The sequence below is a fragment of the Papaver somniferum genome, chromosome 8, assembly GCF_003573695.1.
Source record: "Papaver somniferum cultivar HN1 chromosome 8, ASM357369v1, whole genome shotgun sequence".
NCBI classification, from domain to species: Eukaryota; Viridiplantae; Streptophyta; class Magnoliopsida; order Ranunculales; family Papaveraceae; genus Papaver; species Papaver somniferum.
The window spans coordinates 84,946,659-85,018,747 of NC_039365.1; the positions used below are offsets into that span (position 1 = coordinate 84,946,659).

Here is a 72,089-nt window from a genome sequence, read left to right on the forward strand (position 1 = left end):
TAGCTAAGGGAATCAAGTGCGTAGTATCCTGATGGGATCAGAGACGTAGGAGCATAACTGTACCTTGGATCAGTGTGAGATTGATTTGGGTTCAACTACAGTTCAGACAGAAGTTAGTTTGCATTAGGCTAGTGTCTGTAGCGGCTTAATACAATGTGTGTTCAATCTGGACTAGATCCCGGGGTTTTTATGCATTTGCGGCTTCCTCGTTAACAAAATTTTTGGTGTCTGTGTTATTTCTTTTCCGCATTATATTGTTTATCTTTATAATTTAAATATCACAGGTTGTGCGTTTGAATCAATCAATTGGGAAATCCGACCTTTGGTTGTTGATTGAAATTGATTGATCCTTGAACATTGGTTTTTGGTACCGTTCAAGTGATTTCTCTTGTATTCAATTAGACTCGCAGATTTCTATTTGCTTGAGTAAGAATTGAATCGAGAAAGAGTGATATACTTTATTAAGATTGAGTCTAGTTGATTCTCTTGAATGTATATTGGAGTTAGTCCACACAGATTGCTAATCGAAATATTGGGCGTGGTTGTTATATCCCCGCTTTTTCAATTGGTATCAGAGCAGGCAAACACTTTGAACCTGATAAGTTCGTGTTTGTTCGATCCTTAAAAATTTCCCTATCGGAAATTTCTTTGGAAAACTTTCTCTTGGCATCTGTAACGTACGCCAGAAATCCTTAAAGATTGCTCAAAGATTATTATGGATAAAACCTCCGGTTTCTCATGATAATCTCATCTCATCTAAAAAGGAAAATTTAGATGATGATAAACAATCTAAAGGAAAAAATAAAAAGAAGAGAAGATTGAGAAAACGTTCGTTACGCTCAAAGATATGGACCCTCACTAGATTAATTCTTAGTCTTTTTGAGAAATACTATCGTAATGGATCAATTGACAAAGATCTATTCAGAGCCTTCGAAACCGTTTTCAGATTCTTAGAAAAACTTAATTCAGTTAAGTTTAAGAATCGACCCAATAAAAGTTCTGTACATGGAAAACTATGGAATAATGATGTACGAACCGAATACTCTGTCAACACAAGCAGATCTAATGCGGGTTCTCATGTTTTTGACACAAGGTCTAGGAATCGGAAGAATCTTCTCTCTAGTCACATCAAAAGAAAGATAGAAAGCTCTGACTACCCTGATTATCATCATTACTTTGATTATATCATTGGAACTGCTCACAAATATCAACCAAAAATGTTGCATGAGAATTCCTCTGGACATCATGCCTCTTGCTAACAAGCGTGGCAACACCCCATTTGTGTATATATTGAGATGGGGCAAGAAATGGTTTGATTTGTGTACAATTGGGTTAAAATGTTGTTCTATCCTTCTTGGAGTTTCAAATAAAGCTTTCTACTGCATCCGTCTTCTCTCGGAAATTGTGTTGTCACGGGATGCACAACCTTGATGTGCGAATATCAAAGAAAACCCCACATTCCTTTTGTGGGTCGTGGTTCATAAACTGGTCCAAGCCCATTAGTGGGGGACATAAAGAAGAAGTACGCGCACCTTCTTCCTCATCCCATCAGTCCGCGTACGTGAACTTTCTAGGGTTCATGATATTTCTCCATTAAATCTTCCTTGGAGGAAAATAAGACAAAAGGGGTGGTCAAAGTTCATTCCAAGTAAGTAATTTCCTATTGTTTCCTTCCAATTTCTAGATCTCATGATGAATTTCAAGGTTTCAAAAAGAAGTTCAAAAAGTTTGGGTTCCTCTAGCATGAATCTTCCATTAGACCAAAATTCTATTAGAATTAGATTTGTCAAGGATTCTTGTGTTAATATTTTTGAAAGTATTTCATCTATGGGTTTTATTTTAGAAAACAAATTGGATTCTTCTGGTGGACATAAATAGGATTTAGTTTGCTTTGAAAAATTCAATCTCGGAAACATCTTTGATGGTCTTGGTCAAGGATTTGATACTCTCACAAGAATTTTCTATGCCAACATTCATGATGTTGATCTCGAAAAAATGGAATTCAAAACCATGATAAATAGAGAAAGAGTTCTTGTTAATAGAGAGTTGATTTCGAAGATTACCAAAATTCCATTGGGTAATGTTCGTCTACCTAGGTCATGTGATGAACGACCATCGTGTGATGACATCTCTCTTGGGCTTTGCGGTACGAAGGTTGCTTGGAATCAAGGGAAGTTTCCTACTAATGTTCTTAGTGTTTCCTTGATGGCTTTCAGAAAACTTGGTATCTCTAATTTTTGTCCCTCCATAATTGAGAATTCTCGGTGGTGTCGCGAGTTTGCGGAATTGGTCTATTTCCTTGAATTGGGTGTTTCGAGTCTCGATATTTGTGGTTTCATTATTTTTCAAATGACTTTGATGATTCCATCCATCAAGAAGTTAGGTTACCCTTACTTTATTAGTCAAATTTGCCGTGATCGTGGTTTTAATTCAATTTGCAATTCTCTTGGGGTTCCCAAACCTGTTCGTCTCTGTACTTTCAGACGTATAAGGGAGAATGTGTGCAAAAGACAAAGAGATAATTCCCTTAACGATTGTTACCCTACCACCTTGAGTATTCTTCAAAAAAATTCACAACGGTGTGTGTAAGGTCAATTCAAGGGTGAAGTGTGTGCAGAAAAATTGTCATTAGTTGCAACGAAGTTTCCCGAGCTCAAGGAAGAATTAAACATGATTCAAGCATCTAGGAGTATTTCCGATGATGAAGATGATACCTAAATTGTGTTTTTATATTTGCCTAGTACATCTTAGGATGAGAATTTTATTTTCTTGTTTGGTTCAGAAGAATAACTAGAGTTTGTAATATCCATCATTGTGATTACACATAGCTATGTCTAACGCTTTCATCTTCATGTTCTTAGATTTATTTGTTTAAATTCTAAAATTGTTTGGAAGATGATTTTTGCAATATTAATCTTTATGGTTTTATATATTGCAAACTTGTTATGGGATATGTGTGTTTGCGTCCGTGAATTATGATTGTCCCATACTTTGTCAAAAGTTAAGTCTTTCATATATCGATATGCATGTATTGATAAAAGAATGAATGAGATTTTGACATTACAAAAGTTTTAAGCCTATTATGTCATTATGCAAATATTGATGGAAGATAGGATGAACTTTTGTTTACGTGGATTATGTCTATTGTATGTCATTGTACAAATAGTGATGGAAAATAGAATGAATCCTCGTCTATTCCGCAGTATTGATCTTCCCTGATCCATATTTTATGTATATACCGTGAGGCTCCGTAAGTTCTCTTATGTCGAGCATTTCCGATTAGATTAATCATGGGTTTTCTTGTGGTTAATTTAGTTGAGTATTATTTGGATTCAAATTCATATTCGTATGTGATTTGTTATGTCCAAAGAAATCCTTCTTTTCTCGTGAAAGTAAGGTCACTCTTGTTGTTCTTTCGGGAATGACATTTTATGGGGGAGAGTTCTTAATTGAACTTGTGCTTAATTTCCAAATCTTTGTGGGGAGTGCGGCTGTGGAATATTGTAGGAGTTATCTTGTATCTTTATCAACTCCTTGATGAGAGCATTTAGCTTCGACTATATGATTGCATCTAAAAAGTTGATATGTGCTTACTTTTGGTCATGAAATGTCTCTTTGGAAATTTCATTAGTATCCCATTTTCGTACCTTTGCCAATTTTATTGAAAAAAAGGGGGAGAATTAATGTGTACTTCACACTACAAATACATATGGTTGTCGGATCATTATGTAAGGGGGAGTGGTTTCCACGTGAGATGAAGTATTGACTAAGGGGGAGTGATACGTATTCACCATAGTATTGTTGTCGAAGTTGTGATACAATTGAACTTTGATGATGTATAATAATACTATGACACTGTGTAACAATGATTTAGAATTCTTGTTTTCTCATTGTTATAGCTACGGAATTTCAACAACGATGATGCTAAACTTACAAACTTCGGAATCATTGGAGTACTTGGAAGTGACGAAGATTTCGAGTAATGTTGAGATTAGGCATGTGGAAGAAGAGCTACAAAAGTTTATTTATCTATTTTTGTATTCCGTATGTATTGATAGTTTTGTCACTAAAATTGACGAAGGGGGAGATTGTTAGAGCACTGCTCGGTCGAACTCGCATGATTTTCTATATCAAGCATATTTGTCAATGTTAGTCATCAAAACTATAAGTCTTTATTTATAGTCTACTATAGCTAAGTCACAGACTAGGATAGAAAGTGTAGTTGAGCTCAAGAACTCCATGGAAATTATCATATAAGACGAAGAACTACCCAAGGAAATGGTGGAACTTCATCGAGTATGTGGAGAGGTGAAATTATCTATCACTCAAAAGTCTATCTACTCTATCCCTATCTTGACATAAAAGTTGTTTTGCTAGATAGACTTTGATTATACACATTTGCTATTTCGAGCCGAGTTTATCTCGCTTATCTATTTCTCGAAATATGTATTGGTAAGATTTCGCTTTGGCCAAGTTCATCTTTACCTAGTGACGAAAGTCATATTATGTTTCAATTACTTGAAAGTGGCTTTGATGAAAAATAGTTTGTGAATAACAACTATATAACGTCCTCTAAGAATGTTTCAATGATTGAAATGAGAGTTTAGATTATATAACCATTGTGTGGTAACACATACATGTATAAATCCTTATTCCTTGAACCAAAGTATGTGTACTTTGCTGCTCAGGAAACCGGAACAGAGTCCGGGAACCCAGTCCGCGTACTGTCGGAGGTTCTCTTCCCGAGAAAATCTGCTGGAGATTGTAAACCATTTACAAACTTATTCCGGATACTTAAGTCCACGTACCTAGTCCGCGTACTTAGGTTGTTTATTTTCTAAAAACGATTATTCGTGAACTTAAACTTATATAAACTAAGGAATGCAAGTTTGCAAACCGTGGCTATAAAGTTCATGAATCGATTCGAGTGGATCAAATCGTTTTTGCTTCGATTGTGTCTTGTATACTTCTATAAGATCTAATCAATTGAACAACTCTCTAACTAGTTCATTTGAGTCATTTGAACTAGTTATGGTTAAGAAGAATATGGTTAATATGAAAGTAACCATATGGCTAACCATTTGGTTAACTACTATTGAACCAACGAATATACATGTTTGGGTATGGTTACACAAACCTAAAACGTGCATTTCATTTGTGTGTAACAAGCTAAGTTTTAGATCTAACGGTTGAAAGATATTAGCTTCAATCTAATCAGGTTTTCATCTAATGGTAAATATTGCACTAGTGGAAAATGGCAGTTTCACGACCGCCAAAGCAATTCATAGATACGGGTTAAATGACTAGCTTTGGCGGTCTGGGAAAGGGTCGCTGTTTGAGCGTCTTTTTCATCTAAGACGTGTCCCTGCGGGTCGTTGAAAATATTATATCAACGACCGGTGTTAACGGTCAATATCTTATGACTGACTTCCATCAGTCATAGATATAAATCTGAATATAAAAAAATAGATTCAGATTGGCTGTCTGGCCTGACTGTATCTGACTAAATCTGAAATCAAACACAAATGAAACTCAAATTAGAATGGGATATTTTATAAAGTACCCATGTTTTGAAATGTACGCTTCAAAAGTACCCCGTTTTATTCAAAAGAAAAATTTCATCCAGTTAAGTGCTAGGTGGCAGTTATCTTTTCTATTAAAAGTCCTATTTACCCCTGAACTACATCTCCTTGGTAGAGAGGATAATGATTCGACGATCCTGAAAGAGGGTGTAACGATCGTGAACTAGGCTCGACGAACCTGAAAGTGGTGTAACGACCCTGAACCGGGCTCGACTAACCGGAAAAATACTGTAGAAGATTGATTCTCCACCAACCAAAAACCCCAAGACACTTGGGAATGATGAACCCTTTCAGGGACTGATGAAACGAACCTGAAAATGATGACACGATCCTGAACCGAGCTCGACAAATTGAAAAAATGATGTAGAAGGTAAACGTACTAACAAGTAAAGGGTAAAGAAGTAAACTTTAAAGAAAGTAAACAAGTGTTGACTAACTAGGATGGGAAACTAAACAGTTGGGGCACTTTAGAAAAATTTCTAAAAAACAGGGGTAACAAAAAAACGAGGTCAATAAAACGGGGGTACTTTATAAATTCTCCCAATTAGAATTCAAATGAGAATCAAATGAGACTCAAATGAAAACCAAACTCAAATCAAATTTGCACTCATAAATTCAAATAATTTTCCATTTATTGTTCATTGATTAATTAGGTTCAAATTACACAAAAAATGATATAAATCATGAGTTCATACCAATATAACTCGAAGTCCTAACTAACAATAAGTTGCAAGACAAGTGCATTTAACCAGCAAAATGATTTACTCCCTTCCCCTGTGCTGGAAACCATATCAATTGCATAAACTTCATTCTCCTAAAATTCTACATCATCAACTCTGGTTTCAGGAATACCGAGTACAACCTTGTTTCCATCTATCACAAACTGCTTGATTTGATGGCTGAACACACCTTCAACAATTTTGCAGTCATAAGCAACAACAATTTTGACATACTATGTAGTAGAAAATATTCATCTTAAGAAATTACAGATGTATCTGTCTGTAATAGATGCACTCGAATATAGCTTATGGTAAAAATAGTACCAAAATGAGGAATTGTTGGTACCCACTGCCTCAAATGGAGAGCTTTATTTCACTCTTTGGGATGCATTAGTGTGTGCCCGCAGTAGGTTGTTCATCATTCATTGAGAGGCTATTGCATAACAAATACACAGAATTAGGCATTACATATCATGGATAAACAAGATTATACATGAACAATTCATCTTGTATTTAGAGAAAAGAAATCCATATGTAGTTCATTGATAACCAACGGACTAGGTTTAAACCTTAAATTTTGGTTGACACTCTGCTGGAGCACCACCCTCATCTCCTCCAAACTCTCTTGGTGCTCGACCTATTGGACCACCAAATCTTGCTGATCTGTCACCACCTTCATAATTACGCCTGAATACACAACAACTAGATCAACGTCGAACTCCAAAAACACACAACATCATAAATCAAATTTATAAAACCATTAAAAATTATCTGTCAGGACCCGGGACAACATGAATTCTAAATAATAGAGATTAATTTTAAATAGTAGTGTCATTCAATCAACGGTAACAAAAAGACATTGTGGACCATCGAAAGAGCAACTAAATCTACATCAACATCTTTCCTGAAATTTTCACAAAGTTGTACTACCATGCTAATATGATAGTGTCTATCAAGTTACCTACAAGCAAAAGTAACAACTTTTTACTAGTAATGCAAGCATCCAAGCACAAATCTAAAGGTAACTTATTAAAATTAGAGAAACACTACTATCATGGAGTAGTCAATAGTTATGTTGCAGTTAGACAAAGAGAAGAAGCAAATTTATACATCGTAATTCAAATTCTATTTATTTTCGTTTGGTCCAAATGCCTAACCTTTCTGCAATATAATCCAAATGCCTAACCTTTCTGTAAGCATTTAGCAAACCTAACCACAACACATTCAATACAATAAATCTCCATCAAGTTTCAGTCAACTTCAAGCAAAGGCCAATGATCTTCATACACAAGTGATAAATATTTACCAAACATACCCACGAAAGTATTTTTCAAGGCATGAATACATTACTTAAGTATTCTAGAAAGCATGACTGCTTTCAAGTCGAAAGTCTTCAACATAGTGCAATAAGGATTAATTAATAGCTAAAGGAGTTTTAAAGCTAAACACTCACTTTCCTTGCTGCAAACCCCGACTATGTCAAGTATAACATAGCCCTGAGCACAGTGCAAGATTCCAACTGGACATATCTGCAAGATTTGAGATGAAACTAATCACAATTCTGAACTGAGAACAGAGAAATGTTTGCAGAGTTGACGTAAGGACAAATTTGAGATGTTAAGGTAATAGTATTACCTACCTGCTTGTCTTGAAAGTATTAATCAATTCCATCAGCTACAAGACCTTTGAGGCACAAGAAAATAACTTAAGTAAAAGGATAACAAGTATAAACTAGTTCTTGCACCAAATTGGGAATACGAACAATATTATACTAAGTACTTACATGGCACCAACCATCAGCTGGACCAAATACTTTGAACAGAGACATTACAGTTGATGAAATCCCCTTTACAGCTCCTGTTTGGCGCTGAGACTGTTATCAAAATATCGAAATTATAAAACCATCTAATTTAATAGTTAAAAGACGAGATAACACGAAATTATGGAAAAACTTACATAGTGCCCATGTTTGACATTATTTTCGGTAAACTTCGGCGGCATAAGCCTGCATAGCATTAAATTACGCATTCAAAAAAACTATAATAGACAACACAAATACAATAAAAAGAAGAAATGAAAACACAAACACATACCTGAACTTGATCAAACATACCACTGATGGCTCCGTGAAGAAATCTCATAGAAACTGCCATCCATAAATTTGTACTGAGACCAAATATGTGGCGAATACAATCCTGATACATAAAGTTCCCACACCAATACTAACGTTGTTGTACAACAGAAGATTATAATTGGTTTTCGACTGTATCAGTAAGATAAAGCTCCCCACAACAATCAGTTAAGCTTCTTCCAAGCATATAAACAGATCCTTAAAAAAAATCAAAGCAATAAGTAAAATTAGTTGTATGCATTCATATTATCCAATATCTTCATCCCTTTTGGATGACACTGAAGTCTTTTACCTACAAATGAAAACATTAACAATTCAAATAGAACTCAGTAAAATTTTAAGAATGAGTTGTATGACTTACCAGAAATTATATACATAGATGATATAAGATGTTCTGATCTTCCATCTCCAATTCTGAAAATCGAAAAAGAAAACAACATTAGAAGAAGAAAGAAAGGGATTTCCAAAGAAAATAGATAAGATAATTTTGAGTTAAAAGTAAATAAGTGATGGGTATAATAACTTCCTTCAAAGACTCAAACTAGATGCCTACAACAGATTATATGAGTCATTCATTCATATGGCCGTCTAATAGACCCATCATCAAGACAAGAACAACATTCAAATAACATCTTGTTCAAAACATATTTCTCAAGAACTCTATAAATCAAACCCTTATGAAATTAATGGGTTTTGCGAAATCATCCATGCTAGTAAGAACTAACCATCAAAAGTAAATTTCCTAAAACTTATTTGAAATCCCAAAAGGTTGGCTAACTGATAATCTACAAACATCAAAACTGAGGAAAATTAGCAAATTAGTGTTTCTCTGATGTAAGTACATACAGAGAGAAAAACTAAATCAGAAATTAAATACAAAGAAATTAGCAGAATTCCAATATTTTCAAAAATAAGCTCAACGAGGCTCAAGACTGATTTAGAAAAATACTAAATATGAAAATGAAATACGAAGAACCCAACCCAAAGATATCCAATATGAAAAAAAAATCAATTAATAATTCTACAAACACAATTTAAATCCCTAAAAAAAACAAATCAGAAAATGAAATACGAAGAACCCAACCCAAAGATTTCCAATACGAAAATAAAAATCAATTAAAAATTCTACAAACAAAATTTAAATCCTTAAAAAAAACAAATCAAAACCCTAATTTTATTTCGAATCTGAACAATGGTTGTATAAAAATAAACTCTCTCAACAAAATAAAAGAAGATCGGTTGGTAATAACCTTAACCGCAAAGATTACAAGAAGGAAATGGTTCAAGAAGAATGGATTTCTTACTCTTTGCTTAAGTTTGTGGTTACAAGTTTAGAATAGGGTTTATTGGAGAACTCAGTGATTTTGTGGAGAGATGAAGACGATGGAAAAAGGGGTTCGGATTAAGAGCAATGATTTAAGAGATTTCTTCTGCGTTTTTTTTTTCTTTTCAGTTTCGGTGCGGTGGAGAGAAGAAGATGGAGAAGATAGGCGTAGTAAGAGGAGGAAGATGAATGGTAAGCTGAGTAGTTGGGTTAGTTCAATGATAAGGATAACGGTACACCTCATAGAAAGTGGGTCCCACTGAAAAAACTAAGCTCACCCGTCATTGAATCGGTTGAGAATGAAGGGTAAAATGGTAATTATAATATGACATGTTTTAACCGCATAACCTATTTTTCCATATCCTAGACGGTCTTGACCAGTCCAAGGTCGATTGACCGTTTACCAGGGTCGCGGATGTGGGTTGAAAAAACCCCATTTTCCACTAGTGTTGAATGCTTTGTTACTAAGCTAACATTGATTGCAAACCCTGATTTGAAAGACTATGTAAAGGAGAACTCTAGCAACTGGGAAACCTAATACCCCCACTCCTGTGTGATACTAGTTGTATTATCTAGAGTCGATTCACCCGTAACCTTAGGTTTCTACCGAGACCCCGTAGGTTAACGACTTGAAGATTTCATTGGGATTGTGAAGCCAGACCGATACTACTTTCTTGTAGTTGTGTGATCTGATCTTGTTGTTTCTATCGTATTGAGTGCAATCGTAACGATTGGCTTGTGATTGATATCTCCGATAGGCAAGATATAAAAGTAATCACAAACATCTTCGTCTCATCGTTTGTGATTCCACAAAATATTCTTTCGCCGCGTCGATTAAGATTATTGTGAGGTGATTGATAATATTGAGCTGTTCTTCGGGAATATAAGTGTGGTTTATCAATTGGTTCCTGTTCACCTTGATCTATCAAAAGACGGAACAAAACTCGTAGGTATTTCTGTGGGAGACAGATTTATCTATTACCTTAAGCTTTTCTGTGTGATACAAATTTTTTTATTAAAGTCTTCGACTTTGGGTCGTAGCAACTCTTAGTTGTGGGTGAGATCATCTAAGGGAATCAAGTGCGTAGTATCCTGCTGGGATCAGAGACGTAGGAGCATAATTGTACCTTGGATTAGTGTGAGATTGATTGGGGATCAACTACAGTCCAGACCGAAGTTAGTTTGTAGTAGGATAGTGTCTGTAGCGGCTTAATACAGTGTGTGTTCAATCTGTACTAGGTCCAGGGTTTTTTTTGCATTTGCAGTTTCCTCGTTAACAAAATTTTTGGTGTCTGTGTTATTTCTTTTCCGCATTATATTGTTTATCTTTATAATTGAAATATCACGGGTTAAGCGTTTTAATCAATCAATTGGGAAATCCGACCTTTGGTTATTGATTGAAATTGATTGATCCTTGAACATTGGTCTTTGGTACCGTTCAAGTGATTTCTCTTGTATTCAATTAGACTCGCAGATTTCTATTTGCTTGAGTAAGTATTGAATCGAGAAAAAGTGATATAACTCTTTGATATACTTTATTAAGATTGAGTCAAGTTGATTCTCTTGAAAGTATATTGGAGTTACTCCATACAGATTGCTAATCGAAATACTGGGTGTGGTTGTTGTACCCCCTCTTTTTCATTTGGTTTTTCACCCAATTCTTCTTGTTCAGATTTTACCTTACATGTTTTATCTGACAGGAATTTCAAAAGGTTTTCAAGTACCAGGCTTAACATTTTATTTTCCTTAATTCCCAACTCAAGTTTTTCTAGGAGTTGATTAGACTCACAGGATTCATCATTGTTAGAGTTGGCAAGAAGTGCATTACAACTAGATATTTCTTCATTGGATTCTTCCTCCGGAATATCATCAAGAGTGGAGACATACGCCTTGTTGCACTTCTGAGTTCTTCTGCTGGGACAATATTTTGCCATATGTCTGAATTTACGGCACTTGAAGCATTATACTTCTTCATTAACCTCTTTATGACAAAACGATAATGGACTAGGATCCGGTTTATCATTAGATAAGATGTCCTTAATTCGTTGCGCTATAAGCACAATAGTTGAGTCAAGCTCTTTTTCAACAAGTACCTTGTCTTCTTGGCAACGTTTCTCAGTTTGATTCTTCAGCAGAATTTCTCTATCAAAGATCTTTAACTTTCCTACAAGAGAGCTTCGAGAAAGTGTAGAAAGATCATTTGCTTCTATTATGGCATGTTTCTTAGACTCGTATCTGGATGGTAACGATCTGAGAATTTTGCATACTATTTCGTTTTCAGGTATAAACTTTCCTAGTAAGAAAGAAGCATTGAAAATCTCAGAAAGTTTAATGTTAAACTCCTCAAAGGTATCGTTATCATCCATTTTTAGGTATTCCCATTCAGATGAAAGGAACAGAAGTCACACTTTTTTTCGGTATTATTACCTTCGAATAAGGTCTAAAGAGTATCCCATGTCTCCTTAGAAGTTTCACATGACAGGACATGATGACGAATATCATCACTTACTGCGTGTATGATAGCATTTAGACCATCATAGTTCTGCTTTTCAAGAGCTCTTTCTTCAAAAGTGTAGAATATTAAGCATTTAAACTCTGCTTCTAGATATTCTACTCTTGGTCTTTCATATCCGTCTTCGATTAATAGCCAAGTATTAAAATCTCGGGATTGAAGAAAGGTTCTCATAGCAGCTTTTCAAAATAGTTAATTCATCCAATTAAATCTTGGTGGTACGTTAGCTGAATCATTCACAAGATTCATTTTCTTATAGGTTGGATCGCACCAAACACAGATTGTTAGATCTTTTCGTGTTTGCATGTTTTGATACCAATTGAAAAAACGAGGGTACCCAAATATACCTCAATCTAAAACTTTTCCACGTATAAGTCCTTTCTCCGAAAGTGATTGTCTATGGACCGATTCGTGACAATACAACTAATCGGTTCACACTTCGTGTGATCTTCTATGGATACGTGATCGAGACAATACAACAACGAAGTATGTTTACTTGATAAAAGGTTCGGACTTAACCAAACACAATAGGATTTCTATCAGGTAAATAGGAATTGACTTTTGTGTAATTTATTTTAAATCATAATAACAACAAATATAATCGCGGAAAATAAAAGTAAATGACACAGCAAGATTTTGTTAACGAGGAAACCACAAATGCAGAAAAACACCGGGACCTTGTCCATAATTAAATACTCTCAGGATTAAGCCGCTATACAAAATCAAACCAACTTCGTATTGTTGAGACCAAGCAATTAAACCTATAGTTCACCTAGTTCCGTCTGTATACCTGCGCCTCCAACTTGCAATAAGTCATGCACTTGGAACAATTTCGTTTGTTCGTATTCCAAACAGTAAAGGAACAACAAATCTGTTCCGTAAAAAATCTTTTCAACCAAGTGATATGAGTTTGACAAAAAGCTCTTCCATTTATCCCAATAAACTCCTTCGTCAGGTCCTTAGATCTATCCAATAAAAATTACCAAAGTAAATGTCAAGATTTTGCAATCAATACTTTGAATCACAAAGAATTGTATTGATGCCGATCTACTCAACTAATCAATCAAATATATCACAAAGATAAACCGATTATAGTTGGATCCTATTTACCCAAAACAAGTATTGTGCACACCAAAGATTATGAACCCAAATCAGAAATCTTCTTCGTCTTCAAATATTCTTAGATCATCAATAAACACCTGCACACAATTAACTTGAATCTCTCGTGATCAATCACACACAGAACGGAGTCTGTTAACAAAGGATTATCACAAGACGTCTTTAGAACTACAAACAGTTTAAAGATCCCCGTCGAAACTTCGATCTAGTTCGAGTGAATCTTATATCAGAAGAGAAGATTCTCAAGCATAAACAAACTATAGGTGCAATCAAAGTTCAACAGCCGTCAGTCAATCAGATCAATCGAAAATAAAAGATAAACTGCAATTATCTAGTTTCCCACCACTGGTACTAATAGAAATTCTCAATCCCAAAGAAGTCTTTAAATCGAGCGGCCTTAAGAGATTTCGCCTAATTAGGTTACTTTCCTCTCCGAATAGGCGGCTCCACCAGTAACAACACAACTAGGTAGTTTTGCTGGCTCTGAGGATTAGTTTGCTCGAAATGCAAACTTCAATATTTGTAGACCAAGGAAGTTTGGATACCAAGGAATTTCCAAAACCGAAAATATTTTCAAGATATGCAATATATTACCAAATTCGGTTTCCATAATTCCTGGAAATGCACTGTCCAAATATTAACCGAAATCTCTTAGAAAATCTCCAACTAGTAAATGCACATTACTAATTTTTATTTTCCAAATATAAAATTAAAAACCTTAATTAAAAGATTCTCAATTTATTTTCAATCCGGGATTCTCATTTAGCTATTAAGGAATATCTTTGAATAGTAAAAGATAAGCGTTACTGCATGTGTTCAAAGTATGTCGACATCCAGTGCCATCTCTAGCATTTTAGAGGCCCGGGGCAAACTTGTAGAAAATGGCTTTTTTAAACTATGGAACTTGAAATTAGTACTAGTTTAGTAGGAATCCATGAACAAACTTAGTAAAAAAACTTAACCTAGGTTAGAAAATATAGATATAGAGCTAAAATTTTTATCTCTCGAGCACCCATAAATACATAACATACAATATCAGAACAATCATATCCAATTCTTCTAGTCATGAGTCTATGTTATGCAACTATCACCCGGTCTAGCAAACACTTGAAGCTAAAGTACGCATTGAATTCCACGGGATTGCCTACTTCTACCTAAGTGATGTAGTCATTTATTCACAGTGAAGACCACAAACCAAGATATTGAAATTAATAAAAAATAATAATAAAAAAGAAATCTCACAAAATAAATAAAATCATTACAATTCTTAAGAACAAAAACTTCAAAACCAAAAAAGTTGATCAAACAAATGAATAGAATCAAAGTTATGATTCAGAATTCTAATGGACCAATATCAATATACGAAAGACATAACCAGTAGACTGTTGACAATCTGATCTAAGAGAATGTATGCAGAGTATATGGCCTTTACTCTTTTGTTAGTTTTTCTTATCATTTTTTAATCTATTGTTAACAAAGAGGGAAGAGTTAGTGATTGAGTTAAAAAGGAAACAAATTGGCCTCAAGTTTGTGTTTATACAATGGAAGAGACGGGTTGCTCACTTGTCTTTCACGTCTGTTTACTATGAGGCTAAGCTTAAAACACCAGTTGTAGATATGTCATCTATACGTGTTGAATATTTTTTTTTTGGTCCCCTCTAAATTTTAGGCCTACGGCGATCAACCCTTCGGTCTTATGCCAAAGACGGCCCTGTCGACATCTTTACTTTGTAAATTCTTTTTCATACTTACAATCTTGGAAACAATTTGCCACACTTCCAAAAAAATTTAGAATTGGTTCATCTGACTTCCAATAACTACGTGATTGATTATCCTATCAAATCTCCAAACATGGGTTTCACGGTTCTACCTCCATGTGGGTACTAGAATTAGTCACGCTAGTTACCAAAACTTGGTTGACTAGTTACTAGGATTGGTTCCCACATATATATGGTATCTAACTTGTATTTGTTGCACATGTCCATAGGATCGGTTCCCAATGTCTAAAAACGTGTTGCACATGTTCATAGGATCGGTTCCCAATAACTAGAAACTTTTTGCACCTCTTACAAGGATCGATTCCCCTTTTGTGATCAGTTGCACCTCTTACTAGGATCGGTTCCCATTTTCCTAGAGTTGGTCATACCAATTACAACAAATCGATCATACCATCTCAGGTGATTACTTAAGATCGGTTTCACTAATAAAAGTCATACCAATACAAAAGTCCGGAATTGTGAATAGTTTTACCAAGATACATACAAAAGTTACGAGCGGTTATACTAAACACACATATTGGTAATCCAAATATTTGTAATGAATAACAATACCAATAAGCCTAGTGATTTCCCTTTCGATTCACAAAACAAGTTTATGAATTGTACTTCCTTTAAACAAATGTAAAACATTGTTTCCTAGGACGAAATCTTCACCCATACCCATACATAATCACAATAGCATTCATACGATTATGTCGATGTCTTATATACAAAGTTCAAAAGATAGACATTATACTTCGTATTGTAATTCGTTAATACTATGTCTAACTAGAGTATAATCATTCACATCTTCGCAGTTATGTTTTCAATATGCACGACTTGAAAGATACTTTAGGGAATGAAACCGTTCAAGTCAAATATTACTAACCTCAAGTGGAAGGATGATGTCGTCGTTGTAGCTCTTTACTTCTTCGCATTCTTCAAGTCTTCTCGTAATACTTGTAATGTCTCATATCTTAATACTTTCGAGCTAATATATACGAAGTTGACTCTAGTATATAATCAAGCGACTCTTTAAATGAGTTTTGATTCACTAAAATATGACAACTAAACTTGACATACCAATGCTTGGTAAGTTCAACCGAGCTATGCTCTAACAGTTTTATAAACTAGAGTCGATTCTCCTTTAACCTTAGGTTTCTATCGAGACCCTGTAGGTTAACGACTTAAAGACTTCATTGGGATTGTGAAGCCAGACCCAACTATTTTCTCTGTAGTTGCTTAATCTGATCTTGTTGTTTCTATCGTATTGAGTACAATTGTAAAATTGGCTCGAGATTAATTTTTCCGATAGGCAAGATAGAAAAGTAGTCGCAAACATCTTCGTGTCATCATTTGTGATTCCGCAATATCTTGTTTTGCTAGTCGATTAAGATTATTGTGAGGTGATTGATAATTCTAGGCTATTCTTTCGGAATATAAGCGATGGACACATTTTTGTGTCCGATTTGTCTTGATTCTATATATTGTTAGCACCCATTTTTGTACTTATTTTGGTATTTTATGTCTTTGTAGGTATTTTTGGGAAATAAACGTTTTTGGAGAAATCGACTCGAAAAGTTTGTAAAAGCACCCCAAAGGACACCTACTGTGCGGACTCTCAGTTTGGATAAGGGTCACTCAGTTGATAAGGGGCACCTCACCGCTACTTGCACCTAATACCTGCTATTTACACCCCATGGCTAATGGAATCCTATTCTGGTTAGGGGGCTTCCCATCTTCATCACAGTTTTGGCGGGAAAACACGTCTTCCACCTGCGAACTTCTGCATAACTTCCTGGGTCGATTGTGACGAAATTTTATCAGGTTTTATTTGTTGATATGGGTTGGTTGGGCCTGGTATGGTCAAACAGGGATGGTATAGGATTTAGATACGCAGAAAAACAAGTTTCCATGGATATCTAGGCGAATCAGGCTATCAGGGAAAGTGAAAGTATATCGGGTTTATTTTGTTGTCTTGGTAAATTACGTGACACTTGGGAGAGTGTATTAACGGTGGGATTATATTCTGCTATTTGGGAAGAGTTTGGATGAGAAAGGAAGTTGCGTGAAAGAAAACAGGGGAGGAGAGAAAGCTACGGGTTTTGTGGACCAGAATTTCAATTGAATTTCAGGGAGATATTGATGGGATTAAGACACGAATATGTTGTGTGCTTTAAAATAGGAAACTTAGCTGATTTGTTTTGCGGAGAAGTAATCGGGAGTATCTTATATCGGGTTTGGTTTTGATATTTTATGGAAAGATATGTGAAGAAGAGGAAAGAATCTCTTATGTGAGATTTGATTCAATCACAGAGAGAGTTTGGAAAGGCTGGATTGACTGAGGAGACGCGTAAAGAAGCTAAAAGTGAGTTATTCTCGTGACCTGTGTAGGAAGAAAAATCCAAGATTTGCATGTGAAGAAAAGAAAGATTTATCGAGTTATAATCGGCCGTGGTGGATATATAAGGAGGTGAGAGTCCAAACAAGGATCGAGAGTTGGGGGAGCCAACAAGAGGCTCAAGAACGAAGAAAAATAATTGCAGAGAAGTTCTCTGCTGCTGCCAAAGAAGAAGGGCACGAAGAACATTGAACTAGCGAAGACGGTCACGAAAACTACGACTGAGAAGACAGACTTATTTACCGCAGTCTTATTATTGTTGTTCCCCTTGTAACAGTCGTTCTGCAACGCATATATACGTTGCGATTGAACTGTTTTATTCCTTTTGAGTCTCTTCACCTTTGTAAACACCTTATGAGCAATGGAAAAATCTTTTGAACATGTTTTCGACATGAGGAGCTAAACCCCAATCCCGGGACGACGGAGGAAGCCATGTTTCACAATTGTTTGGTAATTACAATTGATTCTTCATGACTTTTGCACTTGTTTTAATTTATTTATGATTTTTACTAATTAGTTGTGATTTCTTTTGATGGTGCATGCTTAGACGTAAGATCTTTTGATACCATGCTTGTGATTTACAACTAATGTTTTGAGAATATCCCTTGGCAAAAATAAGAGTCCAGGTTTTTATTGATCTATAATTGTTAAAAGAATTAATATTTGAACCTTATGTTATGAGTTTGGTGGAATCCTGAATCTCAGTACCTCCCGACACCTTGACAAACTTTTGTATATATATTTTCTGTTATTAAGTCTGAAATCAATCTCAACAAGTCCGAGTGAACGACAACCTATTTACCACTATCTAAAATCACATCAATAAGTCCGGATTATCTATTGGTTCCTGTTCACCTTGATATATCAAAAGACGGAAGAAAAATCGTAGGTATTTCCGTGGGAGACATATTTATCCATTCTTGTAGAATTTGTGTGTGATACATATTTATTTATTAAATTCTTCGACTTTGGTTCGTAGAAACTCTTAGTTGCGGGTGAGATCAGCTAAGGGAATCAATTGCGTAGTCTCCTGCTGGGATCAGAGACGTAAGGAGCGCAACTGTACCTTGGATCAGTGTGAGATTGAATGGGGTTCAACTACAGTCCAGACCGAAGTTAGTTTGTAGTAGGCCAGTGTCTGTAGCGGCTTAATAAAGTGTGTATTCAATCTGGACTAGGTCCTGGGGTTTTTCTGTATTTGCAGTTTCCTCGTTAACAAAACTTCTGGTATCTATGTTATTTCTTTTCCTCATTATATTTTGTTATATAATTGAAATATACCGGTTGTACGTTGAATCGATCAATTGGTAAATCCAACCTTTGGTTGTTGATTGAAATTGATTGATACTTGAACATTGGTCTTTGGTATCGTTCAAGTTAATTTCTCTTGTATTCAATAAGACTCGCAGATTGCTATTTGCTTGAGTAAGAATTGAATTGAGAAATTGAGATATAACTCCCTGGTATGCTTTTCTTAAGATTGAGTCTGACTGTCTAGTTGATTCTCTTGAAAGTATATTGGAGTTAGTCCATACAGATTGCTAGGAGAATTATTGGGTGAGGTTGCTAGACCCCCACTTTTTCAAGGTATATTCTAACCGTAACAAGAACACGGTTGTATTACCTAAACGTTTCTGACTTTACGTCTAAGATTCTTAATCGTTAATTGTTATTACGGTTGGGAAACCTAGCCAGGGGTAGGAGGTCTGTTTTTACATAACAGTTGTAGGCATTTACGATAATGCATTGTGAAGAAACGACCTAGCTGTGAGTGCTTAACAATTTCCATTCTGTTGATTTTTCATCATTGTACTTAGATTTAGACAAAAGGAAATACTAACATTCATTCATACATTCAAATATGTAAAACTTCATTCATCCAATTTCATAACCAAACAACGAAAATACTATATAGACAAAGTCTTGGATGATAACAAAAAAAATCCATGAAGCAAGATACTAAAGCCACTACAAATAGAATTAATCATTCAACGGATTCCTCGACCGATCCAGACTCTGAACCCAATCGTGATGCCTCATCCGAAGCCCCGTCCTCTTTCTCCTCTTCCAAAACCTCTTCTATAACTTTAATTTTTATACCTCTTCCATGGCCACCTTGAACTGGAGGTGCTTTTTTACCTCCACGACTTCCATCTCGACTACTATGACCTTTTCCACTTTTATCAATTGTACCTCGACCACATTTTATACCTCTTCAGGGTTTATTATGCCCTTAACTCGATTCTGGAGTAATATTTTTCAGGGACCATTATATTCTCACCCAAATTAATGCTACGGGTCAGGTCCTCGACCACCCAATTAACTCGGATGAAGATCTTGACAAATCAGTCTCCTTGATCACAAGACAGTTTAGGGATCTTCTATTGAAGAGAAGTAAACAGTTTTCAAGAGACAAACCCAGGTCATCAGATAAACCTCACAATCGCGTCCCTTCTAAAACCAGGGATGCTGAAGAGGCTGATGACGAGGATATGCCACAGTGCTTTAAGTGTAAAGGTTTTGGTCATTTTAAAAATGAGTTCCAAAATCGTAGAAAATACAATGGGAACAAAGGTCCTGCTGTAACACTTGATGAGATGTCTGAGATCTATGATTCTGATGAAGATAGGAAATCAAGTGTTGGTCTTATATGTGAAAACATTGATTTTGATAATCGTAAAAAATACATATATCAACCTTGATGGTTTCGGTGAAGAAGAGAATCCAATCAAGCTGGAAGAATCAATTGACCCAGCCTTTGGAAACTCTGTTTGTAATGTTTCAGGATCTACTATGTGTTTAGCTGCTTTCACACCACAGATACCTGAATATTATCAAAGTTTGACGTGCTCGTTTTGTTCTCATAAGGGTCATGAACTATCAAGATGTTACAAATACAAACATCAAATGAGGCACGCCAACAAACTTCAACGAAGAGCAAATCGATTAGCAAGGAAGCTTAAACTTGCTCAGAAGACTGCTGAGGTATGTAGGATTTTATCTTCGTCTAAGAAGTTGGTTTCCAAAGACAACATAAGACCATTAGAGAAGAAGGTATGGTCAAATCGCTTTGGTAGACAGAAGTCAGAGGATTCCTCTCATGAGGAAAATGGTAGACAAATTGTTGTTCACCACAGTACAAATTAATTGTGTTGTTTGGTAAATCTTGTCTCATGTGCCTGATCAAAAGAGATAAGATTATGTACCGCTCAGGCTTTAGGAAAAGTTTTTTTCTTAGGTTTGTTTACCCTGTCTATCAAATAAAGTAAAGGGTTATTATCGATAATTCTACTCTTTATAGGGTTTAGAGTTGGACGTCCACGAACCTGTTTAAAGGTTGCGAACCCTACATTCCTTTTCCCTCTCTGATATCCTTTATATCTTAAGACTGCTTGATGAGATTGTGAATTCCACTCACAAAAACCAGTTGTTTATAACTATCCTCTAAGCATCATGTCTTTGGATGGAAAAGATGTCAATATGATTGTCAAGCCATCAATCAAGGAAAAAGAGAAGTCTCCAGTAAGTCCTTCCTTGAAAAGAAAGAGGAGGAATACAAGAAAGCCAAGGGTTGTCCCTTCTAACTCTGAGAAGTTTTCCGATGTTCTTGATGAGTTGAAGGAATTAAGAAAGGAGATTAGTGAAATAAAGGCTTGCGTTTTAAGATCTTTGGAAATTCAGAAGGCCCTGGTTCGACATCATCAGCCAAGACAGTTTGTTGGTATTGACTCCTTTCTCTACGAACCTTATATTCCAATGGCTGTTGACGACAAGGAGTTCGGGAATGATAAGGAATTTCTCAAAGACATTGTTACCTAATATGTCTCCTTTTTGGTTTAGTTGGAAGAATAACTAGTGCTTTGAATAGCAATGATTGTGACTACACATAGCTACTATTTTTCATCTTCTTGTTATTTTTTAGGTTTATTTGTTTTAAATTCTAAAAATATTTGGAGGATAATGTTTTGCAGTATTTAATCTTTATGATTTGTTATATTGCAATTTATTATGGGATTGGTGTTTACGTCCGTGAATTATGTTTGTCCCATACTTTGTAAAAATTAAAGTCGCTCGTGATCGGTATTCACGTACTGGTAAAAGAATGAATGGAATTTTGACAAATACAAAGGTTAAGCCTATATTGTCAAATATTTTATGGAAGATAGGTTAAAATATTTTGTTTTCAAGGATTATGTCTATTAATATTGTTATGGAAATAGTGATGGGAAGATATAATGAATCCTTGTGTATTCCGCAGTATTGATCATCCCTGATCCATATTTTATGTATTACTGTGAGTCTCCGTAATGTATCTTATGTTGAGCACTATACAACCAAGTTTATTTTTTAGCTTAGTTGTTGTTTCGTGAGGTATGTTATGTCGAGCATATTGAACTAAATTAATCATCTTGTTTGGTTATTTAGTTATTGCTCCGTAAGTTTTCTTATGTCGAGCAAAATGACAATTAAATTGATTACTTTTGTAATTAGTTTGGTTGTGTATTCCAATTAGATCAATTATGGGTTCTCTAGTAATTAATCTAGTTGAGTATTTTCGTGTCTCCATAAGTTCTCTTATGTTGAGCACAATCAATTGAATTGATCACTTTAAGTTTAATTTGATTGTGTATTCCGATTAAATTAATCATGGGTTTACTTGTGATTAATTTTATTGAGTTTTTGGATATAGAAAATCATTCTTATGGTTTTTGGTGTCCAATAAAAATCCTTATTTTCTTTTGAAATTAAGGTCGCTCTTGTTGTTCTTTCGGGAATGACATCAAATGGGGGAGAGTTCTTTTGAACTTGTGCTTAATGGTCATATCTTGAGGGGTGTGCGGCTGTGGAATTTTTAGAGGGTCTTGTATCTTTAAACTCCTTGATGAATGCATTTAGCTTCGGCTTTATGATTGCATATAAATTAGTTGGTATATATTTTTCCTTTTGTCATGAAATGTCTCTTTCGGAAATTTCATTATGATTCCGTTCTTGTACCTTTGCCAATTTTATTGACAAAAAGGGGGAGAATTAATATGTAGTTCATACTACAAATACATATGGTTTTCGGATCATTGTGTAAGGGGGAGTAGTTTCCATGTGAGATGGAGTATTTACTAAGGGGGAGTGATACATATCACCATAGTATTATTGTTGAAGTTGTGATACAATTGAACTTTGACTGTGTAATAATACTATGACACTACACATTTGGTATTTCGAGCCGAGTATACCTCACCTACCTATATCTCGAAATATGTGTTGGTAAGCTTTTCGCTTCGATCAAGTTTATCTTTACCTAGTGATGGAAGTCATGATATGTTTCAATCATCTTGAAAATTGCTTTGACGAGAAATGGTGTAGCAACTATATAACGTCCTCTAAGAATGTTTCAATGATTGAAATGAGAGTTTAGGTTACATAACCAATGGTGGACATATGCATTGTTGTGGAAACACATTTATATATAAGTCCCATTCCTTGAACAAAGTTTGCGAACTTTGTTGATCAAGAGAACCGGAAGAATGACGTGAGCCAAGTCCGCGAACTTCCGAAGTTCTTAAACCCGAGAATTTCTGCTGGAGTTGACAAACTATTTGCGTGAAGCTCAGTCCGCGAACCCAGTATGCGAACCAGCGAAGTTCTCATTCCCGAGAATTTCTGCTAGAGTTTGTAAACTCTGCCCGGTAACTTAAGTCCGCGAACCTAGTCTGCGAACTTGAGAAGGTTATATATCTGAAGATGATTTATGAACTTAAACTTAAAAAGTCTAAGAAATGCAGTTTGCAAACCGTGGCTATAAAAGTTCATGAACCGATTCAAGTGAATCAAATCATCTTTGCTTCAATTATGTCTTGTGTAGTACATAAGATTTCCTTGCAATTGAACAACTCCCTAGCTAGTTAGTCTTGAAGTCATTTGAACTATTTATGGCGAGAAGAACATGGTTGATATGAAATGATCACATGGCTAACCTTTTGGTTAACTATTGTTGAACCAACAAGTGTATACGTTTGGGTATGGTTAACAAACCTAGAAACGTGCATTGTCAAGTGTGTGTAACAAGCTAAGTTCTCGATCAAACGGTTGAGAAATATTAGCTTGAATCTAAATCAGGTTTTCATATAACGATGGATATTGATTGGTTTGTTACTAAGGTAACTTAATTGCAAACCCTGATTTGAAAGACTATATAAAGGAGACATCTAGTATTGTGCAAAACTAATCCCCACACCTTACGTGTGATACTAGTTTGCGTGCTAGAGTCGATTCTCCTTTAACCTTTGGTTTTCTTCTTCTAAAACCAGGTTAACGACTTAAAGACTTCATTGGGATTGTGAATCCAGACCGATACTACTTTTATCGTAGTTGTGTGATCTGATATTGCATATTTTATCGTACGAGTACAATCATATTGATTGGATTGAGATTGATATCTCTGATAAGCAAGATATAAAAAGTAGTCACAAACATCTTCTTCTCATTGTTTGTGATTCTGCAACATCTTGTTTCGCTACCATACGATTAAGATTGTTGTGTGGTGATTGATAACTCTAGGTTGTTCTTCGGGAATATAAGACGATATTATCAATTGGTTCATGTTCACCTTGATTATTATCAAAAGACGGAACACAACCTTTAGGGTTTATCTGTGGGAGAAAGATTGATCCTTTGATATACTTGTCTGTGTGAGACAGATTTGTTTATTGTCAAAGCCTGCAATTTTGGGTCGTAGCAAATCTTAGTTGTCGGTGGGATCAGCTAAGGGAATCAAGTGCGCAGTATCCTGCTGGGATCAAAGGCGTAGGGAGTACAACTGTACCTTGGATCGGTGGGAGACTGATTGGGGTTCAACTACAGTCCAGTCCGAAGTTAGCCTGGAGTAGGATAGTGTCTGTAGCGGCTTAATACAGTGTGTGTTCAATATGGACTAGGTCCCAGGGTTTTTCTGCATTTGCGGTTTCCTCGTTAACAAAATTTCTGGTGTCTGTGTTATTTCTGTTTTCGTATTATATTGTTTTATCTTTATAATTGAAATAATACAGGTTGTGCGTTAGATCATCAATTAGAGTTATCCAACCTTTGGTTGTTGATTGCCATTGATTGATCCTTGGATATTGGTCTTTGGTACCATCCAAGTTATTCCTTGTGTTTGATTAAAGACTCGCTGATTTCTATTAGCTTGAGTAAATCAAAACAAGAGAGAGATATTAACTCCTTGAGATACTTTTACCTATATTGAGTCTGACTGTCTAGTTGATTCTCTAGAAAGTATTTCGGAGTTAGTCCAGAGAGATTTCTAAGCAAAATATTGGGTGGTTGTTTTAGACCCCCGCTTTTTCAGGGTGTGGTTGTTAGACCCCCGCTTTTTCACTCTTCAAAACTCTTTTGTTGAGAGTTAATCCTTGCATCATAATCAGCAAGTTTCTCTTCCAAGAAATGTACTTTTTCAAGAGTAGCATCACGATCTTTCTCTAAAAGCTCCGCTCGAGAAAGACTAGTACATACTTTGTCTTCAAGACTCTGTATTTGTTGTGAGAATTTTTCTTTCATCAAGTTAGGCTCTTCATCGAGATTTTGCTCAATTCCTTTAGTTTAGATGTTTTTACCCTTGATATTTCATCAGAAATATCAAGCATAGAACTCAAAAAATTCTCGTTATCAAAAATACATTTTTCAGAGTCAGAATCATTGATTTCGAATACAGGGCTTAACTTAGTCTCGTCTAGAGAACATTCAGACTTATTCTCAGAAGAGTAAGTAGAACTTGATGAAGAAGCTCCTTTTAAGCATTTCTTAAAATCAAAACTTTCAACGTCTTGCGATACGTTAACTGAGTCTTTCTTTAGTTTTCGCTCTCGCTTAACTCTACTTGACTCATATCTTATAGGTTGGATCGCATCAAACACAAATTTTTAGATCTTTTCGTGTTTGCCTGCTCTGATACCAATTGAAAAAGCGAGGGTACCCAAATATACCTCAAGCTAAAACTTTTCCTACCTATAAGTCTTTTCTCCGAAAGTGATTGTCTATGGATTGAGTCGAGACAATACAACTAATCGGTTCACACTTCGTGTGATCGTCTATGGATACAAGATCAACACAATACAACAACAAATTATGTTACTTGATAAAAAGGTTCGGACTTAACCAAACACAATAGAATTCACTTATCAAGTAAATAGGAATTAACGTTTGTTTAATTTACTTTAATTATACTAAAACAATTATAATGCGGAAATATAAAGTAAATGACACAACAAGATTTTGTTAACGAGGAAACCGCAAATGCATAAAAACCCAGGGACCTTGTCCAGAATTGAATACTCTCAGGATTAAGCCGCTACACAAAATTACACCTAACTTCGTATAGTTGAGACCAAGAAACTAAACCTATAGTTCACCTAGTTCCGTATGTATTCCCACGCCTCCAACTTATAAATAAGTCACGTACTTGGAACAATTCTTTTGGTTCGTATTTCAAACAGTAAAGGAACCAAAAATCTATTTGGTATCAACTCTATTCAACCAAGTGATATGAGTCGGACAAAGGCTCTTCTGTTTATCTTAACATAAACTCCTTCGTCGGGTCCTTAGATCTATCTTATGTTCAATTACCGAAGTAATTGTTTAAGATTAAGACAAAAACACTATTAATCCAAAGAATTGTGTTGATGCCGATCTACTCAATTAATCAATCCAATCTATTACAAGGATAACCCGATTATTAATTGGATCATCTTTTACCGAAACAAGGATTGTGCACACCAAAGATTATGAACCCACAAATCAGAAATCTTTGATATCTTTTTCATCTTCTTAGATCTTCAATAATAACCCGCACACAATCACTTGAATCTCTTGTGATCAATCATGCACAGAACGGAGTCTGTTAACAATGGATTATCACAAGATCGTCTTTAGAACTAACAACAATCTAAAGATCCCTGTCGAAACTATGAACTAGTTTGAGTGAATCTTATATCATAAGAGAAGATTCTCAAGCATAAAAAAACTAGGTGCAATCAAAGTTCAACCACCGTTAGTCAATCAAATCAATGAAAACAAAAGATAAACCGCAATTATCTAGTTTCCCACCAACGGTACACGCTAGAGCTTCTCAATCCAAAAAAAGACTTTAAACTGAGCGGCCGTAAGAGATTTCGCCTAATTAGGTTACTCTCCTCTCCGAATAGGCGGCTACACCAGTAAAAACACAACAAAGAGGAAGCTTGTTGTTACAAATGATTAGTTTGCTAGAAAGGCAAACTTCAAGTATTTATAGACAAGGAAGTTTGGACACCAAGGAATTTCCAAAACCGAAAATAATCTCAAGATATTCATTAAAGCACAAATTCGGTTTCCATAATTCCTGGAAATGCTCTGTCCAAAAATAATGATCGAAATCTGTCAGAAAATCTCTAATTAGTAAATGCACATTACTAATTCTTATTTTCCCAAAAATGAAGTTAATTACCTTAATTAAAAGATTCTTAACTTATTTATGTTTCGATCCTCGGATTCTCTTCCCTTAGCTATTAAGGATAAACTTTGAACAATTAAAGAAGTAAACATTCATAGCACGTGTTCGAAGTATGTCGACATCCTTACTTTGTAAGTTCTCTTTCACCCTTACAACCTTGAAACCGATTTGCCACACTTCCAAACAAGTTTAGAATTGGTTCATCTGACTTTCAAGAACTATGCGATTGATCAAATAACATTCAATCACAATCATGGGTTTAACGGTTCTACCAAAACAAGTTTCGGTTATACCTTCCATGTAAGTACTGTGCATAGTCACACTAGCTTTCCAAAATTCGGTTGACTAGGTACTAGGATCGGTTCCCCATATATATATGGCACCTAACTTATATGTGTTGCACATGTCCATAGTATCGGTTCCCCTTCGCCTAAAAACGTGTTGCACATGTTCATAGGATCGGTTCCCATTTCTGCTATAAACCTTGCTGCACCTCTACAAGGAGTGGTTCCCCTTTGTGATGTACTACACCTCTTACTAGGATCGGTTCCCCTTTCCCGTATTTGGTCAGACGTAAAATCACAAACCCGATCATACCATCTCAGGTGATTACTTAAGATCGGTTTCACTAATAAAAGTCATACCAATACATAAGTCAGTCCTTTGTGAATAGTTCTACCAAGAACACAAACAAGTCGTGAACGGTTATATTCAATCACGTATATTGGTTGTTCATAAGATATGAAATGAATAACAAAACTAATAACACCTGGCGATTTCCTTTTCGATTCACAAACAAGTTTATGAACTTACTTCCTTAGAATACATGTAAAACATTGTTCCCTAGGATGAAATCCTCACCTCATACCCATACATAATCACATTAGCATTCAAATTATTATGGAGATGTCTTATCTACAAAATTTAATGGTTAAGCAATAAACCTCGTGTTGTATTGCTTAATACTATGTCTATCTAGAGTTCCAATATGCTTCGCAGTTTTGTTTTCAATATGCACGACTTGAAAGATACGTTAGGGAATGAAACAATTCAAGTCAAATATCACTAACCTCAAGTGGAAGGATGATTGTTGTCGTTGTAGCTCCTTGCTTCTTGACATCTTCAAGTCTTCGCAATACATGTAATGTCTCATTATCTTAATACTTTCAAGCTAACCTATACGAAGTTGACTCTAGTACATAATCAAGCGACTATTAACATGAGTTTTGATTCACTAAAATATGACAACCAAACTTGACATACTAACGCTTGGTGGGTTCAACCGAGAAATTCTCTAACAATTTCCCCCTTTGTCAATTTTAGTGACAAAACTCTTACATCATATGGATAAACAAATTACAAGAATTCATTAAACATACGCTTGAATCCAAAATTCAACAACACAATAATCTGTATACATTCAATCCATAAATTCCGTTGTTGACATTATAATAACAAAGCTAATACTCCCCCTTAAGGTAAGATAAGTAGATTTTCAATCCGCACGTCTTTGTTATTCTCATCATCATATGATATGTTACTCCCCCTTAGTCTATGCTTTACTCTTTCTTTAGATATAACGTTTAAGCACCATTGTCCTTTCCCTTAGTAATACCAAATCAATACAAATCAATATAAGTGTCACTTGTTTACTCCATATATTTCTCCCCCTTTTTGTCACAAAATGACAAAGGTACGAGCAAATAAAAAGCAAACTGAAAGGATCTTACAAATCTCACAAGACTTGCAAAACCTATAAGAGTTAAGTACGAGGGTTCCACACACTATTTTTGATAACCAATATCAAAACTGAAACTACAAAGTAATTTTGTTTTGATATGTTACCAAGGAAACAATTTCCCGAAGAATTTTTTCCTAATAGTTTAGCAAACCAAAAATCGACTAAGCACCCTAGTTCCTTTGATAAACCGATTGAACAAATACAATCGCTTGTTCGATAAGACCAAAATAAAGATCAGAATTAACTCTATTTTTCTCATCGGGATCTAGTTATTCTCATCAATAACATAGACCTTTCAATTTTAAACAATACAAGTACTAGATTAGTAAACTAGCATTTATTGTTAAGGCATTATATTAGACTTGAATAACCGAAACCTCCACTTTGATAAGTCTAACTAAGATCAGAATTAATTTAGCTTCTCTTATCCGGAATCGAGTTGGACTAAATAATTCATCCCGAAAACTGTTTTGTCAAGCCATAAACAATTCATACAAACCAAGTAAATCAACTTGCATAATTATTTACCTCAATCGGAAGCAATTGAAACAACATAGACATTAAAGTACCGCAATTGCACTGAAATTTTGTAAGCCTAAACATTGATGCCAAACAATAAAGCAAGATAACAACAATTTTTCTTAACCGGATTCGATTGAATCACACACACATCCATACACAAACAATGGAATAAACATCAATTGTACCAAAATTTTGTTAAGCAAAAGCAATAAATATATGCAATAAAATCAGGCTTTTCTTCAACTGGAAAACGATTAACTAACAAAGTCGTTACCTCAAATTTCGCATCCTCTTCTCCAATAATGTTTGCATCTTCCCAGGGAGAATTGATACCCAAATATCACTATGTTGTCATCCTCTTGCAAGACAAAAGAACAACAACAACCAACCTTTATCAGAGAAAGGTTGAAAACCGGTTTCAACTTATGCATAGAAAAAGTTGAAAACCCCGAAACACATACGCTTTTATGCTAAACTAAATGATTCAACATATTGTGACTTTTTCACATATTGTTTCAATCAGAACCCTTCATCCAATTATAAAGCCTACCAACATGGGCTAGAACTTAATCCCACTAAATCAAAAAGTCACACAAACCATAAGGGTTCACACAATATGAGATCGAATAATAAGGTTATGAAAACCGAAATCAAACATCCCATAAACATACATATCAATAATATAAAGCATTCAAGCATATGCTATGTAATCGAAAAACTATCACTAGAAAAATTATAAACTAATAATTTTATTCATAAATAATAGTTTTATTCATAATAGACCTTGCACAATTATTGAAAGAAATCAAAAACTGATGTCTATTTTCTCTAGTCTCAATTCTTGTGACGATTGCTTTCAAAAACTGGATTCATATTCTTCTGAGCACTTCCCTTTTTATTAGACAATTTGTTCATCTCAAACAGTTGAGAATAAAGATTAGCTAGTACTTCTTTTGAATCCTTTATCATCATCTCATGATATCTAATGCAACTTTTAACAGTAAGAATCTGTTTTCTTAGAGAATCTTGAGAACTATCATGAAGAGAGACATCATGAGTTTCAGTCATAACTGATGCACAAAGTGTTAAATCATCAAGAGATGACTCTTTTTTTACCGATTTCTCCATTGAAATAAAATAGTCTTCTTTCAGACAGGAAGATGATATATAAGATGAGATAAAATCAAGGAATCATTTGGTTTATTGAAACCGAAAATATTTTTCCCAAAAATAAAAGTTATTTATTATTTTTCACGAAAGAAACAGACATGAACAACCTGCCCAGATTTATGCTTTCTCACAATCAGAATTTTGGTCAACAAGTGAGGATGCAATCTTCAACATAATCAGTGTGTGTTGAGGTGAGAATTATTCTCACCATAGGTAGCAAAGACATCCTTATGATGACTTATAAACAAAAAAGACTGTGTTTCATTTCCTTTCGTTCTTTCTTTCTCTTGTAATTGCAAAAGTTTGCAATTTCCTTTTGAGATCTCATAAACTTACCATCCTTTTTTATCCCCTTGCGAAGAGCCTTGATAAGTTTATTTCCAAGGAAGACTGCAGTGTGATTATTTCTTCCACATGAAGAACTTATCATTTTATCAGAAAAACTAGTTTCTGATTCTTTTGGTGTTAGAGCACTGCTCGGTCGAACTCGCATGTGTTGTTATCTCAAGCATGTTTGTCAATGTTAGTGATCAAAACTATAAGTCGTGATTTCTAGTCTACTATAGCTAAGTCTCGCATTAGGATAGAAAGTGTAGTTGAGATCAAGAACTCCATGGAAATCATCATACAAGATGAAGAACTACTCAAGGAACTGGTGGAACTTCATCGACTAAAAGGTATGTGGAGACTTGAACTTATCCATCACTCAAAAGTCTATCTACTCTATCTCCTATCTTGAGACAAAAGTCGTTTTGCTATATAGACTTTGATTATACACATTTGCTATTTCGAGACGATTTTATCTCGCTTATCTATTTCTCGAAATATATGTTGGTAAGATTTCGCTTTGGCCAAGTTCATCTTTACCTAGTGACGAAAGTCATATTATGTTTCAATTACTTGAAAATGGCTTTGACGAAAAATAGTTTGTGAATAACAACTATATAACGTCCTCTAAGAATGTTTCAATGATTGAAATGAGAGTATAGATTATATAACCATTATTGGATATAAGCATTGTGTGGTAACACATACATGTATAAGTCCTTATTCCTTGAACCAAAGTATGAGTACTTCGCTGCTCAGGAAACCGGAACAGAGTCCACGAACCCAGTCCGCGGTTCTCTTCCCGAGAAAATCTGCTGGAGTTTATAAACCATTTACAAACTTATTCGGGGTACTTAAGTCCGCGTACCTAGTCCACATTCTTAGATTGGTTATTTTCTAAAAACGATTATTCGTGAACTTATACTTATATAAACTAAGGAAAGTTTGCAAACCGTGGCTATAAAGTTCATGAATCGATTCGAGTGAATCAAATCGTTTTTGATTCGATTGTGTCTTGTATACTTCTATAAGATCTAAGCAATTAAACAACTCTTTAACTAGTTCATTTGAGTCATTTGAACTAGTTATGGTAAAGAAGAATATGGTTGATATGAAAGTGATCACATGGCTAACCATTTGGTTAACTACTGTTGAACCAACGAATATATACATGTTTGGGTACGGTTACACAGACCTAAAAAGTGCATTTCATTTGTGTGTAAGAAGCTAAGTTTTCGATATAACGGTTGAAATATATCAGCTTGAATCTAATCAGGTTTTCATCTAACGGTGAATATTGAATGCTTTGTTACTAAGCTAACATTGATTGCAAAACCTGGTTTGAAAGACTATATAAAGGAGAACTCTAGAAACTGGGAAACCTAATCCCCACACTTCTTGTGTGATACTAGTTGTATTATCTAGAGTCGATTCTCCTTTAACCTTAGGTTTCTACAGAGACCCCGTAGGTTAACGACTTGAAGACTTCATTGGGACTTTGAAGCCAGACCGATACTACTTTCTTGTAGTTGTGTAATCTGATCTTGTTGTTTCAATTGTATTGAGTACAATTGTAACGATTGGCTTGAGATTGATATCTCCGTTAGGCAAGATATAAAAGTAATCACAAACATCTTCGTCTCATCGTTTGTGATTCCCCAATATCTTCTTTCACCGCGTCGATTAAGATTATTGTGAGGTGATTAATAATACTGAGTTGTTCTTCGGGAATATAAGTCTGTTTTATCAGTTGGTCCCTGTTCACCTTGATTTATCAAAAGACAGAACAAAACTCGTAGGTATTTCTGGGGGAGACAGATTTATCTATTACCGTAGACTTTTCTATGTGATACAGATTTGTTTATTAAAGTCTTCGACTTTGGGTCATAGGAACTCTTAGTTGTGGTGAGATCAGCTAAGGGAATAAAGTGCGTAGTATCCTGATGGGATCAGAGACGTAGGAGAATAATTGTACCTTGGACCAGTGTGAGATTGATTGGGGTTCAACTACAGTCCAGTCCGAAGTTAGTTTGTAATAGGCTAGTGTCTGTAGCGGCTTAATACAATGTGTGTTCAATCTGGACTAGGTCCCGGGGTTTTTCTGCATTTGCGGTTTCCTCGTTAATAAATTTTTTGGTGTCTGTGTTATTTCTTTTCCGCATTATATTGTTTATCTTTATAATTGAAATATCACAGGTTGTGCGTTTGAATCTATCAATTGGGAAATCCGACCTTTGGTTGTTGATTGAAATTGATTGATCCTTGAACATTGGTCTTTGGTACCGTTCAAGTGATTTCTCTTGTATTCAATTAGACTCGCATATTTCTATTTGCTTGAGTAAGAATTGAACCGAGAAAGAGTGATATACTTTATTAAGATTGAGTCTATTTGATTCTCTTGAAAGTTTATTGGAGTTAGTCCATACAGATTGCTAATCGAAATATTGGGCGTGGTTGTTGTATCCCCGCCTTTTGAATTGGTATCAGAGCAGGCAAACACTTTGAACCTGATAAGTTCGTGTTTGTTCGATCCTTAAAAATTGCCCTATGAGAAATTTCTTTGGAAAACTTGCTCTTGGCATCTGTAACGCACGCCAGAAATCCTTAAAGATGCTCAAAGATTATTATGGATAAAACCTCCGGTTTCTCATGATAATCTCATATCATCTAAAAAGGAAAGTTTAGATGATGAGAAACAATCTAAAGGAAAAAATAAAAATAAGGGAAGATTGAGAAAACGTTCGTTACGCTCAAAGATATGGACCCTCACTAGATTAATTCTTAGTCTTTTTGAGAAATACTATCGTAATGGATCAATTGAAAAAGATCTATTCAGATCCTTCGAAAGCGTTTTCAGATTCTTAGAAAAACTTAATTCAGTTAAGTTTAAGAATCGACCCGATAAAAGTTCTGTACATGTAAAACTATGGAATAATGATGTATGAACCGAATACTCTATCAACACAAGCAGATCCAATGCGGGTTCTCATGTTTTTGACACAGGGTCTAGGAATCAGAAGAATCTTCTCTCTAGTCACATAAAAAAGAAGATAGAAAGCTCTGACTACCCTGATTATCATCATTAATTTGATTATATCACTGGAACTGCTCACAAATATCAACCAAAAATGTTGCATGAGGATTCCTATGGACATCATGCCTCTTAGTAACAAGCGTGGTATCATACCATTTGTGTATATCTTTAGATGGGGCAAGAAATGGTTTGATTTGTGTACAAATGGGTTAAAATGTTGTTCTATCCTTCTTGGAGTTTCAAATAGAGCTTTCTACTGCATCCGTCTTCTCTCAGAAATTGTGTTGTCACGGGATGCACAACCTTGATGTGCGAATATCAAAGAAAACCTCACATTCCTTTTGTGGGTCGTGGTTCATAAACTGGTCCATGCCCTTAGTGGGGGATATAAGGAAGAAGTACGCGCACCTTCTTCCTCATCCCATCAGTCCGCGTACGTGAACTTTCCAGGGTTCATGATATTTCTCCATTAAATCTTCCTTGGAGGAAAATAAGACAAAAGGGGTGGTCAAAGTTCATTCCAAGTAAGTAATTTCCTATTGTTTCCTTCCAATTTCTAGATCTCATGATGAATTTCAAGGTTTCAAAAAGAACTTCAAAAAGTTTGGGTTCCTCTAGAATGAATCTTCCTTTAGACCAAAATTCTATTAGAATTAGATTTGTCAAGGATTCTTGTGTTAATGTTATTGAAAGGATTTCATCTATGGGTTTTATTTTAGAAAAGAAATTGGATTCTTCTGGTGGAGATAAAGAGGATTTAGTTTTCTTTGAAAAATTCAATCTTGGAAACATCTTTGATGGTCTTGGTCAAGGATTTGATACTCTTACAAGAATTTTCTATGCCAACATTCATGATGTTGATCTCGAAAAAAGGGAATTCAAAACCATGATAAATAGAGAAAGAGTTCTTGTTAATAGAGAGTTGATTTCGAAGATTACAAAAATTCCATTGGGTAATGTTCGTCTACCTAGGTCATGTGATGAACGACCATCGTGTGATGACATCTCTCTTGGGATTTGCGGTAAGAAGGTTACTTGGAATCAAGGGAAGTTTCCTACTAATGTTCTTAGTGTTTCCTTGATGGCTTTCAGAAAACTTAGTATCTCTAATTTTTGTCCCTCCACAATTGAGAATTCTCGGTGGAGTCGCGAGTTTGCGGAATTGGTCTATTTCCTTGAATTGGGTGTTCCGAGTCTCGATATTTGTGGTTTCATTATTTTTCAAATGAAGTTTATGACTTCATCCATCAAGAAGTTAGGTTACCCTTACTTGATTAGTCAAATTTTCCGTGATCGTGGTTTTGATTCAATTGGCAATTCTCTTGGGGTTCCCAAATCAGTTCGTCTCTGTACTTTCAGACGTATAAGGGAGAATGTGTGCAAAAGACAAAGAGATGATTCCCTTGACGATTGTGACCCTACCACCTTGAGTCTTCTTCAAAAAATTCACAAGGGTGTGTGTAAGGTCAATTCAAGGGTGAAGTGCGTGCAAGAAAAATTGTCGTTGGTTGCAACGAAATTTCCCGAGCTCAAGGAAGAATTGAACATGATTCAAGCATCTATGAGTATTTCCGATGATGAATATGATATGCAAATTGTGTTTTTATATTTGCCTCATACATCTTAGGATGAGAATTTTATTTTCTTGTTTTGTTCAAAAGAATAACTAGAGTTTGGAATAGCCATTATTGTGATTACACATAGCTATGTCTAACGTTTTCATCTTCATGTTCTTAGATTTATTTGTTTAAATTATAAAATTGTTTGGAAGATGATGTTTGCAATATTTATGGTTTTATATATTGCAAACTTGTTATGGGATATGTGTGTTTGCATCCGTGAACTATGATTGTCCCATACTTTGTCAAAAGTTAAGTCTTTCATATGTCGATATGCATGCATTGATAAAAAATGAATGAGATTTTGACATTACAAAAGTTTTAAGCCTATTATGTCATTATGCAAATATTGATGGAAGACAAGATGAACTTTTTTTTACGTGGATTATGTCTATTGTATGTCATTGAGCAAATAGTGATGGAAAATAGAATGAATCCTTGTCTATTTCGCAGTTTTGATCTTCCCTGATCCAAATTTTATGTATATACCGTGAGGCTCCGTAAGTTCTCTTATGTCGAGCATTTCCGATTAGATTAATCATGGGTTTTCTTGTGGTTAATTTAGTTGAGTATTATTTGGATTCAAATTCATATTCGTATGTGATTTGTTATGTCCAAAGAAATCCTTCTTTTCTCGTGAAAGTAAGGTCACTCTTGTTGTTCTTTCGGGAATGACATTTTATGGGGGAGAGTTCTTAATTGAACTTGTGCTTAATTGCCAAATCTTTGTGGGGAGTGCGGCTGTGGAATATTGTAGGAGTTATCTTGTATCTTTATCAACTCCTTGATGAGAGAATTTAGCTTCGACTATATGATTGCATCTAAAAAGTTGATATGTGCTTACTTTTGGTCATGAAATGTCTCTTTGGAAATTTCATTAGTATCCCGTTTTCGTACCTTTGCCAATTTTATTGACAAAAAGAGGGAGAATTAATGTATAGTTCACACTACAAATACATATGGTTGTCGGATCATTATGTAAGGAGGAGTGGTTTCCAAGTGAGATGGAGTATTGACTAAGGGGGAGTGATGCATATCACCATAGTATTGTTGTCGAAGTTGTGATACAATTGAAATTTGATGATGTATAATAATACTATGACACTGTGTAATAATGATTGAGAATTCTTGTTTTCTCATTGTTATAGATACAGAATTTCAACAACGATGATGCTAAACTTACAACCTTTGGACTTGGAAGTGACGAAGATTTCGAGTAATGTTGAAGATTAGGCATGTGGAAGAAGAGCTACAAAATTTTATTTATCTATTTTTGTATTCCACATGTATTGATAGTTTTGTCACTAAAATTGACAAAGTGGGAGATTGTTAGAGCACTGCTCGGTCGAACTCGCATGATTTGCTATCTCAAGCATGTTTGTCAATGTTAGTCATCAAAACTATAAGTCTTGATTTATAGTCTACTATATCTAAGTCACAGACTAGGATAGAAAGTGTAGTTCAGCTCAAGAACTCCATGGCAATCATCATACAAGACGAAGAACTACTCAAGGAACTGGTGGAACTTCATCAAGTATGTGGAGAGGTGAACTTATCTATCACTCAAAAGTCTATCTACTCCATCTTCTATCTTGAGACAAAAGTCGTTTTGCTAGATAGACTTTGATTATACACATTTGCTATTTCGAGCCGAGTTTATCTCGCTTATATATTTCTCGAAATATGTGTTGGTAAGATTTCGCTTTGGCCAAGTTCATCTTTACCTAGTGACGAATGTCATATTATGTTTCAATTACTTGAAAATGGCTTTGACGAAAAATAATTTGTGAATAACAACTATATAACGTCCTCTAAGAATGTTTCAACGATTGAAATGAGAGTTTTAATTATATAACCATTGTTGGATATAAGCATTACGTGGTAACACATACATGTATAAATCCTTATTCCTTGAACCAAAGTATGCGTACTTTGCTGCTCAGGAAACCGGAACAGAGTCCGGGAACCCAGTCCGCGTACTGTCGGAGGTTCTCTTCCCGAGAAAATCTGCTGGAGTTTGTAAACCATTTACAAAGTTATTCCGGATACTTAAGTCCACGTACCTAGTCCACGTACTTAGGTTGTTTATTTTCTAAAAATGATTATTCGTGAACTTAAACTTATATAAACTAAGGAATGCAAGTTTGCAAACCGTGGCTATAAAGTTCATGAATCGATTCGAGTGGATCAAATCGTTTTTGCTTCGATCGTGTCTTTTATACTTCTATAAGATCTAAGCAATTGAACAACTCTCTAACTAGTTAATTTGAGTCATTTGAACTAGTTATGATTAAGAAGAATATGGTTGATATGAAAGTGATCATATGGCTAACCATTTGATTAACTACTGTTGAACCAATGAATATACATGTTTGGGTACGGTTACACAAACCTAAAACGTGCATTTCATTTGTGTGTAACAAACTAAGTTTTAGATCTAATGGTTGAAAGATATTAGCTTGAATCTAATCAGGTTTTCATCTAATGGTGAATATTTCACTAGTGGAAAATGGCAGTTTCGCGACCGCCAAAGCAAGTCATAGATACGGGTTAAATGACTAGCTTTGGAAGTCTGGGAAAGGGTCAATGTTTGAGTGTCTTTTTCATCTATGACGTGTCCCTGCGGGTCGTTGAAAATATTATATGAACGACCGGTGTTAACGGTCAATATATTATGACTGACTTCCATCAGTCATAGATATAAATCTGAATAAAAAAATAGATTCAGATTGGCTGTCTGCCTGACTGAATCTGACTAAATCTGAAATCAAACACAAATGAAACTCAAATGAGAATCAAATGAAACTCAAATTACAATTCAAATGAGAATCAAATGTAACTCAAATGAAAAGCAAACTCAAATCAAATTTGCACTCATAAATTCAAATAATTTTCCATTTATTGTTCATTGATTAATTAGGTTCAAATTACACAAAAAATGATATAAATCATGAATTCATACCAATATAACTCGAAGTCCTACCTAACAGTAATTTGCAAGACAAGTGCATTTAACCAGCAAAATGATTTACTCCCTTCCCCTATGCTGGAAACCATATCAATTGCATAAACTTCATTCTCCTAAAATTCTGCATCATCAACTATGGTTTCAGGAACATCGAGTACAACCTTGTTTCCATCTATTACAAACTGCTTGAGCTGATGGCTGAACACACCTTCAACAATTTTGCAGTCATAAGCAGCAACTTTTTGACATACTATGTAGTAGAAAATATTCATCTTAAGAAATTACAGATGAATCTGTCTGTAATACATGCACTCGAAAATAGCTTATGGTAAAAATAGTACCAAAATAAGGAATTTGTGGTACCCACTGCCTCAAATGGAGAACTTTATTTCACTCTTTGGGATGCATCTGTGCGTGCCCACAGTAGGTTGTTCATTATTCATTGAGAGGCTATTGCATAATAAATGCACAAAATTAGGCATTACATATCATGGATAAACAAGATTATACATGAACAATTCATCTTGTATTTAGAGAAAATAAATCCATAAGTAGTTCATTGATAACCAACGGACTAGGTTTAAACCTTAAATTGTGGTTGACACTCTGCTGGAGCACCACCCTCATCTCCTCCAAACTCTCTTGGTGCTCGACCTATTGGACCACCAAATCTTGATGATCTGTCACAACCTTCATAATTACGCCTGAATACACAACAACTAGATCAACGTCGAACTCCAAAAACACACAACATCATAAATCAAATTTATAGAACCATTAAAAATTATCTGTCAGAACCCATGACAACATGAATTCTAAATAATAGAAGATTAATTTTAAATAGTAGTGTCATTCAATCAACGGTAACAAAAAGAAATTGTGGACCATCAAAAGAGCAACTAAATCTACATCAAAATCTTTCCTGAAAATTTGCACAAAGTTGTACTACCATGCTAATATGAAAGTGTCTATCAAGTTACCTAGCACGCAAAAGTAACAACTTTTTACTAGTAATACAAGCATCCAAACACAAATCTAAAGGTAACTTATTAAAATCAGAGAAACACTACTATCATGGAGTAGTCAATAGTTATGTTGCAGTTAGACAAAGAGAAGAAGCAAATTTATACATCGTAATTCAAATTCCATTTTTTTTCGTTTGGTCCAAATGCCTAACCTTTCTGCAATATAGTCCAAATGCCTAACCTTTCTGTAAGCATTTAGCAAACCTAACCAAAACACATTCAATACAATAAATCTCCATCATGTTTCAGTCAACCTCAAGCAAAGTCCAATGATCTTCATACACAAGTGATAAATATTTACCAAACATACCCACGAAAGTATTTTGCAAGGCATGATACATTACTTAAGTATTCTACAAAGCATGACTGCTTTCAATTAGAAAGTCTTCAACATAGTGCAATAAGGATTAATTAATAGCTAAAGGAGTTTTAAAGCTAAACACTCACTTTCCTTGCTGCAAACCCCTACTATGTCAAGTATAACATAGCCCTGAGCACAGTGCAGGATTCCAACTGGACATATCTGTAAGGTTTTGAGATGAAACTAATCACAATTATGAACTAAGAACAAATAAATGTTTGCGGAGTTGACGTAAGGACAAATTTGAGATGTTAAGGCAATATTATTACCTACCTGCTTGTCTTGAAAGTAGTAATCAATTGCATCAGCTACAAGACCTTTGAGCCACAAGAAAATAACTTCAGTAGAAGGCTAACAAGTATAAACTAGTTCTTGCACCAAATTGGGAATACGAACAACATTATACTAAGTACTTACATGGCACCAACCATCAGCTGGACCAAATACTTTGAACAGAGACATTGCAGTTGATGAAATCCCCCTTGCAGCTCCTGTTTGGCGCTGAGACTGTTATCAAAATATCGAAATTATAAAACCATATAATTTAACAGTTAAAAGCCGAGATAACACGAAATTATGGAAAAACTTACATAGTGCCCATGTTTGACATTCTTTTCGGTAAACTTCGGTGGCATAAGCCTGTATAACATTAAATTACGCATTAAAAAAAACTATAATAGACAACACAAATACAATAAAAAGAAGAAACGAAAACACAAACACATACCTGAACTTGATCAAATATACCACTGATGGCTCTATGAAGAAATCTCATAGAAACTGCCATCCATAAATTTGTACTGAGATCAAATATGTGGTGAATACAATCCTGATATAGAAAGCTCCCCACATCAATACTGACGTTGTTGTACAACAGAAGATTATAATTTTTTTTTCGACTGTATCGGTAAGCTAAAGCTCCCCACAACAATCAGTTAAGCTTCTTCCAAGCATATAAACAGATCCTTAAAAAAAAATCAAAGCAATAAGTAAAATTAGTTGTATGCATTCATATTATCCAATATCTTCATCCCTTTTGGATGACACTGAAGTCTCTTACCTACAAATGAAAACATTAACAATTCAGATAGAACTCAGTAAAATTTTAAGAATGAGTTGTATGACTTACCAGAAATTATATACATAGATGATATATGATGTCCTGATCTTCCATCTCCAATTCTGAAAATCGAAAAAGAAAACAACATTAGAAGAAGAAAGAAAGGGATTTCCAAAGAAAATAGATAAGATAAGTTTGAGTTAACAGTAAATAAGTGATGTGTATAATAACTTCCTTCAAAGACTCAAACTAGATGCCTACAACGGATTATATGAGTCATTCATTCATATGGCCGTCTAATAGATCCATCATAAAGACAAGAACACCATTCAAATAACATCTTGTTCAAAACAGATTTCTCAATAACTCTATAAATCAAACCCTTATGAAATTAATGGGTTCTGCGAAGTCATCCATGCTAGTAAGAACTAACCATCAAAAGTAAATTTCCTAAAACTTATTTGAAATCCCAAAAGCTTGACTAACTGATAATCTACAAACATCAAAACTGAGGAAAATTAGCAAATTAGTGTTTCTCTGATGTAAGTACATACAGAGAGAAAAACTAAATTAGAAATTAAATACAAAGAAATTAGCAGAATTCCAATATTTTCAAAAATAAGCTCAACGAGGCTCAGGACTGATTCAGAAAAATACTAAATATGAAAATGAAATACGAAGAACCCAACCCAAAGATATCCAATATGAAAAGAAAAATCAATAAAAAATTCTACAAACACAATTTAAATCCCTAAAAAAAACAAATCAGAAAAATACTAAATCAGAAAATGAAATACGAAGAACCCAACCCAAAGATTTCCAATACGAAAATAAAAATCAATTAAAAATTCTACAAACACAATTTAAATCCTTAAAAAAAAAACAAATCAAAACCCTAATTTTATTTCGAATCTGAACAATGGTTGTATAAAAATAAACTCTCTCAACAAAATAAAAGAAGATCGGTTGGTAATAACCTTAACCGCAAAGATTACAAGAAGGAAATGGTTCAAGAAGAATGGATTTCTTCCTCTTTGCTTAAGTTTGTGGTTACAAGTTTAGAATAGGGTTTATTGGAGAACTCAGTGATTTTGTGGAGAGATGAAGACGATGGAAAAAGGGGTTCGGATTAAGAGCAATGATTTAAGAGATTTCTTCTGCGTTTTTTTTTCTTTTCAGTTTCGGTGCGGTGGAGAGAAGAAGATGGAGAAGATAGGCGTAGTAAGAGGAGGAAGAGGAATGGTGAGATGAGTAGTTGGGTTAGTTCAATGATAAGGATAACTGTACACCTCATATAAAGTGGGTCCCACTGAAAAAACTAAGCTCACCCGTCATTGAATCGGTTGAGAATGAAGGGTAAAATGGTAAATATAATATGACATGTTTTAACCGCATAACCTATTTTTCCATATCCTAGGCGGTCTTGACCAGTCCAAGGTCGATTGACCGTTTACCAGGGTCGCGGATGTGGGTTGAAAAAACCCCATTTTCCACTAGTGTTGAATGCTTTGTTACTAAGCTAACATTGATTGCAAACCCTGATTTGAAAGACTATATAAAGGAGAACTCTAGCAACTGGGAAACCTAATACCCCCACTCCTGTATGATACTAGTTGTATTATCTAGAGTCGATTCTCCTGTAACCTTAGGTTTCTACCGAGAACCCGTAGGTTAACGACTTGAAGATTTCATTGGGATTGTGAAGCCAGACCGATACTACTTTCTTGTAGTTGTGTGATCTGATCTTGTTGTTTCTATCGTATTGAGTACAATCGTAATGATTGGCTTGAGATTGATATCTCCGATAGGCAAGATATAAAAGTAATCACAAACATCTTCGTCTCATCGTTTGTGATTCCACAATATATTCTTTCGCCGCGTCGATTAAGATTATTGTGAGGTGATTGATAATATTGAGCTGTTCTTCGGGAATATAAGTGTGGTTTATCAATTGGTTCCTGTTCACCTTGATTTATCAAAAGACGGAACAAAACTCGTAGGTATTTCTGTGGGAGAAAGATTTATCTATTACCTTAAGCTTTTCTGTGTGATACAGATTTGTTTATTAAAGTCTTCGACTTTGGGTCGTAGCAACTCTTAGTTGTGGGTGAGATCATCTAAGGGAATCAAGTGCGTAGTATCCTGCTGGGATCAGAGACGTAGGAGCATAACTGTACCTTGGATTAGTGTGAGATTGATTGGGGATCAACTACAGTCCAGACCGAAGTTAGTTTGTAGTAGGCTAGTGTCTGTAGCGGATTAATACAGTGTGTGTTCAATCTGGACTAGGTCTCGGGTATTTTTTGCATTTGCAGTTTCCTCGTTAACAAAATTTTTGGTGTCTGTGTTATTTCTTTTCCGCATTATATTGTTTATCTTTATAATTGAAATATCACAGGTTAAGCGTTTGAATCAATCAATTTGGAAATCCGACCTTTGGTTGTTGATTGAAAATGATTGATCCTTGAACATTGGTCTTTGGTACTGTCCAAGTGATTTCTCTTGTATTCAATTAGACTCGCAGATTTCTATTTGCTTGAGTAAGTATTGAATCGATAAAGAGTGATATAACTCTTTGATATACTTTATTAATATTGAGTCTAGTTGATTCTCTTGAAAGTATATTGGGTGTGGTTGTTGTACCCCCGCTTTTTCATTTGGTTTTTCACCCAATTCTTCTTGTTCAGATTTTACCTTACATGTTTTATCTGATAGGAATTTCAAAAGGTTTTCAAGTATCAGGCTTAACCTTTTATTTTCCTTAATTCCCAACTCAATTTTTTCTAGGAGTTGATTAGACTCACAGGATTCATCATTGTTAGAGTTGGAAAGAAGTGCATTACAATTAGATATTTCTTCATTGGATTCTTCCTCCGGAATATCATCAAGAGTGGAGATATACGCCTTGTTGCACTTCTGAGTTCTTCTGCTGGGACAATGTTTTGCCATATGTCTGAATTTACGACACTTGAAGCATTATACTTCTTCATTACCCTCTTTATGACAAAACGGTAATGGACCAGGATCAGGTTTATCATTAGATAAGATGTCCTTAATTCGTTGCGCTAGAAGCCCAATAGTTGAGTCAAGCTTTTTTTCAATAGGTACCTTGTCCTCTTGGCAACGTTTCTCAGTTTGATTCTTCAGGAGAATTTCTCTATCAAAGATCTTTAACTTTCCTACAAGAGAGCTTCGAGAAAGCGTAGAAAGATCATTTGCTTCTATTATGGCATGTTTCTTAGACTCGAATTTGGATGGTAACGATCTGAGAATTTTGTATACTATTTCCTTTTCAGGTATAAACTTTCCTAGTAAGAAAGAAGCATTCACAATCTCAGAAAGTTTAATGTTAAACTCCTCAAAGGTATCGTTATCATCCATTTTTAGGTATTCACATTCAGATGAAAGGAACAGAAGTCGCACTTCTTTTTCGGTATTATTACCTTCGAATACGGTTTCAAGAGTATCCCATGCCTCCTTAGAAGTTTCACATGACAGGACATGATGACGAATATCATCACTTACTGCGTGTATGATGGCATTTAGACCATCATAGTTCTTCTTTGCAAGAGCTCTTTCTTCAAAAGTGTAGAATGCTAAGCGTTTAAACTCTGCTTCTAGATATTCTACCCTTGGTCTTTCATATCCGTCTTCGATTAATAGCCAAGTATTAAAATCTCGGGATTGAAGAAAGGTTCTCATAGCAGCTTTCCAAAATAGTTAATTCATCCCATTAAATCTTGGTGGTACGTTAATTAAATCATTCGCAAGATTCATTTTCTTATAGGTTGGATCGCACCAAACACGGATTATTAGATCTTTTCGTGTTTTCCTGCTTTGATACCAATTGAAAAGATGAGGGTACCCAAATATACCTCAATCTAAAACTTTTCCACATATAAGTCCTTTCTCCGAAAGTGATTGTCTATGGACCGAGTCGAGACAATACAACTAATCGATTCACACTTCGTGTGATCGCCTATGGATACGAGATCGAGACAATACAACAACGAAGTATGTTTACTTGATAAAAGGTTCAGACTTAACCAAACACAATAGGTTTGCTATCAGGTAAATAGGAATTAACGTTTGTGTAATTTACTTTAAATTATAATAAAAAAAAATATAATTGCGGAAAATAAAAGTAAATGACACATCAAGGTTTTGTTAACGAGGAAACCACAAATGCAGAAAAACCCCGGGACCTTGTCCATAATCGAATACTCTCAGGATTAAGCCGCTATACAAAATCAAACCAACTTCGTATTGTTGAGACCAAGAAATTAAACCTATAGTTCACCTAGTTCCGTCTGTATCCCTGCGCCTCCAACTTTCAATAAGTCACGCACTTGGAACAATTCCTTTTTTTCGGTATCCAAACAGTAAAGGAACAACAAATCTGTTCGGTAACAACTCTTTTCAACCAAGTGATATGAGTTTAACAAAAGGCTCTTCCATTTATCCCAATAAACTCCTTTGTCAGGTCCTTAGATCTACCAAATAACAATTACCAAAGTAATTGTCAAGATTTTGAAATCAATGCTTTGAATCACAAAGAATTGTATTGATGCCGATCTACTCAACTAATCAATCAAATATATCAAAAAGATAAACCGATTATAGTTGGATCCTCTTTACCCAAAAAAAGTATTGTGCACACCAAAGATTATGAACCCAAATCAGAAATCTTCTTCGTCTTCAAATATTCTTAGATCATCAATAAACACCTGCACACAATTAACTTGAATCTCTCGTGATCAATTACATACAGAACGGAGTCTGTTAACAAAGGATTATCACAAGACGTCTTTAGAACTACAAACAGTTTAAAGATCCCCGTCGAAACTTCAATCTAGTTCGAGTGAATCTTATATCATAAGAGAAGATTCTCAAGCATAAACAAACTAGGTGCAATCAAAGTTCAACAACCGTTACTCAATCAAATCAATCGAAAACAAAAGATAAACTGCAATTATCTAGTTTCCCACCAACGGTACTAATAGAGCTTCTCAATCCCAAAGAAGTCTTTAAACCGAGCGTTCGTAAGAGATTTCGCCTAATTAGGTTACTTTCCTCTCCGAATAGGCGGCTCCACCAGTAACAACACAACTAGGTAGTTTTGCTGGCTCTGAGGATTAGTTTGCTCGAAATGCAAACTTCAGTATTTATAGACCAAGGAAGTTTGGACACCAAGGAATTTCCAAAACCGAAAATATTTTCAAGATATGCAATATATTACCAAATTCGGCTTCCATAATTTCTGGAAATGCACTGTCCAAATATTAACCGAAATCTCTTAGAAAATCTCCAACTAGTAAATGCACATTACTAATTTTTATTTTCCAAATATAAAATTAAAAACCTTAGTTAAAAGATTCTCTATTTATTTTCGATCCGGGATTCTCATTTAGCTATTAAGGAATATCTTTGAATAGTAAAAGATAAGCGTTACTACACGTGTTCAAAGTATGTCGACATCCAGTGCCGTCTCTAGCATTTTAGAGGCCCAGGGAAAACTTGTAGAAAAGGGCTTTTTTAAACTATGGAACTTGAAATTAGCACTAGTTTAGTAGGAATCCATGAACAACCTTAGTAAAAAAACTTAGCATAGGTTAGAAAATATAGATATAGAGCTAAAATTTTTATCTCTTGAGCACCCATAAATACATAACATACAATATCAGAACAATTATATCCAATTCTTCTAGTCATGAGTCTATGTTATGCAACTATCACCCGGTCTAGCAAACACTTGAAGATAAAGTACGCATTGAATTCCACAGGATTGCCTACTTCTGCCTAAGTGATGTAGTCATTTATTCACAGTGAAGACTACAAACCAAGATATTGAAATTAATAAAAAATAATAATAAAAAAGAAATCTCACAAAATAAATAAAATGATCATAATTCTTAAGAACAAAAACTTCAAAACCAAAAAAGTTGATCAAACAAATGAATAGAATCAAAGTTATGATTCAGAATTCTAATGAACCAATATCAATATACGAAAGACAAAACCAATAGACGGTTGACAATCTGATCTAAGAGAATGTATGCAGAGTATATGGCCTTTACTCTTTTGTTAGTTTTTCTTATCATTTTTTAATCTATTGTTAACAAAGAGGGAACAATTAGTGATTGAGTTAAAAAGGAAACAAATTGGCCTCAAGTTTGTGTTTATACAGTGGAAGAGACGGGTTGCTCACTTTTCTTTCACGTCTGTTTACTACCAGGTTAAGCTTAAAACACCAGTTATAGATATGTCACCTATATGTGTTGAATTTTATTTTTTTTGGCCCCTCTAGATTTTAGGCCTATGGCGGTCGACCCTTCGGTCCTATGCCAAAGACAGCCCTGTCGACATCTTTACTTTGTAACTCCTTTTTCATACTTACAATCTTGGAACCGATTTTCCACACTTCCAAACAAGTTTAGAATTGGTTCATCTGACTTCCAATAACTACGTGATTGATTATCCTATCAAATCACCAAACATGGGTTTCACGGTTCTACCTACATGTGGGTACTAGAATTAGTCACGCTAGTTACCAAAACTTGGTTGACTAGTTACTAGGATTGGTTCCCACATATATATGGTATCTAACTTGTATTTGGTGCACATGTCCATAGGATCGGTTCCCAATGTCTAAAAACGTGTTGCACATGTTCATAGGATCGGTTCCCAATAACTAGAAACTTGTTGCAACTCTTAAAAGGATCGATTCCCCCCTTTTGTGATCGGTTGCACCTCTTACTAGGATCAGTTCCCCTTTTCCTAGAGTTGGTCATACCAATTACAACAAATCGATCATACCATCTCAGGTGATTACTTAAGATCGGTTTCACTAATAAAAGTCATACCAATACAAAAGTCAGGAATTGTGAATAGTTTTACCAAGATACATACAAAAGTTATGAGCGGTTATACTAAACAAACATATTGGTAATCCAAAGATTTGTAATGAATAACAATACCAATAAGCCTAGCGATTTCCCTTTCGATTCACAAAACAAGTTTATGAATTGTACTTCCTTTAAACAAATGTAAAACATTGTTTCCTAGGACGAAATCTTCACCCATACCCATACATAATCACAATAGCATTAATACGATTATGTCGATGTCTTATATAAGAAGTTCAAAAGATAGACATTATACTTCGTATTGTAATTCATTAATACTATGTCTAACTAGAGTATAATCATTCACATCTTCGCAGTTATGTTTTCAATATGCACGACTTGAAAGATACTATATGGAATGAAACAGTTCAAGTCAAATATTACTAACCTCAAGTGGAAGGATGATGTCGTCGTTGTAGCTCCTTCCTTCTTCGCATTCTTCAAGTCTTCTTGTAATACTTGTAATGTCTCATATCTTAATACTTTCAAGCTAACCTATACGAAGTTGACTCTAGTATATAATCAAGCGACTCTTTAAATGAGTTTTGATTCACTAAAATATGACAACTAAACTTGACATACCAATGCTTGGTGGGTTCAACCGAGCTATGCTCTAGCAGTTGTATAAAATAGAGTTGATTCTCCTTTGACCTTAGGTTTCTATCGAGACCCTGTAGGTTAACGAATTAAAGACTTCATTGGGATTGTGAAGCCAGACCCAACTATTTTCTCTGTAGTTGCTTAATCTGATCTTGTTGTTTCTATCGTATTGAGTACAATTGTAAAATTGGATCGAGATTAATTTTTTCGATAGGCAAGATAGAAAAGTAGTCGCAAACATCTTCGTCTCATCATTTGTGATTCCGCAATATCTTGTTTCGCTATTCGATTAAGATTATTGTGAGGTGATTGATAATTCTAGGTTGTTCTTTCGGAATATAAGTCCGGATTATCTATTGGTTCATGTTCACCTTGATATATCAAAAGACGGAAGAAAACTCGTAGGTATTTCTGTGGGAGACATATTTATCTATTCTTGTAGAATTTTTGTGTGATACAGATTTGTTTATTAAATTCTTCGACTTTGGGTCGTAGCAACTCTTAGTTGTGGGTGAGATCATCTAAGGGAATCAAGTGCGTAGTATCCTGCTGGGATCAGAGACGTAAGGAGCGCAACTGTACCTTGGATCAGTGTGAGATTGATTGGGGTTCAACTACAGTCCAGACCGAAGTTAGTTTGTAGTAGGCCAGTGTCTGTAGCGGCTTAATACAATGTGTGTTCAATCTGGACTAGGTCCTGGGGTTTTTCTGCATTTGCAGTTTCCTCGTTAACAAAACTTCTGGTGTCTGCGTTATTTCTTTTCCTCATTATATTTTTTTATATAATTTAAATATACAGGTTGTACGTTGAATCGATCAATTGGTAAATCCAACCTTTGGTTGTTGATTGAAATTGATTGATACTTGAACATTGGTCTTTGGTATCGTTCAATTTAATTTCTCTTGTATTCAATAAGACTCGCAGATTGCTATTTGCTTGAGTAAGAATTGATTTGAGAAATTGAGATATAACTCCTTGATATACTTTTCTTAAGATTGAGTCTGACTGTCTAGTTGATTCTCTTGAAAGTATATTGAAGTTTGTCCATACATATTGCTAGGAGAATTATTGGGTGAGGTTGTTAGACCCCCACTTTTTCAAGGTATATTCTAACCGTAACAAGAACACGGTTATATTACCTAACCGTTTCTGACTTTATGGCTAGGATTCTTAACCGTTAATTGTTATTACGATTGGGAAACCCAACCAAGGGTAGGAGGTCTGTTTTTACATAACAGTTATATGCATTTACGATAATGTATTGTGAAGAAACGACCTAGCCGTGAGTGCTTAACAATTTCCATTCTGTTGATTTTTTCATCATTGTACTTAGATTTAGAAAAAAGGAAATAGTAACATTCATTCATACATTCAAATATGTAAAACTTCATTCGTCCAATTTCATAACCAAACAACGAAAATACTGTATAGACAAAGTCTTAGGTGATAAAAAAAAATCCATGAAGCAAGATACTAAATCAACTACAAAGAGAATTAATCATTCAATGGATTCCTCGACCGATCCAGACTCCGAACCCGATCGCGATGCCTCATCCGAAGCCCCGTCCTCTTTCCCTCTTCCACAACCTCTTCTATTACTTTAGTTTTTATACCTCTTCCATGACCACCTTGAACTGGAAGTGCTTTTTTACCTCCACCACGTCCATCTCGACTACTATGACCTTTTCCACTTTTATCAATTGTACCTCGACCACATTTTCCTTGTTTTGATTGAACATGCTCATTGGAGGGAGTATCCGAGTCCTCGTTAGAAGAAGGAGACCTTTCCCTCTTATTTCTCCTTGGTCTGTCCTCTTCCTAAGCATATATACCTCATTTTTCAGGGTTTATTATGCCTTTAACTCGATTCTGGAGTAATATTTTTTCATGGACCATTATATTCCCACCCAAATTAATGCTACGGGTCAGGTACTCGACCACCCAATTAACTCGTTTAACCTATTTTTTCATATCAAATACACAAACTGTAATTATTAGTAGATAATTAAAGAAAATAAACATATACAAACACAATCAGTAGTATAGTACCACCATCTCCATCCAATCACTTTCATTATTCCTTGATGTCGTTGATTTCTAACTCTCTCACTTCTTGAAGTATTTCTTCGCTTCCGGACTCAGATTTTCCACATAAGGATGAGACCGCTCTTGATACAATTCCATGTAATTCTCATCCGCATCGGAAGTGCCATGAGAAGCTTCAAGCCCTCTTCTACTCATTTGGTTTACTACTTCGGAGAGAGTATTCCAATGATCGATTAACGGTGCTGGTTCATAGGTCAACTTGAAATCTTTGTCCTCAAATTGGGAGTTGCTTATGCTCAGTTAAAAACGAGAGGTTTCATGTACTCTTTTTTGGAAAATACCAATTTGATGGAGCGTTCTACGAGGATCTTATAACGAACCCAGTTGGATGAAACAAAGGTCCCACCACATCAGAAAATACTCTATCACCAACTTCATCTTCTCCATCTTCATCAAGTCTCAAATATGGATCATTAACCGCATCATCGATTGTCAAAGCATCCAACGTTTTCCTCATGTGACCATTTCCGTCTTTTTAGCCTTGTGTTGGGTCCCTCGAAAAGGGTATTTTCCTCCTGTAGGTTTTTCTAGAGCCCAATTCTTATCCCGAAAAGGCCTCAAGCATTTAAAATGGTCGTAAACCTATGACTACGGGGACAAAAAAGAATTATAAATAAGATATCACACATAAAGCAATATAAAAGTTAAATAAAAAATATTTTTATATTGAAACAAAAAGATACCTGGATAAGAGAAACACATCCCACAGTTTGTGTTTCGTTCCACCTAGAAGATTTGCAAATATTTTCCTTCATACTAGAAAGGAGGGCGGTGCCCCACGAGTACCTAGGTACCTCGCTTGTTTCCGGATCGATACTAAGAGTCTTCAACCACTACAAATGACAAGCATTTACCTTATTTCCTATGAAATCAGGGAAAAAGACGGTGTCTAGAGAGTGCAACAAGTAAGATATAGTTGTATTTCAGCTCTTGATGCGTCCATCACCACCACTCCACTAGCAGTCTTAGGCCCCAAATCCTCAATCTTCTCCCTCAGATGAACCATGTTAATCTTCCTTGCAATCTTAACTGATTCCTGATATTCAAACGGTACACTTACTGTCCTTTTAGCTCTAGGCAATTCTCTGACACCTATCTCAAACTCTTCTTCCATTACAAGTTTTCCCCACCCAAGACAGTCTATTGCCATGACATAAATCTTTTCAAAAGGAATAAAGTTGAAACCCTCGAACACAACTTTTCCTTCCAAATACAGACTGGTAATTTGCTTTGCATCATCCATAGTGATAGTCATCTCGGCGAACGGGAGTAGAAAAGTCGTGGTTTCGGGACAAAATCTTTCTCTAAACCCACAAACAGTAACAACATCATACCTGTTCTGCAAAGCCTCGATTCCAGACCATAACTCCGAAGCTTTTACCAAGGCTAATGTTAGAGCACTGCTCGGTCGAACTCTCAAGCATTGTTATCTCAAGCTTGTTTGTCAAGTTTAGGTGATCAAAACTATAAGTCTTGATTTCTAGTCTACTTATAGCTATGTCTCGGATTAGGATAAAATGTGCAGTTGAGATTTAGACTTCACGACGTTTATCGATTGAAGACGAAGATCCACTGAGGAGATCTTGGAGGAACTTCATCAACAAAAGGTATGTGGAGACTAAAACTTATCTATCACTCAGAAGTATATTCTATTATATCTCCTAATGAGACTAAGTCGTATAGATATATAGACTTTTATATTATACACATTTTATATTTCGAGCCGAGTTTATCTCGCTTATCTATCTCTCGAAATATGTGTTGGAAGCTTTTTTCTTTAGCTACATTCATCATTATTCTTGACGAGTTTAGTTAGAAACAATTTATTTGTTGGAAACTAAATAATAAGTCAAAAGATGATCATGTGAAAATTACCTTGAAACATCTTACATGATTTGTGTGAGACAATCATTTGATGTCAACTCGGAATGTTTCGTATTGATCATTCGATCACTTGAAAATTACTTATAAGCTAACAGTTTGTGTGAGACAACTATTGTCGTCTTCTAAGGATGTTTTCATACCAGTATGCGAACGGTTCTATCTGAGTTACGGTCCAGGACAACAGTATGCGTACCCGTTTGCAAATTGCTGGACAAGACCAAAGTCTAAAACTAAAGTTTGCGTACCCTTTTGCAAATTTAATGGTTAAAGTTCTAAAATCGGTTAAGTATGTTTTTCGTACTCATGAACAAATACATTTATAAATTATGGAATGCAATGTTTGCAAACAGTGGCTTAATGTTCATGATTGATTCTTGTATAATTACTTTGTACAATCATGAATCAAATCCGATTTTGTTTCAATTGTGTCTTGTATACTTCTATGAGATATAAACAATTGAACAACTCTATGAGTAACAAAATTAGATTCATTTGATTACCTTTCATGTTTGATTGATAATTATATTTGATCTAGAAGTGTTAGATGAACATGGTTAATACAAAACTGTTCATATGGCTAACTTCGGTTAACTTTTATTGAGCCAACTCAATATACACGTTTAAGTATGGTTACCCATATCTAAATGAAGATATATTTCATTTGTGTGTAACAAGCTAAGACCAAATAACGGTGGAGAGATATTGCTTTGGTTTTAAGCAAACTTAGCTTGAATCTTAAATCATGTTTTCATCTAACGGTGAATATAGATTGCTTTGTTTCTAAGCTATCAAACCCTGATTTGAAGACTGTATAAGGGAGAAATATAGCAACTGGAAAACCTAATCCCGATACTTCATGTGTCCTAGTTGCAACTGGAGTCGATTCTCCTTTAACCTAGGTTTATCCAAAACCATTATAGGTTAACGACTTAAAGACTTAATTTGGGATTCGTGAAGCCAGACCCAACTATTTTCTCTGTAGTTGCGTGTTCTGATCTTACTTGTTCAATCTTATTGAGTACTATCTTCTAAAATATTTTCTCGAGATTTATCTCTGATAGGTAAGATATAAAAAGTAATCACAAAGCTCTTCGTCTCATTCTTTTGATTCCACAATAACTTCTTCTACTACCATATAGTTAAGTTATTGTGAGGTGATTGATATTTCTAGGATGTTCTTTGGGAATATAAGACCGGATTATCAACTGGTTCCTGTTCACCTTGATTTATCAAAAGATGGAACAAAAACTTCGTAGGTATTTATGTGGGAGACAGATTTATCTATCAGAATAAACTTTTCTGTGTGAGACAGATTTGTTTATAAAGTCATCGACTTTGGTTCGTAGCAACTCTTAGTTGTGGGTGAGATCATCTAAGGAAAGCAAGTGCATAGAGTCTTGCTGGGATTCAGAGGCGTAAGGATTGTACCTTAATTGGTGTGAGACTTGGTTAGGGCTCAACTACATACCAGTCCGAAGTTAACTTGTAGTTGGATAGTGTCTGTATCGGCTTAATACAATGTGGTGTTCAAAAATGGACTAGGTTCCGGTGTTTTTCTGCATTTACGGTTTCCTCGTTAACAAAACTTCTGGTGTCTGTGTTATTTCCTTTCCGCATTATATTTGTTTATATAATTGAAATATCATAGGTTGTGCGTAGTTTAATCAATTGGTAAATCCAACCTTTGGTTGTTGATATAAATTGATCGACACTTGAACATTGGTCTTTGGTACCGTGCAAGTTATTTTCATACCAATCAGTTCACAGATTCATTCCTGTTGATTTGCTGATTGATTTGAGAAAGAGATATAACTTTTGGATATCTTTCTTTGATTGAGTCTGACTGTCTAGTTGATTCCCTTGGAATTGGTCCATACAGATTGTCGAACGAAATATTGGGTGTGGTTGTTAGACCCCCGTTTTTTCAACTACCACATCTGGATGCTCTCTATCCAATGGCCAAAACTTTCCTTGTTGGTCCTTTAGTTTAGGAACCTCTTAATCGGAAACTACAAACAATAAAAAAAATTGGTTGCTACAGTTAACAATCCATAATAAAATTAAATAACATACATTAAATTTGATTTATTACCTTTGCGCCACAAACCCTAGCAGCCCACGATGACTGGTAACCAAACAAGATGGATTAATCTTTTGGCTCACCCCAAGGTCTCTCATTCTTCTTGGCAGGTAAAAGCTGCATAACATTAATGATTTGTCGAGTCTTTTGGTGGATACTTGTTTTTGTATTTCTTCTCCTCATCCATCACGCCTTTACCCTTATCAATAGCAGCAACAACACTTGTTTCGGCCAACTTTTCATCTTCAATTTCTAAATTTGGTTGTTCAACAACCACATTTGCACTTCCTCCACCTTCATTTCCTCCACCAGTGGCAATTCCACCTTCATTTCCTCTATCGGTGGCAACTCCACCTTCCATTCCTCCACTTTCACTTCCTTCACCCATGACAACTCCACGTGCATTCCTTGCATTTTCACCCAATGGTTTTGTGTGATGAGGTTGCGGAGTTGGGACATTACAAGGTATTACTTCTTGTGATATTTTCTTCCTCCTTTCATTTCCTCTGTTCAGATTTGATTGCATATCAATACACACAAGACCAAAAAAACAAAAGCCAACAAGTAAATACGGTTGGGAAATCTAGATTCAACCAAGCTGTGACAAATAAAAAATGGCTAGGAAAAGTGGAAAGTCCCAGACAAAACTCAACTTACGGATGAGACCTTTAGTAATCGACTAAGACGTAACACTAATAACGGTTAGGAAATAATATTTGCAGCTTGGTTACTCAAATTACGGATAAAAAAATCCAAGTCGTAAACGCTGCCGCTTGATTAATTTTCAACACAGTATAAGATACAGCTAGGAATAACCTAGCCGTGACAACTACAATTTTTTTTCTTTTGAATTACATGAATTTTATCAAAAACAATTAAAATTTTACATCAGAAAATTATAAACATAAAACTTTTAAACAATTACATCAACTAAACCAAAAAGATCTACCAATTGGAAGCCCACTACAAAAATTTAGCAAAACCAGTAATAATCCACATTGGAAATTTCAATTATAATTATATATGGAGGTCTTCCTATGTAGATTTGTCTTTCACCTAGTGCTAATGCTGCTCCTTTCTTTGCCACACTATCAGCTGAAAAATTAACTTCCCTGTAACAATGACAATATCTAATTTTTGATAGTTTACACACTGCATTTCTCTATCTCCGTCTGATAAACCAAGGTACATGTCCCTGAGCAAATTCATTTACTATTGTTTTTGAGTTAGAGACTATTATAATGTTCTGGTTCTCCCATTCTAGTGCCAGCTCCATAACACACATAACTGCATATATCTCAGCCATATAATTAGAAACAGTACCAATTCCTCTAGTGAGAGTACCAAATACCTGACAATAGTGATCTCTGATGACCACTCCAAAACCTGCAGCTATAGGATTTCCTAAGGAAGAGCCATCATAGCAGAACATTGTAAATCCAAGATTTGGAGGAAACTAATGACATCTTTTGATTTCTTGGACTCTGGAATTCCTGATACCTAAGTTAAATGCTGCAATGGTTTCAAGATCATGATTTTGATTCTATTTATTTCCTGTCATCCTCAACTCCCCTTCATTTATTAATTTCATAATTTTGTTCTTAAACTCTGTATGTTAGGTTTGATTTCTTCAAAAAAAACTTTTTATTTTTCTAGAACCATAATTCTTTTAGTATAATGCAGGCTGCAGTAATCCAGACTTGCTTAATGAGAGGACTCTTATTTTTAGCACACGTCCAGACATCATCAAAAGAATTAGGCTGAGTAAAGTGAAAGAAAGAGCATATCCATCTCCAAATAGCTGTACTGAAACTACGTTCCCATAAAAGATGATTCATACTATCCTGGGATTCCTCACAAATGCAACATCTAGATACAATTTCATATTCTTTACTTATCATGATGGCATCATCCAGATATACACCTTGAATAAGTTTCCATACATTACTAGCTACACTTGGATGAATAAAGGAATTCCAGATGTACCTGGGCCAATGCAGAGTATTCTCCATGAATCTGAGTTTATTAATATCTTCCTGAACTGAGAAAGAACCCTTTAAATCTCCAATCCATATTAATTCATCTCTTCCTCCTGCAACTGTTGGCATTATGGTAGATTGAAGTATGTGTTGAATTTCAGCAGGTAAATACTACATACCATCAACCAAGTCTGAAACTTTTAACAAAATATTGTTAGTTACATATGATGTAAAACCAACTTTTTCAATCAATGTTCCACCTTATATCTTCTTTAAGTGATTTCCAAGCCCATTTTAGAACCGGCCACACAGAAGATAACTGCCAATTTGTATTCCATTAACCATTTTTATTTTGATACTTAGCTTTGAAAAAAAAATCCCAGTCATCTTCTGAATTCATTATCTTCCGCATCATCTTCATGAGGAAAAACTCTTTTTATAGTCTATAATCTTTGAATCCCTAAATCCCCTTCACTATAAGGGGTACAAACGTTTCTAAAAAAAAAGTATTATACTTCCTTGTTTCACTGTAACCTGTCCAAATGAAATTCCTTATAATCTTTTCACATATTTTGATAACTAAAACAGGCCATTTGTATACTGCCATATTATATATTGGAATGTTGTATAGTACAGATTTAACTAAAACTAGTCTTTTTTGAAAGGATAACAGTCTCCCCTTCCATGTAGCTAACTTTTGCTGCATCATTTCCACCATTGGCCATACAATATTAATTTTAACTCTACCAACTGTAAGAATCACTCCCAGGTATTTATCAGGGAATTCACGGAGCTCCATTTGCAGTATATTTTTGATTAAAACCTTTCTCTGATCATAAGTGCCATCAATGAATAACTTGCTTCTATTTCTGTTAATAATCTGACCCGAGCTTCTTTGATAATCTTCTAACAGCTTTAGAAGAGTCATAAGACTCTTTTTTTTTCCATTACAAAAAATGAACACATCATCTGCAAAAAAATAGGTATGTTGGATGTATGCCTTTCCTTACTACCGTTGGTTTGATTTGACTTTCATTGACAGATTGAGTGAGCCTTCTGCTTAAATCTTCTTCGATTAACACAAATAAGATTGGAGATAGGGGATCTCTCTGCCTTAAACTTCTCCCAACAGAAAAGAAACCACAAGGACCTCCATTCACCATGACTGATACTTCGGGTGATTGAAATAAAATATGTAACCACTCACACCAATTTTCTAAGAAACCAATTCTTTTTAGAACTTGGAATAAGAAATTCCAACTTATAGAGTCATAAGCTTGAGATTAACATGTGCACCAGTTTTCTTATTCTAGTAGCAATTATTTTAGTGAATATCTTAAAACTGACATTGCTAAGACCAATTGGTCTGAATTAGTTAAGATTCCTTGCAGCTTCAATCTTTAATAGTAGGACCAAGAAATTTGAATACAAACCTTTAGGAATAAATTTTCTTCTCCAATAGAATTAAATAGCTTGTACAACTTCTTTGTTTGTAATATGCCAACAAGCTCTGTAAAACCAACCTGAGACTCCATCAGGCCCTGAACCACTGTTTGGATCCATACAAAAGATAGTTGATTTAATTTCTTCTTCATCAGGAATCTTCTCTAACATTTCCTGATCCTCTCTTGTAATAATTTCAGGAATAACATTCAACAAAGACTCAGAAACTTCAACTTCATGAAATTTAAACTCATTTTCAAAATGGTTTACCAGTTTATCAACAATTCTTCCTTGGTATGAGATAATATCTCCATTACTGTCTTCCAGTTCACTTATAGTATTTCTTGCTTGTCTAATTTTAAGCTTTGCATGAAGGAAACCAGTATTAGCAACACCTTCTTTAATCCATCTGATTCTTTCCTTCTACTTTAGAAATATACTGAGTTGCACTTCCCTTGAATTTAAATCATTTTGAGCGGCAACCAAATTATTAAGAACTTCTTCATCAAATGGATTTTCATTAGATTTTACCACAGCTTTTAGAACTTTAACTTCTGCTTCTACAAAGCCGTTACACATTAAACGGATATGAAATAACAATTTATGGATAGGAAAAAAATTACAGATATGAATATCCTAGACGTAAACATTACCGTCGAATTAAATTTCGAACACAAAAAAAGATACGGCTAGGAATAACCTACCCATAAACGAACTGTTGCAGTTAGGATTTCTCAATTCCCGTCCCCATTTCCTATGTTACGGCTGGGAGTTCTTAGTGATCCCAACCGTAACCGGTATTAAGCAGTTTCAGAAATTGTTTTTCAGACCTAAATTTTCCGAAACCAACTGAATAATCATTCAAACGCTTAAATAAAGAGTGGGTTTTTCGATTCATACCTTATTGCAGTCATATCAGAAGTCTCGGCGGCTGGTTCATGTCCTTCACTCACTTCTTCTTGAATTTCAGTTTCATCTTCAATTTCAGAACTTGATTTATCTGGTTCATAAGGAGGTTGTTTCGACGAGCGTGTCTTTTCCTTTGTCTTCACCATTGTTTTATACAATCAATTTAATCGACGGTGAATTTTTTTTGAATCGACGATTAATCGTCTCAAACGAAGAAGAGAATAAGAAGAAAATAAAAGAGAGGAGAAGAAGAAAAGAAGAAGAAGAAGAAGAAAATAAACCGACGGGGTGGTTTAACGATTTTTAGTTTTTTTTTATTAGATTAATTAGTTAATGGAAGAATTAAAGGGTAATAAGTTAAATTTATTGAGGGTAGTTTTGAACTGTTACATAGTTAGGTCCCCCGTATCCACATCTTGGTTATAACTATCATATTAAGCCCTCAAAAACCAATCATATTCAAGCCCCAGTAATAGAGTTCATTTTATGAGTTCAGCGGAATGAAGCACAAATACAACTATATATACATAAGGCATATGCTTCAGTCTCTATTATTATCAATATATTTTTAATTTCCTTGCAGAATAACAATATACCTAAATTTTAATAAATCTGATACAAGACCAAAAATAGCTATGTAATTTCATATTTTTGATATCGAATTAAAAACACTTTTTTTTTTTTGTTGCAATTTCCGCCTTTAAGAAAAATCCATCGTCAACAAGGAAACACGTTAAAACATTTCTAACTATGTGTAACGGCATTGCTATACACCTCCCCCTTCACCTCCCCACTCTCCTCCCCGATGAGGTGTTTTACTACGTGGCACCTAATAAATAAAATCAAAAATACACGTCATATTCTAGAAAAAAAAATCCATCACTTCCAAGTTCTTTCTCCTAGTTATCTTCTGCTTTCTCTCATGGTAGAAACTTAAAATATTTTCTAAATAGGAAGGGCAAAAATCTAAAGTCGTAGGAATCATGATTTTTTTGTAGATCAAAATCATGTGCTACAGATAAAAAAGAGCATTCAAATTTCTACTTAATTTCAACAAAAAAGAACAAGTATATCTATAAGAACTACATCAAGTTCTTACTGTAGAGAATATCCATTAGAAAATCTATTTTTCTATATTTATTTTACTGGCATGATTAGAGAATATCGATAAGGGCTTTGGAATTGATCTAAAGAATGTAACAATTACAGCAAGTTCGATAAAAATCATGTTAATGAACATTCAAGATCAAGAATGGGCCATATGCAATTTGATTAATAATCTGATTTTCATGCTGTGGTGGAGGTGATGTAAACCGATAATGGTGGTAATGGAAGTAACTAGTGAGATTCTCAGAAGTAATAAAGAGTTTTTCATTTTTGATTGATAATTGATTCTTTGGTTTTCAAGGACCGGTATGAATTGCTAAAAAAAATTATCAATCAGTTGAAAGATTAATCTCCTCCCCATCTACAATCAGAGATTAAGAAGAAAAAATAAAACAGAGAAGAAAAGAAGAGTAGAAGAAACAAGGGAGGAAGGGTAGTGAAAGAGAAAGTTCAAACATCACACGTGAAGAGAGAGAGAGTTGTAATTTTTTGCCCACTTAGCTCGCCACATCAGATAGGGAGCAGAACAGAGAGGAGTATTGGGAGGAGAATAGCATTTTCGTATGTGTAACTACTTTACATATATAGACTTATTATTGACGATGAGGTGTCACCCATATGGGATGAGACTTACTCAAATGGTGGAAATGACTATGTATCCCTAATGGGAACATTATTTAAATACCCCTCAAAATCTATCTTTTGAAATATATCTTTATTCAATTTTTAATAATCCCCTTACCTTCTAAAAAATGGAAGCAACTAGTACAAGTTGCTTCCAGAAGTGGACACAACTAGCACAAGTTGTTTCCAGAAGTGGACACAACTTTATACAACTTGTTTCCAAAAAGTGGAAGCAATTTTCTCAAGTTGACTCCAAAAAAACTTAATTTTTACCCCTCAGGGATATTTGTGCAAAGTCAATTAAAATGAAGGGTATTTATAACATTCCCACTAATTAAAATAGTCCAAGTAGTCATGGCATGGGAACAAAAAACATACGAATGGTAAACTTTTTTTTTGAGTTCGGAGAAAATGCACTCTAAATCCCTAATATATTGGGTCAACTATGCTTCAAATTTTCATTTATTTGGTCACTCTATGTTTAACCCGCGGAAAATAATTAATACTTTTTCATAAAAATATGTTGATTGTAAATATAGTATAAGTTTAAGAGGATCAACCTCTAAATTATACAAAAATGGATAGAGAATAGCCCTGATCCAGAAAGTAGTACACCGCTATAGCTTACACACAATGGAAAAAATAATCAATCTAAATCTCTCTTTTGAGGGGTATTTATAGCTTCCCCAAATTCTCATGGGTTACTCGACATCGTACAGGTGTATGACGTTGACATTCCAAATATTCTCGTACATCGATCTGCGTACACGTGTCCTTGCTGGCAGCCTCTCGTTTCAGGCACCCGCTTGATGGACTCTGGGCAGCCTTATCCGGGACCCACCTTTGTTGACGTGTACCTTCGGTTCAACGGTGACCGTTAACTATCGTAAGAAAAGGATTTATCTTTCTCTTCTTCATTTTTCATCATACATTGTCTTTCCAATTTCTCATGAGCTGACACTCCCGCCAATACACAATGTATCGGCGCACTCTCCAAGTCCCCAAGGCGCACTCTCTGTATCTCCTGCGCAGTCTCCGTGACTCTCCCATGGGCGCACTCTCTAATTCCCCAAGGCGCACTCTCCATCTTCTCTCTTCTGGCGCACTCTCCGTGACTCTCCCATGGGCGCACTCTCAATGACTCTTTCTGGGGCTCACTCTCTAGGTCCTTTTCATGGTCTATTTTTATTCCACACATGTCCTTGTCTTCTCTTCTAGCATGTTCTTCTTATTCTCCAATTTGGGGTATCTACATCAAGTCCCCTGACTATTTGGTTAGGCGTCAGGCTATCCAGCAGTCATATCATCAGTCCCTTAATAAAACATTTATTTTTTTAAGTCCCCATTGGTTGTAGTGTTTCCGGTATGCTTCATTTTTGGTCCATACTCCACCTTCAGGCGCATCCTTCGATCATGGCACCTGCGCCTCTCATTCTAAGTACACCCTCCATCTTTGGGCGCATTCTCCAATTGCTTTTGGCGCACTCACCAGCTTCTTTCCCTTGTTCTCCTTTTGAGCATGTCCTTCAATCACGGTGCATGTTCCTGCAATTCCAGGCGCACCCTCTGTCTTTGGGCACATTCTCCAATTGCTTTTGGCGTACTCTCCGTTGATCGACACACCCTCCATCCTTCAACGCATCTCCTAGCTGCTTTTGGCGCACTCTCCAAGATGGTGCACTCTCCGATTGCTTTTTGTGCATGCTCGACTATTTTGATCCATCGTCTTGATCATATTATCTTGGGTAAACTTTTTTATTTTGTCCTTCTCTCAAATTTAAGTCCCCTGACTGACTGGTTAGACGTTCCGGCTGAGCAGCGGTCGTAAACTCAAAATTCTAATTCTTCATTTCTTCTTGTTATTATGGGTTATAATTTACCAGTATGCTCTTCTCCTAATTTTGGGGTATCTATATTAAGTCCCCTGACTGTTTGGATAGGTGTTAGGCTATCCAACAGTCACATTCCTCAAAATTCTTCTTGTGTCTGCGTCTTGTTCTCGGATTGAGTCCCCAAGTATCCGGTTGCTTAGTAAACATATGCTGGAGATTTTTTTCTTTCTTTTTTACTCGTGGAGTATGGTGTGGTATTTTTCTTTTTATCATTATAAAATTATATATGAGTAAGACTTAATGTCTTCCCCCTATAGGTGTTTGCTCATGCTGTCGTGTATGGTCGCCACATTCCCGTTGTAGGATATCCACTCATGTTGGAGTGTATGGTCGCTCCACCCATTATGTGGTGTTTAATCATTCTAGAGCGTATGGTACTTCACTTTCCATCTTGGGCTGGTCACTCGTGCTAGAGTGAGTCCTTGCTTTATTTATTCGATGTTTCTACTCAATGCATAGTTGAAATTCCCAAGCGTGTATTGCTTAAATTTGACCGAGGAAAGTTCAGCAATGCATGGGGTGCTTACGTGGTCTGGCGTGTATGATAACGTCACCCAATCTTGGTGGGATATAAATCATCAATGTGTTCACTCATATTGGAGTGCATGTCTAAAGCTCATCTCCTTCTGAGGTGCTCTTATTGTTTTTTCGTTTTCTTTCGTTGTGAAGCAAGCAACACCCAGTTTTGTCTTACCGTTTCGTACTTGTCATTTTAGCTGCATAGTGGTGACATTGTCTGTTACTTTTCTACTATTATGACATCGTTTCCTCAACTTCTCATATTTCCATAGGAAGGCTATGTATCATGGTGCATCTATAGTCATTGTGTTAGTAAGTATGCTGAGTTAACCATGTCACTTCTAGTTTTATCCTTGCATAGTCTCTTCCAGTCTCATGTACATTGACACTTCACTAGGTGCTCTGGGGAAGATTCATTTTATGTCTTCTTTGATGAATTCATTTTACCTTTTCGCTTTCTTATAGACTTGGAATCTGCTTTTTTCAGGTCGTTCTAGTCGCTCCAACCATTAATCGTTAATTATTGAGTTTTGCTACTTAAGTATGATTTATTCGTCTCTGTTATAGACTATGCGCTCAGGCGCCTTGGGTATATGTGATTATGTCTTAAGCTCATCTCATTCTGAGGTGTTCTTATTACCTTTTTTTTTTTTTTTTTGAGCAAGCGACACTAAGCCTTGGTTACCCTCATTGCTTTCACTTTCTTTCGTTCCAAAGCAAACCTTCTCTTGGTGTAATCTCATTTCTGTCACTTCGTTTGGTAAGAGGATTTTTTTTTCTTCTTTTTTTTGTTGTATTCTCGTTAGGGTGCGACTATTATTGGTGTCATCCTTGTTATGGACATATATGAATTAGAAATCTTTTTGGGTATATGGTCGCTCCTTTTAATTTTACTCAAACGGAGTGTATGGTCTCTTCACCCTCTCTAGTGTTCATTCATGTTGGAGTCTATGTTTGAGAAAACACAGTTTTCCATCCCCTTTTTTTTTTGAATTTTCGCTACGGTGCGACTACTATTAATATGTTCAAGTGTATTCTTATTTCATTCTTTCATTCTAAATCAAGTAACACCTAGTCTTGACGTATTCTCACTGCTTTCCATTTTTCTGTCATTTGAACTCATGCACTACCTAGTCTCGGTGTATTCTTATCACTATCGCTTTTGTTTCATTCTAAAGGAAGCAACACACCGTCGTCTTGGTGTACTTTCGTTGTTTTCTCTTGCTTTTGTTCTAAAGCAAGCAACACCTAACCCTGGTGTAGTTTCATTGTTTTCGCTCTCTTTCATTCTAGAGCAAACAACATCCAGTTCTTGGTGTATTGTATATGCGTACAAGGACACTTTTTTTTTTCTTTCTTTCTTTTAGAATCGCGTTACAGTGCAGCTTGTTATTGGTATGCTCGAGTATATAGTCCCCTCATTCTGGGTTATGTACTCACTCTGAGATGTATGGTCTTTTCACCTCGTCTGGTTGTTCACTCATGTATGTTTAGGAAAACTCAAGTTATCCACCCCTTTTTTTTGAAAGAGGAAAGTGCTGCCAAGGACGACGTCGTCTCTATCAAGGAATTTTGGCTATATCCATCATAGGAGTCTGCTCATCTGAGAGTTATTATCCATCATAGGTCCTTTCTCTTTTCGGGGTATGCTCATCATAAGATCCCAGCCCATTTCTGGTTCTTTGCTTAGGATTCCGCTCATCTGAAAGCTTCCGCCCATCTCAGGGTCTTTTCTTAGGGTTCTGCTCATCTGAGAGCCCCTGCCCATCTCAGGATCTTTGCTTAGGGTTCCGCTCATCTGAGAGCCCCGCTCATCTCAGGATCTTTGCTTAGGGTTCCGCTCATCTAAGAACCCCCGCACATCTCAAGGTCTTTGCCTAGGGTTCTGCTCATCTGAGAGCCCCTGCCCATCTCAGTCTTTGTTTAGGGTTCCGCTCATCTGAGAGCCCCTACCCGTCTCAGGGTCTTTGCTTAGGGTTCCGCTCATCTGAGAGCCCCGCCCGTCTCAGCTGTGAAACACATGTATACAAGTCGGAATTAATCGTTGGACGCTCACTTGTTCGCGTTTCCTCTCAAACAGAAGTCATTTCTTTGACAGTAATAGTTTTAGTGCGCCTAGCTTTCGCCTTTTCTTGTTCTAAAGCAATCAATACAAGATTCTCCTTACCCGCAAAGAAACATAAGATGTTATTGTGACAAAAGAGCTTTGTTTTATTCATGATGTAGGTGTCAATCGGATGTCTGTGTAAGAAGTTTTGGCCGCACTCCCCTATTGTTATTACCCATGTCCTGATGGAATGTATCTTCCATTGTTTTGATATATATATTGACGTCATGATCTGTTGTGTCCCTTATCGTGATCGCGTAACTAAGCCACGTCGCTTGCCCCAGGTATGAGGTGCATTATGCGAGCCACTAAGGCTTGGTGGTGACATTTTGTTACTTGTAACAATAACAACACCTGCTGTCTTTGGAGGTGGGTGTTAACCGCCAGAGGTTGACTGATTCAGTTGTGAGATTTTCCTACGAGGAATCGAATTGGTTGAGTAGCTTCATGGTAATCAGGTTTTGATGCACCCAAGGCCAAGCATAAGAAATAATCGGCATTGTGAAGGTATTGTCTTTTTTAACTACAAGTTGTGCAAGGGCTGGTATTGGGAAGTAAGACCTTGTTGATGCTAATTTCTTTTAACTAGGTTGGTGTGGATGGTTCCACCTCTTATCCAAGTGGTTGGAGACATACACATTGTGCTGGTGATGTTTTTTTTTTTGGGGTGGGGAGGGGATTAACCATGTCCCCTTTTCGTTGGATTAGGTGAGGTATGGTAGGTGATATCTGATAATGAGTGAAACATTGCACCTCAGGTGGGACTCTGTACACAGCATATGACACTTTAAATATTCAACTTTTGATTTGAAGTTAGGCTTTAGATATTCAGCAACTTGAGATGTCTCTTTCTCTACAGAAGTTGGATTGACAATATATGAAACATGTAGTTGACGGTCTCTGTCACAACGGTGCCTGTTGTTTGAGATCATTATTGTTCATATCAAATTGTGGTGCGTCTGCTCTGCCCACTGGTGGCTCTCTCGACGTGGATGTGACTATGTGTACGAGGTGGTACTATTAGATTCTAAAGTACCCAACTATGTGGCGGCAGGGAGAGTTGAGTCTTGTTGATGCTGACATTTTCTTCTACCAAACTGGTGTTGTTGGTTTCGTCTCTCCCAGCGATGAGAATTCTTGTTGATGCTGAAATTTTCTTCTACCAAACTGGTCTTGTTGGTTTCGTCTCTCCCGGCGATGAGATGCATATACACACGTATCGGTACTTTATTGGACACTACCTCGTGTACGTTGTTGGAGATGTACACAGTCATTTACTAAGGTATCAACTATGTTTTGCTGTGATTTCCTTTTGATAAGCAAGTAGTTCTTCGAACACAGGCGGTGCTATGTGGTCTTGCAGATGACGTCCACAAAGATTCGGGTGGAGGCGCTAAGTAGTAGTTACTGCTGAAATCATAGCTTTCTTGTTGCAGAAGGGCTGCCTTGGAAAGTTGGAGATTGTCATGATAGCATATGTTGCTCTAGGGAAGTTCAGGTCTTGCTCAGTTCATATTCGTACTAGGAACTGTTCTTGCTGGTGGCACCAAGGGCTGCTTGGTTGCTTGACCAGTTTGAGCTGCCTTCTCTTTGGCTGATTGAGCAGTTTCAAATGTCTTGTCTTTGGCTGTTTGAGATGTCCCGTACGTCTTCTCCTTGGCTGCTTGAGCAGTTTCATACGTATTGTCCTTGGCTGTTTGAGCTGCTCCATATGTCTTGTCCTTGGCTGCTTCGGCAGTCTCATAGGTTTTGTCTTTGGTTTCATCCTTCTTACCAATCAAGAAATTCATAGCTCTTCTAGCGGCATCAGCTGCAGAGTCCTTCAGATCAAAAATCTTACCAGCTACAGTATCTTTGCGTTCGACAGCCTTCTTAGCAGTATAATCCTTTGCCTCTCTCGCCTTGTCGGCTGCACTCCCAGCATAGTCCATCGTGGCGTCTACTGTAGTATCTTTGGCCTGTCGCGCTTTGTCAGCGGCAATATCCAGCATATTCCTTTGTGGTGTCAACAATAGCATCTTTCGCTTGTCTTGCTTTATCAGCAACATAGCCTGCATACTTCTTTGCGGTGTCCACTGTCGAATCTTTTCCCTGCCTTGCTTTATCAGCTTCATATCCGGCATAGTCTTTGGTCTTATCTGTTGTACTTCCAGCATAACTTTTGGTTATATCCACGGTCGCATCCTTGGCTTGTCTTGCCTTCTCAGCTGCAGCGCCAGCATGCTCCTTGGATTGATCCGTGGCTCTGCCAGCATAATCATAGGTAGTGTCTACAGTCACATCCTTTGTTTGTCTTGCCTTATCAGCTGCGGCCCCAGCATACTCTTTGGTCGTATCAGCATCTCTTCCAGCATAATCATAGGTTGTGTCGACAGTCTCATCTTTTGCTTGCCTAGCTTTTCAGCCGCACTTCCAGCGTAATACTTGGTGGTATCTGCATACTCCCTAGTCTTCCTTTCAGCAACTTCTCTCGTCTGTCTTGCCTTATCAGCAGCACTGCCGGTGTACTCTCTAGCAGTATCAGCCATAGAGTCTTTTGCCTGCCTGGCTTTCTCAGCAGCACTCTCGGCATATTCTTTTGTTCTCTCTCCCGCAGTATCTTTCATCTCCTAGTTTTCTGTGCAGCAGTAGCGGTATAGTCCTCGCCATAACCAGAGCCCATAGGGACACCACTACAAATACAATCTGGTTTTGTTGAGGCCTTATCGTAGCTTACTTCCGTGTAAATTTCGAGAAATAGTAAGATTTTTTTCAGTGGCTGTGTTGAGCAGGTACTTCACTGTCTCATCTTCATCGTCTTGACTCCATGTCTACGTAGAGGTGTGAAAATATTGTTGTGACCTGTTCTGGTGGTGCGAGTGCTGGTGCTCCTTGTTGTAACTCAATGGAGGTGATTAATATGTTTACTCTTCTCCGAGAGATCGACTCTTGGACATTGTCGGTCAGCTACCTCTTCACGATTAGTGGCAGTTCTTTGTTTGGTTGAAGACCCTCCCGTCTTACTGTTGTCATATGCAGTCAACTGCAGTGGCTTTGTTGTGAAGTTAAATTTATGCTCCGGGATTGTGTTCTGTTTTTGTTATTGCGAACTAGCAGCTAGCGTGTATTGTAGTTCAGTTAAAGATAACTTTGCGCTGGTTGGTAGTTCAGCAGTTGCTCCTATGTGTTCGTAAGCGGGTGATTGTTCGGATAGCGTATGCTGCTCTTAGGGAGTTCAGATCTTGCTTGCAATAAAGTGCTCTGCCCCTTATGTAAATCAGAAAAGAGCACTCTCGTAAGAGACCTCCATCTACAGCTTCATCACCATCGAGTTGAGCCATTCTGGAGTTGATCTTCAGTCAATGATTGTTTATGGGGCTAAGGACAGATGCTACTGCAAATAGTCACTTCCATGCTTAGATGACGCGTTGTGTAGAAGTTGGCTTGCTCTGAAGTGAAGTTATGTTGGTACTGACTTTCGTCTCTCAAAGCCAATTTAGAGGTGTCATATGGATTAGGCGCACTGTTGGTGTTGTCGAGGTTTGAGCTGGTGGCAGCGTAAGGGCGGGCTAGAGGCGTTGGTTGTTAGAAATGGAGCTAGCAGTGATGGTTCATCAAGAGTTGGTACCTCTTGCTGTGACTTGTGGATGGTCGAAGTAATGAAGAGTGATGGTTGTGGTCGTGCTTGGTGATGTAAGGCTAGAACAGCACCTCTTGGAGACATAGTATAAACGCGCTCTGGCAGAGTTGTGGGTAGTAAACCGAAGCTCCATTCAAGTAATCCTTGTAGCTTTTGCTCATGGAGAATATCGTCATTTGTGATTAATGTTGCTCCAGTGCTCCACTGGTCATGTGTATAATGTAGTCATTGAGGGCTAACTTTGGACATGTTCTGATAAAAAGAACAGAAAATCGATTAAAAACACGATTCAACTCTTCTCATAGCATACGTTTGTTAAATTTTGAACAACTAAAGCAAAATATTGATTGATCTCGATTTTATCAATCAAACACAGGTAACAGTAGTAGGTGAAATTAGATCAAAAATTAAGGTAAATTGAATTTAAATCAAATTGCTGGGAATAAAGATAAGGATTCGCTGGTTTCGAATCAAAGGTTTGATTTTAAAACAAGATGAACAGAGTTCCAGTTTGCAAAATTACTTTCAACTAAGATTCATGCAAGAAAAATCAGAGTTAATGGAAACCTCAGATTTTTTTTTTAAACCCTAGAAACGAATTTTTGAAATTCAACTTCGAATCAGGATTAAGTAATCAAGTTTTCAATAAAGGTATAGGAGGGGATTAAACTTATCTTTCTGTTAAGCATCCACCTCGGCTGCTAATAACTCGCAACTGAACCATCTACCGAACTGTGGATAGACCTAATTACCGAATATTCAGTGACTATTCTTACGGATCTCTTGTTAGTTTTATTATAGCATCTGATGCTTTTGAATAAGTTGAATGAGTTGTAACAACTTCTGTAATCGCTCATATAAATATCAATGCATCTCCACAGTTTCAAGCGTGGAAGTATTCTACCAAATATCATTTCTAACTTGGTACCAGAGCAGGCTATTTGCGACGAGTCTATGACCGCGCCTTACTCCGCATCACCCGATTTAATTGTCCACGTGTTAGGTCCAACGAGGCTACACGTGAGGGGGCGTGTTGAGATTATTAGTCCCACATTTTCTGGGCATCTAAGATCCTGCGGTTTATAACCTCTTAGGACCTCTCCACTCATTGTCAATTGGTTTTGAGTTGGATGCCCGTATTCTAGCATGGTATCGACCTAGATCCAAGCTACGCTTCCAAAACCAAATAAAAAAAACAAAAAAACATCTAAACCCTATCATGACAACAACAACTCAACTCAGAAATGTTCAGATTCATCACCTGGTAACTCTGAAGTTAACAGAAACAAATTACCCGCTTTAGAAGATGCAGTTCAAGCCCATCCTCAAAGGCTATGGCTTAGCTGGTTTCATTGATGGAACAAAAACAGTACCACCAAAAACTTTACCCAATTCTACAGCTGTTAACCCTGATTATACAGCACATGAAGAGCAAGACTCCCTACTGGTTGGTTGGCTAAAATCAACCCTAACTCCTGAAGTTTTAGAGGTTGTTAGAGATTTAGACATTGCAAAGGAAATATGGGATATGTTAGAAGCAGAATATGCTCCAAAAACAAAGTACCACCAGATGCATTTAAAGAAGCAACTCCATTCCTTGAACAAAGGTAATAAATCCCTCAAGGCTTATTTTAATGATGCTAAATCATTATTTGCACAGCTTGCAGCTACAGGCTATGTAGTTAATGCCGATGAGATGAAACAATCCATTTGTAATGGATTGAATCAAACATATGATCCAATAGTCACTTCATTGAGCACTGCCGGAGACTTGGATATGCAAACCTTTTATGCCCATCTTCTGACGTTTGATATGCGACTCGAGAACCATCTCTCTACTATCCAACAACCCATCGGAAATGTAGCAGTTACAAACTGTGGCTCATCCAGCAAATCTGCACTGAAGCACTTCAACAATGCCAATCGTGGACAGTCTCAGCATTACAACAACAATCCAGCAAATCGTAGTCCTCAACAATCTCAGAAAAAGTCTCCGAAGTTTGACGAACCCTGTCAAATCTGTAAGAAAGATAATCATCAGGCAACGCGTTGTTGGTTTCGCTACAAACCAGACAACAATGCTCAACGAACACCAGCTGCTTATATTGCTCTACCGTCAGCTGCACAAGGAAATCAATGGGTCACTGATACCTGTGCCACACATCATCTTACTGCAGATGTAAGAAATTTATCCATATCCCATGAGTATGATGGCACTGAAATGGTTCACGTTGGTAATGGTAATGCACTTGACGTAGCTAATGTTGGTAATGCTTCATTTACGTATAATTCAAGATCTTTTTTTTCAAACAACTTCTATCATGTCCCTCAGATCAAAACAAATCTGCTGTCAGTCAGTCAGTTTTGTAAGGACAATAATGTGTTCTTTGAGTTTCATAAATCTTATTTTCTTGTGAAGGACAAGTTCTCGGGGATCACTCTGCTGCGAGGACTGAATAAAAATGGGTTGTACATGTTTGAAGGATTTGACATGCTAGATCGTCCGCTAAAACCGCGGGCACACATTTCATCTTCCTTCCCAATATGGCACCAAAGATTAGGGCATCCGATGCTAAGAACTGTTTCTCAAATTTGTTCTCAAAATTCACTTTCAGTTTCCAATAAAAAGTTCAACTTTTGTCACTCTTGCCATATTAGTAAAAGCAAGAGGCTGTCATTTTCTTTAAGTAATACTGTTATGACAAACCTTTGAGTTTGGTTGTGTCAGATATTTGGGTATCTCCCACACTATCTAGGTCTGGTTTTAGATATTATCTTCTCATAATGGATGTGTTTTCTCATTATACTTGGGTTTTTCCACTTATACAACGATCTGATGCTTACCAGACTTTCATTCAGTTTCATAAACTAGTTGAAAATATAATTGAACACAAAATAAAAGTCTTCCAAAGTGATAATGCCTTAGAGTTCAAGAAACTAACAGCTTATCTAAATGAATCAGGTATTTAATATAGATTCTCATGTCCTCATACCTTTCCACAGAATGAGTTAGCTGAGCGTCGAATTCGACATGTCACTGAGTCTGGTTTATCGTTGTTGTTTCATGCTCATATGCCTCAAAGATTTTGGGCCGATGCTTTTACTACGGCTTGCTATCTGATTAACAGATTACCAAAACCTGCTGCTGAACCTAAAACTCCGTTAGAACTTCTGTATGGCTTCAAACCATACTATAAATTCCTTTGTATTTTCGGCTGCTTAGCCTATCCCTGTCTACGTCAGTATAATACCACAAAACTCGAAACCAGATCGCTTCCATGTGTCTTCTTAGAGTATAGTACTGCGCACAAAGGTTATCTATGTCTTCATCGAGAAACAAATAGGCTATATATCTCTCGTCATGTACGTTTTGAAGAAGGTACCTTCCCATTTCAGTCTCTCAAGCAGAAGGATCCGAGGCTTTCACAAGGTAATCTTCCATCCAGTACTGGTGTTTTGTT

The 72,089-nt window shown here is 36.0% G+C and overlaps 1 protein-coding gene and 2 long non-coding RNA genes across 7 annotated transcripts; all 3 read right to left on the minus strand.

The window, feature by feature from the left end:
• Window positions 1-6,192: 6,192 nt before the first annotated feature.
• On the minus strand, window positions 6,193-8,145 carry LOC113301398. Of its 2 annotated transcripts, none has more exons than XR_003336266.1 (6): window positions 8,085-8,145; window positions 7,941-7,984; window positions 7,755-7,830; window positions 6,871-6,988; window positions 6,626-6,734; window positions 6,193-6,491 (listed from the first exon to the last, which is right to left on the minus strand). It is a non-coding gene; the product is annotated as an uncharacterized LOC113301398 (long non-coding RNA). The 2 variants fall into 2 exon arrangements; XR_003336265.1 differs by having other exon boundaries at window positions 7,937-7,984.
• A 30,175-nt stretch (window positions 8,146-38,320) lies between these two features.
• Window positions 38,321-42,092, minus strand: LOC113301968. Of its 4 annotated transcripts, none has more exons than XR_003336581.1 (9): window positions 41,831-42,092; window positions 40,923-40,975; window positions 40,521-40,758; window positions 40,384-40,432; window positions 40,211-40,300; window positions 40,067-40,110; window positions 39,880-39,955; window positions 38,994-39,111; window positions 38,321-38,857 (listed from the first exon to the last, which is right to left on the minus strand). It is a non-coding gene; the product is annotated as an uncharacterized LOC113301968 (long non-coding RNA). The 4 variants fall into 4 exon arrangements; XR_003336580.1 differs by adding an exon at window positions 41,287-41,346 and having other exon boundaries at window positions 38,321-39,111; XR_003336579.1 differs by having other exon boundaries at window positions 38,321-39,111.
• A 23,699-nt stretch (window positions 42,093-65,791) lies between these two features.
• Window positions 65,792-67,574, minus strand: LOC113301870 (embryonic protein DC-8-like). Its single transcript, XM_026550714.1, has one exon. The coding sequence runs from the start codon at window positions 67,163-67,165 to the stop codon at window positions 66,515-66,517; it is 651 nt and encodes a 216-aa protein (XP_026406499.1). The 5' UTR covers window positions 67,166-67,574; the 3' UTR covers window positions 65,792-66,514.
• Window positions 67,575-72,089: the final 4,515 nt, after the last annotated feature.

What these genes read in the sequence shown, in the direction of transcription:
- LOC113301870 (XM_026550714.1), bottom strand. Translation starts at nt 67,165, where the DNA reads ATGCTGGAAGTACAACAGATAAGACCAAAGACTATGCCGGATATGAAG.